The 72,089-nt window shown below is 42.4% G+C and overlaps 1 protein-coding gene and 1 non-coding gene across 2 annotated transcripts; one reads left to right on the top strand and one right to left on the bottom strand.

Annotated features, from left to right (window-relative positions):
• Positions 1-17,439: 17,439 nt before the first annotated feature.
• On the top strand, positions 17,440-17,628 carry LOC129402672 (U2 spliceosomal RNA). The gene has a single exon (XR_008628772.1). It is a non-coding gene; the product is annotated as a U2 spliceosomal RNA (small nuclear RNA).
• An 8,033-nt stretch (positions 17,629-25,661) lies between these two features.
• On the bottom strand, positions 25,662-71,713 carry ARMC1 (armadillo repeat containing 1). Its single transcript, XM_055126981.1, has 7 exons — positions 71,529-71,713; positions 64,055-64,286; positions 55,344-55,435; positions 41,463-41,652; positions 30,677-30,793; positions 30,517-30,591; positions 25,662-28,893 (listed from the first exon to the last, which is right to left on the bottom strand). The coding sequence occupies exons 2-7, from the start codon at positions 64,235-64,237 to the stop codon at positions 28,702-28,704; spliced, it is 849 nt and encodes a 282-aa protein (XP_054982956.1). The 5' UTR covers positions 64,238-64,286; positions 71,529-71,713; the 3' UTR covers positions 25,662-28,701.
• Positions 71,714-72,089: the final 376 nt, after the last annotated feature.

The following is a 72,089-nucleotide window of genomic DNA, read 5'->3' as shown; positions in this document are numbered from 1 at the left end:
TTTTCCAGCTGGCTTCCTCCTCCTCCCTTCTCTTCTGGAAACTTTTAACCAAACAGACACTTTAAGTGCCCTGTACTCCTTTCTAATTTCTTTTTTCTAATTTAATTTGGTCTTTTGCCCACTCCTTTAACTAACCTGAATAAACAACTGGGCTGGAGCGATAGCACAGTGGGTAGGGCGTTTGCCTTGTACACAGCCGACCCAGGTTCGATTCCTCCAACCCTCTCGGAGAGCCAAACTACGGAGAGTATCTCGCCCACACAGCAGAGCCTGGCAAGCTACCCGTGGCATATTCATTATGCCAAAAACAGTAACAACTCTCACAATGGAGACGTTACTGGTGCCCACTCAAGCAAATCGATGAGCAACAGGATGACAGTGACAGTGACAATAAACCACCACTCCCCACCCCCACTGATTTGAACCCAGAATTTTCATCTTTCAAGTTCATGTTCTCTTCCTAGTGCTCTTTCTGCATGCAAGATTGATTCTATTTTTCAAGAGACTTGTTAATGTTCATGAAGGACCCTTCCCTGATTAACAATAAAGGGGAAGGGGAAAAAAAAAGATGCTAAAACTTCATTTCCTCCCATGTTCTAAAAGCTCCCTCTCTTGTCAGATTTAGCTCCCTAATGATCTCTCCCCACTCTGCACCTTAAGCTTCTTCTGTTTCTCTGTTCATATAAATAGTTTTAGAAAGTCTCTCCTGTGGGGATAGAGTAGATACTATACCATTAGGAAATCTTGTGTGATAGAATTTTACTTAGTGCCTTTTTTTCCCCACTGCCTGCTCCTTGAAGTAACCATCCACGTCATGTCCTTCACCCTACTATAAATACCTGCCCTGCCTAGCTTACTTAAAAATGCAATTCATGACCAGACTGATAATCAGGTTAAGGTTCTGGCCTTGCATGCAGTCGATCCCTGCTCCATCCCTAGCGCCACATGTTTCCTGGAGCACCACCAGGGAATGGTCCCTGAGTACTGAGCCAGCAGAGATTTCTGAATACTTCTGGATGTGACCCAAAATCTTCCAACCAAAAATAAACACACAACACTCCTCCCTTCCCCCGTCTGGCTTTGTTTCATTCGCAATGACCACCACTGATACATTGAAATTGCTTTCTTATTATTTGTCCCTAAAATGCAGAGCCCCAAACCAGTATTTGTGTCTGTTTTTTTTCCCCAGTGACAAGATTTGTTCTTGCCACAGGGGAGGTACTTAATGCAAACTTGTTGAATGAATCAAAGCATCACTGCTATTCAAGTTTCCATCTTTCTTTCTTTCCTTCTATCTTTCTTTCCTTCTTTCTCTCTTTTCTTTCCCCTTATGTTTTTAAAACTTGATATAGGAACTAGGGAGACAACTTAAATGCTAGCATACATGTCTAGCGTGTGCAAGACATTAAGTTTGACCGGTGGCACCACAACGCTGCCTCCTTTCACCTCCAACCCCAAACACACACACACACACACACACACACACACAATTCACTATCAGAAGTAATCACAAGCATGGTCAAGTGTGGCAGTCATTTAAAAAATAATTTTTTTTAAATAAAAGACAAAACTTCAGAACCAGAGAGATAGCTCAGAGGACTGAGTGTGTTCTCTGCTCGTGGAGGGCCTGGGTTCGATGCCCTGTATTAGACGGTCCTCTAAGTAACACCAAGAGCGACCTCAAAACCCAGAGCTTGAAATAACCTCCACGCGGTGCTGAGAATGACCCAAAGAGCAAAATAAAGTAATAAAAGGAAAGGAAACATAGATAAAACATTCTGTCTTGCAGGGCATATAAAACACGGCCTTTGTGGTTCAGAAGTGCCTACGTAAGTTCAAGTTTTACCTTCTCTATGTTTACTCAAGCAGCAAAGCCTGGCTATTTTGTCTGTAAAGCCCCAAACAAAAATGAACTCGGCATATTCGGAACCTAAAAACAGTCCCTGAGAAACAGACACACAGAGAGGGAGTCAATGAAATTAGACACTGCTCCAAAACGGAACAAGAGGAGAAGTACAATTATTCTCTATCGTACAAGAATAATGAGAAGGTGACTGGCTGCCTTCTACACTAAGAAAAAGTTATTTCTTAGGGATCACACTCGCAAACCTTAAGGCCTCATTGAAACAGGGTCAAAATCTTTTTCCCAACTCACATATTGCCAAAGCTCTATTTTTCAAAGGCCCTAGATGCTGATCTTATATAACCTGTGACGTAAACCATTCAGCAAAAGATTGAATAAATGATCAAATCATCATGCTGCCTGAGGAAGAGCCCTCCTGAATTTGAAAGGTTACACCCTGTTGTCTCCAATTCTAATTTCTCCTTGTATCAATTGTTTATCACCCGTCTTTCGGAACAAATGAGAAGCTGAATCCCTTGGTTGAGAGGCCCTATTAGAAAACAATGCCTTGCCAGCATCGGCCCCTCCGTGTGAAGTGGCAAAGATGAGAAGGCGCTGCCCAGGCTCCTGGGCGAGGGGAGCCGCCATACGGCGACCACTCAGAAACGGGCTTGAACAAACAGATGGGTCTTCGCTGTGCCCCGAAGGCAAACAGACTGGGCTCTGCTGGACCGCCAGGGAGCGCATTCCAGAGTCCGGTTTCCCTCCTTGAAAAGACCCGGCCCCTGGGTTCCCAGACTTCAAACCTTCAGCTCCTTGATCTCTGGCACCCTGGAAGAATCAGAGGGAAAGGGAGCCCCTGGAGAGAGCACAGTGCAGTCTGCCTGGCGGTGTCGGATGAAAGCCTGCACCTGAACCTCCAGGACACCCCGGCCCTGCGCTTCCAGAAGCCCCGGTGTGAAGATATTTCCAGGAGAGGAAGAGGCTTCTGTGAATTTCGAAGCTAAATCAAAGGAAGTTTTATCAGCCTGTTCTAACTCTTTCTGCTCTGGCCTCAATGTCATTGTAGGATTTAAAAAAAACAAAAACTAATGTCTATGGTAGTGTTACAATATTCAAAACGTTACTTGGTTAAATATGTAGATTCTACATCCACAAAGAGAAATATACAAAATCGCTTGGTGCAGCTTTGTTTGTACAGTGGCATAAAAAAAGGAAAACAGCAGCTATCAAAGGCAACTTTGAGAAATTATGTCACAAGCATACAAAACTTACAAAAGTCAAACATTAAAAGATACCCACTAAGACATCTTAACTGTAAAGCTTAGGTTAATAAACATCATCAGTTTCTGATCTCGCTTAATGAAAAATGGAAATGTTTGTCTTGACCTAAAGAAATGCCTCTGAGGCTATTAACAATTTGCCTGTGAGTATTGCAGATTGCATTTCCCTATTTCAAATATTTAGATTTAAAGCTTTGTAACAAGAACCTACCTGTAAATTAAAGAACCAAAACATTCAGGTGTGTGTGTGTATGGGGTTAAGTTCTCCAAGCTTTGGGCATAAAGAAATCCAATGTAATAAATGGTATTAACAATACCATTTATTATTTAGAGTAATAATTCATTTTCATTAATTATATCTATCAAACAGACTTACATACCTTTATCATTGCATAAGAAATATATGACCCTAAAATTAAAAAATTAAAATTACTCGCAGAAAGCCAACTGTTAACTCCGATTGCCCACTTAAACAAATAGAGGAAAGCAAAACCACCATGAAAAGGTGACATAAATCAGGGGCAGCTGCAGCCAGCGCAGAAATCCCCTTTCCCCCCTGTACTCCTGCTCTTCTCACTCTGGCTACCAGCTACTCACCCAGAGAAACAGACTCAGACCCCCAAATCTGGAAAACTGCTTTCCCTTTCCTGGAAGTCATGTTCAACACAAGGAGCACCGTAAGGATCCAAAGTTTTATTGTTTCCAGATTTTCTAAGCCTACACGTGAGAATGCTGTCTGTACCAGAAACACAGAGCGTAAAGCACACGGTGGCTGCGTGGGATTTAGACTTGACTTTTGCCACCAATATTAAGCAAAGAAAACAAATTTATGAATAGAGTTGGAACTGGAAGAGAGATAAGGACAGTGGTGAGGATCGTGGGGTTTTGGTAGTTGTTTTTTTTTTAATGAATCACCATGAGATATGCAGTTCCAAAGTTGTTCATGATTAAGTTTCAGTCATACAATGTTCCAATATCCATCGCTTCACCAGTAACACGATGCAGTTAACTGTACGTTCATATTATAACTTAAACATGATAGCCATAGTACCCAAACTCTAATTTTAAAAACTTTTAAAATAAATAAAATAAATTCCTCCTAAGACATTCACAAAATACCTGAGAAATCATTTGAAATTTCTCACTAGCTACGCTATGTTTAGAAAAGACCAAATTAAAAAGGTTAGCCTATTTTTTTTTGTTGAAGTGTCTCTCCATGGATAAATTTAAATGAACATTTCTCTGCTGCCATCTCGTGGATTATTTTCTTAATGCAACCAAAGCTAAGACAGACATTACCTAGTATTTTACCCCAAACTGTACCAAAAATAAAAATATATATTGATTACTTGGGTTTTTTGTTGGCAATAGCACAATGTTAATTAATATATTACATGATATCTCTTAATAATGAAGTATGAAAGGTTTACATAAAACTAAACCTAAGAACCAGGCTTATTTTCCAATTAAAGGTCTCCTAATTGAGGGAGGGGCACACCTGGCAATGCTCAGGGATCACTCCTGGGGATGCTCAGGGGACCATATGGGGTGCTGGGGATCAAATCCAGTCAGTCATGTGCAAGGCAAACACCCTACCTGCTGCACTATCACTCCAACCCAAAATTGTTTTTTTTTTACCTTTTATGATACTTTGACAGGGAAAGAAAATGTTTTTTTGACACTATTTAGACTATACTTAGTAAGCAGACATTACAATGTCTCTAGGATATGGCAAGGATTATTTTTAAAAGTTTTGAAATTTAAAAACTGCTTTTAATATATGATACACTAATGTACTGCTAAATATATTAATATATTAAATATAATATCTGTATACATATATTACCTAATACTAACAACCAAAAGAGAAAATTAAAGTACTCTATCTGAAAAACAATAAACCAACTAGGGAGACAGCTCAAAAGGATTGGAGTGCATGTTTTACAACCTTGCATATGAGAAGCCAGAGCACTTGCTAGGTACTTCCCAAGCACCATCATGTGTAAACAACAACAACAAAAACTCATAAAATACAAGTTAGGTGGGGCCGGAGTGATAGTACAGTGGGTAGGATACTTGTTTTGCATGTGGCTGACCCAAGTTTGATACCTGGGATCCCATATGGTCCCTCGGAGTTCTGCCAGGAGTAAGCCCTGAGCATTGCCAGGTGTGGCCCAAATAAAAAATAATTTTTTTTTAAAAAAGTGAGTCTAGCATGTTAGCTCAAATCCATGTCGTTCCAAGCCCTTATGCCCATGATAAGTAACTCCAAGATACTTAGCAAGAGTTAGTGTGTGGTCTTAGATGTGCAGATCAGGTGAAAGGTGGGTCCCACCCTTTACATCTTGTACTTCCAAGCTGCTATATTCCTACCCCCCAACACCTGTGAACACCTCCACAACAAAGGGACCTGTGAACTCACCTGATGGAGTTTCCATCACATTTCCTGTCGCTAGACATGCTCACAGACCTGCTGTGTGACATTTAGACCTGACTCTTGCAGGCAAAAGAGAAAAGGAACAAAGAAAATAAAACCCTCATGGCATCATTCATGAAAGATCCAAGAACACCTACTGGCGACTGTTTAGAAAGCCCAAAGTACTGTCCAGTTACTCATGAATCAAATGGCATTCGATCTAGCAGACAGAAAAGAGCGCTGAAGAGTAATCAAGAGGGATACTTCGATAAACCACTGTGAGCAGGAACAGGAGTTATCCTGAATCTATTAGTAAATTTCTTGCCTTCAGTGGAGCAATGGGAACAGAGAAGGCAAACGTTGACTGCATGACCCAGGCCTTCCTTTTCCCAGGTGCCTGACTTTAGTTAAGTGTAGATTGTTGGTGAGGAGCTTAGCACAACCAACACGTGCTCAAGTCCTAGTGAACAGTCCTGCATTTCAGTAAAATGCTCAATATTCATCTACCTTTTGCCTCTCTGTAGTTCTTGTTTTTCTAAGTTCCCCTATGCCAGTTCTGTCTTTACAAATCTTTCTGAGGTCAGACTCAAAAAGGGAGAAATTGCTTACACTGCCATAGTGTCAAATTTCAAAACTAATTAAATACAATGAGTTTCCTGATGAACAGAAAAGAAGTTCTGAAGGGGCTAGGGGGTGGGGCGGGGGTGAGGGGCATAACTAGAGAGCTAGTACAGGAGGTAGACCTCTGCCAGGACTCATTTCTAAGTGTAGAGTAAGCCCTGAGCACAGCTGGGTGTGGCCCCAGAACAAAACGAAACAAAAAAACAAACAAAACCAGAATGAAAGTAGAATTAACAGAAGTAAGATTACAAAGACAAAAGTAGATGCTGGAGATGTCATTTCAATTCCTATAACGAATTAAACTATTCCCCCCACCCCCACCCTCAATTGAGCCCTACTACTAAACTCTTTAGTTTTGTAACCTAAAAATGGTTCAATATGAGTCAGAAAGAGAGGGAGAGACATAGAATGACTGCACTCCTTTGTGGAATATAAAATAACATAATATGAGACTGACATCCAAGGACAGTAGACACAAAGGCCAGGAATATTGCTCTATAGCTGGAAGCCTGCCTCATGAGCTGGGGGAGAAGGCAACTGGAATAGAGAAGGGGTCACTAAGTCAACAATGGTTAGAGGAATCATTCAGGATGGGAGATTTGTGCTGAAAATAAATAAAGGACCAAACGTAATAGCCTCTCAATATCTTTATTGCACACCATAATGCCCAAAAGTAGAGAGATAGTATGGGGGAAATTGTCTGCCATAGAGGCAGGGGGAGGGTGGGAAAGGAAGGGGTAATACTGAAGACATTGGTGGTGGACAATGTGTACTGGTGGAGGGATGGGTGTTCAAACAATGTATGACTGAAAGTCAAACATGAAAGTTTTGTAACTGTGTTTCACGATGATTCAATTTTTAAAAAAAAGGTTCAATAAGCTCCCCTTGTCTCCCTCCTGTAGTTCAGGTTGTACTTTCTATCACTTTCCATTAAAAGAGTATAATCAACGTACTTCAGACAGTCTGGCATGGGCCCAGGGGAAGAGCACCTGCTTTGAGGCGTGAAACCACAATGCTGGTTGTGATCCCTCAGCACCACCAGGCATGACCCCCACCACCACAGGCCTGCATCTCTGGAACAACTGGGCGTGCCCCAGTAACACAACTAAAGTGTGCAACCCCCAGTGAGCATCACAACCAAGTGTGGGACCTCTGTTCGCTGCAACAACAATGGAAAGAGGGGCAAGATTGTTGAAAATAATGCATGAGACAATAAATGAGATCTTGCACTCATGAGAGAGACCCAGATCAATTTCTTCACTTTTCTTACATTGATTTTTCCTCTTCCCTTCTCTTTGTTGTTGGTGATGCTGTTGCAATGATCAGGGGCTGAACACAGCTTTGGCGAAGGAGCTCACATACTCAGCTATGACAATTGTTTAGATACAACACTTGCATGTGTGTCCATGCTGACATTCACACTCGTTAGTTATGATACTTGCTGTGATACTTGTCAGGAGCCACACGCTTCAGTTGAAGAGCTCTTACATATAGTCACTGGGGATCACACCCTTTAGTTATGATACTTGTGATGAGCAAAGCACATCTCTGCCCTCGTTTCAAGCTAACATCACAGGAACAGGAGCTCCCAAAGAGAGTTAAGTCGGGGCAACCTGATGTAACCATGGAATGCATTTGGGGTATCCTTGAGATGGTCACAGTCTCACTTTGTAACCGCAGAATGTATACACTGCACGTGTGCTCATGTCCTTGAGATAGTCGTCCCCTTGCTGTGCAAATGACATGCTTCAGAATTTTTGCTTCTGTCAACTCCCAGCAGCCACCTGCAGACAGCTCTTCCCCTACTAGATATAAACTGAAACTTCAGTCTTGTTTGGGGCCTGGCCTTTTCAACACAAGCTCAGTTTAGTCTGCCAGTGCCATAAATTTGAATCCTTACAGTAGATACAAGGGCCAGAAGGATTGCCTCATAGCTGGAAGCCTGTTTCATGAGCGGAGGGTAGAAGGCAGATGGAATAGAGAAGGGATCACTAAGAAAATGGTGGCTGGAGGAATCAGTCAGGATGGGAGATGTGTGCTGAAAGTAGATAATGGACCAAACATGATGACCTCTCAGTGTCTGTGTTGTAAGCCATAATGCCCAAAAGTAGAGAGAGAGTATGGGGAATATTGTCTTCCATGGAGGCCGGGGGAGGGTGGGAAAGGGGGGTTTTACAGGGAATATTGATGGTGGGGAATGTGCACTGGTGGAGGGATGGGTGTTTGATTATTGTGTGACTGTAACCCAAACATGAAAGCTTGTAACTATCTCACTGTGATTCAATAAAATTTTTTAAAAAATTAATTGAGTCCTTACAACTCTCAGGGCATGCCTTTGGTTTTTCACTGGCTTCCAGTGTGAATTCCCAGAACATTTGCACGTGTGCCCTGAGGCGCACTGAGACAGCCCGTGATGATGGCATTAGGGGTCTCAGATAGCATCGCCCCAGTGTGACTCTCATGCCCGGTGAGCCTCACTAGGGTTTGAACTTGTCGTCTGAGTCCCACTGAGCCATTCCTGGACCATCCTTAACATATTTTAAAGATAAATAATAGTTTCCTAAATTAAAATTTCAATAGAAGGCTTAAAAGAGAAAGTTGAAAAAACTCCAGAATTTAGGTCCAAAATCTGAGGCAGTGGAAAGTCTGGAGAGAAAAAAATATTGGAGAACTGGAAATCAATGGAGGAAGTATCTGAGATTGATAGGAGTTGGGGTACAGACCTCAGTGGGTGGCCTGGTCAAGGATCCAGTATGCCAGGAACACAGGCCATAGTTGGGCCCAAGCCATCACACCCATACCTGATAGGGTAAGTAATGCTGTGAGTGGATTCCAGAACCCCACACATCACTAGGGAGACCCCCAAAAGTATCTTCTCAAAACAAATGAAAAGTTTTCATCTGGGGCCAAGAGACAGTACAGTGGGTAGGGCACTTGCCTAGCCAGCGACTGACCTGGTTCAATCGCCAATACAACATATGGTACCAAAGCACCACCAGAGTCTAATTCCTGAACACAGACCTAGGAATAAGCCCAAAGCACTGCTGAATGTGACCCCCAAATTTTAAAAAAATTAAAATTTAAGAATAAAGAGATCACATGTCCTTTTCTCCTGGAAAGGAGCATAACATGACACTTGCCATAACCATGCCGCCAGACCCTGCACAAGGCTGTTTCATTCAGGGCGCTCCAGAAGGGGGTGGGTGAGACCCCTCCCCACCCCAAGGGATCCAGCCTCAGCAGCCAAAAACCTCCAGAACTCAACCGTCACCATGCTCACAGCTGCTCTCCACATAAGCTCAGGCCAAGCCTCACCCATGAGTGAAGGGAAAAGGAGGAACTCCTTTCTTCCTGGACCGAGAGACACTTCATGCCACACACTCTACCCAGGAGTACTGCACTACTTTTGGTGGGGTTCAAAGTAGAAGGTAACCAATCTTAGAGGGAAATATTTTTTTACAGATCACTTGTATCACTTGTCATCCCATTGATCTTTGATTTGCTCAAGCGGATTCCAGTAACGTCTTCATTTGTCCTTGTCACATGCTAGTGTAGTCCAATGGTATTTGCTCACTCCAGGAACACAAAGAACCTCAAACCGTTTGTTCAGGTTTTTGACGAAGAAGTCTGACCATCTCGTTGGTGGGCGGCCACGCGGCCTTTTGACGTACCGTGGAATCCAGTCGGTAACAGCTCTAATTCAGTGGTCCTCTCTAAATCGCATTATGTGTCCGGCCCGTCTGATTTTTGATGCCTTAGCAAATGAGACAGTGTCCCTGATTCTTGATCGTCGACAGAGGTCAGAACTCTGGATTCCTTCTCTCACTTGAGTGAAATGTGATACTCCAAGCATAGTTCTTTCAATTCCTCTTTAGGATACCCGAATAGTGTTCTCATCCTGTTTTCATAGGGCCCAGGTCTTTGAGGTGTATATTAGTGCAGGAAGAACGAAGTGGAGTCAAAAAGATGTGCCCAGAGCCAGAGGTTCTTTGTCCTCTTAACCACTTCTTCAACGCTCTTGAAGGCGTTCCACATTGCTCTCTTCCTCCTGCACAGTTCTGGTGCCAAGTCGTTCCTCATGTTAGTTCTCGACCCAGGTACACATAGCTGCTCCATTTGGAGATGTTCGTTCTGCTGAGAGCAAATGGAATGTCAGAGACTAGTTCACTTTTCAGTAACATCATTTTGCTGAGATTCAACTGCAGTCCGACCTTTCTACACTCGCGGTTGAAGTCAGCCAGCATTTGTGCCATTTGGCTAATGTTTGGTATTATTAGAACAATGTCATCAGCAAAGCAGAGGTGGTGTAGTTGCCAACCATCTATCTTCACTCCCATTCCTTCCCACTCTAGTTGTTGCATGATGTTCTCAAGGGTGGCACTGAAGAGTTTTGGTGAAATGGTATCACCCTGTCGAACCTCTTTCTTTACATCAGTGATCACTTCCTTGTAGAATGGTGAGATCCTGGTGGTGAATCCATAATATAGCCCAAGGAGGATCTTGATGTACTGAGTTTGAACACCCTATTTAGCTAGGGCTTCGATGACTGCTTCAGTCTCAAGAGAATCAAAGGCCTTCTATAAATCAATGAATGGCAGAGTGGCATCGCGAAACTTCAATGAGCTTGGTCACTGTGTGGATATGGTTGATCCTGCTGAATCCTTTTTGGAACCTGGCTTGCTCGCATGGTTGTCCTTCATCTAGTGTTCTGCCTATTCTATTCATGATGACTTGAGTGAACAACTTTTAGACAACAGACAGCAGGCAGATTGGGCGATAGTTGCCGATGTCGTGGATGTCTTCCTTCTTGTACAACAGACGGTCCTGCTGGTTTTCCACTGGGACGGAACCTTGCATTCAGACAGGTAGCATGTGAAGAGCCAAGCCAGTGTATTGACGAGTACTGGCGGCAGATTCTTCAGGTGTTCGGGACTGACCTTGTCTGGACCGGGTGCTGTAAGCATCTTTACCAACAAAATGGCATGTCGAATTTCAGAAGGGAGGACGTTGGGAACGACATATCCATGCTGCGGAATTTGGTATGTGTGGGCAGGTGGATGTGGCTTTTGAAGAGATTTGAGTAGAAGGCATGAATAATCCCCTCCATTGCCCTTCTGGAAGATGTGATAGATCCATCAGAACGTCGGAGGGCAGTCATCTTGGTCTTGCATTTGGTGAAGAACAGGTGAGTGTTGCGAATACTTTTTCCCGGCTTCTGCTGCATCAGCCAACACTGCTGTTCTTCTCTCTTTGAGGTCTTCCTTTATGGCTTCTCTGCACAGCTTTGCAAGCTTGGACGTTAGGTTGTGATTGCCTGAGGCTCGTGCATACCACATTGGCGAATGAGCTCCAGAGTTTCTGAAGATAGGTGTCTGTTTGTCGCTTTCCCACACTGCCTTCTTCGCGCAGTCATGGAGGTGCTGAACCAGTCAATCGTATTCCTTGTCGATGCTGTCAAGGACACATCTTCCCACATTGCCGCAAAAGTGGCAAAGAGCTCCCAGTTGGTGGTCATTCTGGGAGTTCTCTTCTTCAACTTAAACTTTGCAGAACTTTCTCCCCGCTCTGTGAAGTTGAATTTTGCACGAAAGAGATGGTGGTCTGATCCCGTTTGGAATTTCGGGACGGGACAAAAGCAACATCAGCCAGGCAAAACCTTCGATTGAATATGTTGTGGTCAATTTCGTTGTGGAACTGTCCACCGAGAGACTCCCATGTCCAACATTTAGATTCGGCCTTCTGGAACTGTGAGTTACCATGGATGGTCTTGGTCGACGTGATGAACTCAGACAGTCTCTCATCCTGTTCATTCCATTCTAGGCCATGGGTCCTAATGTAGAGTTCTTTGGGCTGTTAGGACAGGACAGCCTCGGACTGGACCAAGGACAGTGAAGATAGTAAATTTTCCACTCAGGCCTCTACTGTCTGCTTGTTCCAGGAGGAATGTACGGGCCCCTGAGCTATGACCATATAAGGGTATAATCTAACTTCACAAATGAACTTGTGGTTGACTAAGGAAACAGATGGCCATCCCGGGTCTGGGCTTAGCCCCCAATATCGCTTGAAGCCAGGTGCGGGCACTTACGTAAATTGTAACCTTCAAATGTATAGGCTGGACAAGCAGATGGGTCTAGTGGCATTGGAGGGAGAAGCGTGTCGAATTATGAATTATTGGCTGTGGAATGCACGGGCTTTTTGCTGTAACAGCCGACATGGGCCTATATAAGTAACCCCTATACCCTGGGTCGGGGTCTTGCCTCTCACATGGGACCTACGCATTGCTGTGTGCGTGTGCACAACCCTGGCTAGCCAGCTCAATAAACTGCCTGCTTGCTAATTGCATTCCTGTGTGGTCCTTGTCTGCGGTCAGAGTTCAAGAACCTTGCCCTAACACGGGCGACCTTCTCGGTCCTAAGCATTAAAATCACCAACAGTGATTTTGTAGAAGGTGTGGTCTTCTTTATAGAACTTCTCCAGCTCCATGTAGAACTTCTCAATTTCTTCTTCATTGTTGTTGGATGTTGGTGCGTCAAAGACAAAGATAGAAACTGCCAGCAGTGAGCCACATCTATTCAAGTGTAATTGTCCGATTCGGGTTGTTAGGCATTCGAATGAATCAATGCTCATGGCCAACTTTGTGTTGACAAGGATACCGATGTCACTAACACCTCTGTTGTTGCATGTTCCAAGGAAGAGTTCTTCTCCAGCATCAAAAACGGCGTGATGTGATCGATGCCTTCTCGTTTCAGTCAGACCAATGATGTCATACTTGATCTTCTGTGCTTGCATCATCAGGTCCTCAATGGATGCTTTTTACAGATATATATATATGCATATATATATACATATATATATATATAAGTACACAGGCTCAACCTTTAACAACATGTTAGTGATCTCAAGGACTTAATTGTCCCTGGGTGAAATATAACAATCTTCACACTCTTTCCTCTAAGGATACTTTTTTGTAGCATTTTCAGTGGTTTTTCATAACAAACAATATAAATTTATTATTTTGGTTCTGCTTTGGGACAGGATTGGGTTCTGGGATGAAAACATCCGAAATGTGGTGGGAAGTCACAATGGTGGTGGGATTGGTGTTTGAATATTAAATGTAATCATATATTATGAACTACTTTATAAAATTTTAAAATTTAAAAAAATCTTAGAATAAAGATTAAATTAGGAGGCTGGAGCGATAGCACAGCGGGTAGGGCATTTGCCTTGCATGCAGCTTTCCTGGGTTCGATCCCCTGATCACTGCCAGGAGTAAGTCCTGAGTGCAGAGCCCAAAGTAACCCCTATGCATCGCCAGGAGTGACCGAAAAAGCCAAAAAACAAACAAAAAAAAGATTTAAATTAGGCTTGGATTTTTTTGTTTTCTTCTTACAGGTGCTGGGGGGCTACTCCCAGTTAAATGTAAAATCTGAACTGCCAAAATCCTAGATGCATCACTTTCTTAGGGCAAAAGTTGTCTTAGCAGTGATTTTTATGGCTATATCACAAAGGCAAAACAAAAGAATTTTGGAAAAAAGAAGATAAACATAAGCTTAATGGCTTCTCTACAAGCCCCCCTTTCGAAAAAAATCAGCAAAATAAAAAGACAACTGATGGATTGGGAAAGAAGTTTTACAAACCAAATATCTGATATAAGATCATACGGTCAACATCCAAAATATGCAAAGAATTCAGTAGCAAAAGAAGAAAAAAGAATTTTTTAAGCGGGAAAAAGGAAAAAGTCATTATTAAACACAAACACAACACACATACACACATATAAATTGGGTCAAGGGATGTAGTTCAGTGTAAGGACTTGTCTTATATGTTTGAGTTTTATCTCAAGCCCCATTGGGGAGGTTGGAGTGGAGGAAGAAGACAAATGGCAAACAGGAACATGAAAGACACTCAGCATTCACAATGAGCAATGAACTATAAATCAAAATATCAATGACATATGGCTTTACATTTTTCAGGATGTGTATCATCAAGATAGGAAGAGTATGTGGGGAATAAAAAAAGCCCTGCGTATTGTCAAGTGAAGTGGCAATGTAAATTACAATAGCCACTGTGGGAAGCAGGAGAGTTCACTCAAAAAATTAAAAGTAACTTTGGACCAGAGATCGTGCAGAAATAAAGGTGCTCACCTTGCATGTAGCGTTACAAACCTGGTCCCTCGAGCACCACCAAAACTGATCCCTGAGTATAGAGTCAGGTGTGACCCCTGAGCCCACATACTGTGCTACATACCCCCACCAAAAAAAAAGAAGAGAAAAATAAAACAAAAATAGCTTTCATTCACATTCCACTTCCAGGTAAATAACTAAGGATCTGAAATCACTATCTTGAAGAGATGTGTGCAAAGGGAAAGCAAGAGTGGGCAGGGGTCAAGGGGGCACATTGGTGCTGTGAAGGAGTGATAAGCTAAATATCCAAGCCACAGACTCAACAACACTGAAAATAAAAGTTCCAGACTTCAAGAACCAAACTAAAAAAGGTGGCAGACTGGGGGTGGGAGTGTGTGTGTATGTATATGTGTGTGTGTGTGTGTGTGTTGGGGGAGGTCAGAGAAAGGGTAATAGGCAGGAACCTGCAAACCCATGTGGAGGGAAGAGATGCTAGTGGTGGAATTGGCGCCGGAATATAGTATGTCTAAGATCCAACAATAATAACTTTGTAAACCATGATGCTCTGATAAAATTTTTCCCAAAAAAAGAGATATCTCCATTCCTACGTATGATATTTTTATTCACAACATCTAAGATATGGAAACAACCTATGTGTCCATAGTTGGATGGTTGGATGAATAAACTGTGACATGCACCAGCCCTGTAATAGCCCAAAGGTATGAAGGCACCTACCAGATGCAAAACTGATGACTATCTAAAAGAGGGTGGCTCCACTCAGAAAAGGAGGAACTCAAAGAAAACACAAGAAGCCACATGAAGATTATGGAAAAGATAATCAATAATCCAAGGCGCTTCCCTTTGACCTACCATAGCTACAAAGCTTCAAGTGAGTCCATTTGTGGAAAATCCTCCTGTAAAACCACCTCTGTAAAGGCACACAGGATGAATTTTCTTAGAGATTCACCAGCTCATCCACATCTCAGTCTGAAACGTTCTCTTCTTGCTCTTTCTCTCTTCTTTCTTACTCTGCCCCATTCCACCCTATCTCTTTCCCTCCCTCCTTCTCTTCTCTCAAACTATTTTACTTCACTGAAAAACAAAAGAAAAGAAAATGTAGGGCCGAAACAATATTATAGTGGGTAGGGCATTTGCTTTAATGCAGCTAACTCAGATCCACAACATCCCAAATGGACCCCCCAGCCCTGCCAGGGATTATATCCTGAGTGCAGAGCCAGGAGTAATCTCTGAACACTGCTTGGTGTGACCCCACACCAAAACAGAAAAGAAAAAAATGAAAATGTAATATATCTATAGAGACAGAATGATCACAATATGTATTATATAAACTATTTATATATGTATATCACATAGTGTGTGCAAGTGTACATATATTTGGTCAAAAATATAAGGAAGAGAAAGAAGAAAGCAGAGGAGGAAGAAGGGAAGAAGGTGAAAGAGGAAAAGGAGGAGACAAAGTAGGAGACTGTCCTCTGCAACAATGTGGATGAAGCTTGAAGGCATTTTGCTGAGTCTTAAATAAATCAGATATAAGAACACAGATACTATATGATCTCATCTAAATATGAAGTTTAACCAAACTCATGAAATTGAATAGAGTGGTGGTTTCTAAGGTGAAAAATTAGCAGGGAGATGGGTAAAGGTGGTCAAAAGTTATGAACTTTGGGACTAGAGAAGTAGTTAATAGGCTAGAATTCATATTTGCCTCTGGGAGCTTTGGGTTTGGCCTTTGTCACCTCTAGGAGTGACTCCCGAGAACTAAACCAGTATACCCTGAGTACTACAGGTGTGACACAAAAACCAAAGATAATACAAAACAATTTGATGAATAAAACTTAAAAACTTGTAGAGAAGGCTCTCCGCTGAGATGTGACACCAGCGGCAGCACGTGTGCGGCCTCACCGCAGCTGCATGAGCATGATTCCAGAGGCCAGCTAAACTACTTTTGGTACCGGCAGCTCCTTGCAGAACTGTCTCCAGACTGAGAACTAAGCCGCGGCCCCATGCCTGCCCAGGAGGGGGAAGGTTTTTCTCTCTCGCCTTTTCCTTGCCAGGGGTGAAGGGCGTGGCGACCACCATATAATGAGGACCACTAATGAGAGATACGAGCTTGCAATGATCCAACTTCTGGAAGAAATTTCCCTGGACTTAGTTGCTAAAATACAGAAATCCAAAACCTCATATCTCTTCACAGCAGGTCTGACTCTAGTGGGGAACTCCTAACAACAATAGTAAGTTTTTTGCTGAAATATTGAATGTAACCAAAGTAAAAGAGAAAGTAAAGTGAAATTTATCAGTTACACAGGCGGGGGTGGGTCGGTTGGTGGGGATGGGAGGTATACTGGGGTTTTTTGGTGGTGGAATATGTGCACTGGTGAAGGGATGAGTGTTTCAGCATTATATAACTGAGACTTAAGCCTGAAAGCACTGTAATTTTCCACATGGTAATTCAATAAAATAAAATTTAACAAAAAAAAACTTGTAGAGAAGGTTTTATTCTTAATTTTGTGATGTTAAGGGCTACTGATCAATTTAAAACCCTAAGGGCAGGAGCAGTAGTACAGTGGTAGGGCGTTTGCCTTGCACACAGCTGACCCGGGTTCAATTCCTCTGTCTCTCAGAGAGCCCGACAAGCTACCGAGGGTATCCCGCCTGCGTGGCAGAGCCTAGCAAGCTACCTGCGGCTTATTCGATATGTCAAATATAGTAACAAGTCTCACAATGGAGACGTTACTGGTGCCCACTCGAGCAAATCGATGAACAAAGGAACGACAGTGCTACAGTGCAGTGCTAAGGAAAAGCTTTCTGCTTGTCAGAGAGATCACTCAATTGGCTGAATGCACGTTCTGCATGCTGTCATTTCTTGGGGGGTAGCAGAGTGGGGGCACACCCAGAAGTGCTAAGGGCTTATTCCTGGCTCTGCACTCAGGGATCACTCCTGGCAGGCTTGGGGGACAAATATGGAGGGCCACGGATTGGACCTGGGTCAGCCACGTAGAAGGCAAATGCCCCACCTGCTGTACTATACTCCAGCCCCATACTCTGCATATGTAGGCCCAAGTTTGACCCCTAAGCCACATATGGCTCCCCGAGGCACTGTCACCTGGTGTGGCCCAAAAAACTAAAAAAGGAATCACTTGTTGGACTTTAGGCTGAGATTAAGTGTAGAATCTATTTTTACAAGTTTAATATTGTTACTTCCTCTATTCGAGGATAATACATTAAATAGATTTTTGGAGCAGAGAAATGGATAGAAGCTTGCTCCATTCACCTGACACATAGACTTGGCATTACAGTACCTCCAGGAAAGGTGCAAAAGAAAAAAAAAAAAGCTAAAATTCCAGAACTAGAAAATAGATTACTGCAGAAAACCGATGGAGCTATATCACCCAATAGATATTTCCTCATCAGTGGGTCTTGGAAATTGACCTGGAATAAGCTGGAAGATGCAAAGAGGACAGAATATTAGAGAGAGGCCTGCTTGAGGTGCCTTGTCCCTTGGAGGAGGGAATTAGCCCTGACATTTAGTCCCAACAGGAAAGCAAATGCAGGTGCAAGACAATGTAGGATTTATGGACATTTGATCTCAAAAGTGCTAATTCACACCTGGGTGGAGAGGTTACACTTAGGATTCAAGTAGATCACACACAATTACAAAGTGATTCACACAATATTAATCCACATTACAAAGGCTTAAGCATATAATTCAATGGGCCATAAGTGGGGGGAAAGGATATGAACCACTGAGAAAAGACTCCAGGCTCAGAAGTCTGGTATTCTGGCAAAAACAGAGTCACCTGATGAGTTCTCAGCTGGCATCACTTACAGAAGGAAGACACCTTTATAGAGCAAAAGTCCCCAGCAGTGGATTTTGCTAAAACCTAGAGAGAGCTTTGGGACCATAGTACTGAGTCCAAAAGTCATCTCAGTTGGATTCCATTCAACTCAGCTCCTCTGATTATACTCACTTCAGAGGCATGTTCTCAGGGTCATGTTAATTTTAATTTAGCTTGTCTCTCATCATGTCCAGGTTTTTCTTGGCTCTTCCCCTTTTATATCAGTATCTTATAAAAAAGTCCTGAAGTCATTCTATCCTGATTGCTCCCACACTTTGATCAGTCAGGGTCATTTGCAATGTCAATACATTTAACAGAAGGAAACGTTCTAATGATCAGAGCTGTCTGAAAACCAAAGGCACAGTCTTGGAAGAAGCTGACATGATGGACAGCAAAGCAATTAGGTGACAAAGTGGAACTAATTACTACCACTACCACTCCTTTCAACTTTGAGAATTTTGTAAAATAAGATGTTTCACATTGAGTTACGGTGCCTCTTATGCTGGGAAAGTAGACACTCAGGAACTATTTCTGGTACAATATCTGATTCATTTATGGATAGTGGTAATTACCCAACCTGTCTTAACAAGTGCCAGATACAACATAAGACAACCGAGTCAGTCAGGATAGTCCTTCAGGGTTTTTGAGCATAAGTGTACAGAAACTGATTTAAATGAAGTCAGTTGGCTAGAAAGAGACTGTACAATGCATGCTCAGAGCAGCAAACTACAGGGTCCAAGAAGCCTTGCTTGTCCCATGGGAAGTGATATTGTTCCCATGTTATTAGAACTAAGGGAAGTTCTCCCATGGTTATCCAGGGGCTCATTAACTTGGATTTGGGCAAGTACATGAACGTGTCAATACAAGCACACTCTCCAATCTCTTTTCTATTTGCATCTGACTGAACCCATTTACTTGTTGGAATAACTGACAGCTTTTGTTTGAAGCAAACAGATTCTAGGATCAATCTGGCATGAAGTCTCAAACAGAGTTAACCATCTAGAGAACGGTTGCTTTACTCAGGTTTCTTTATGGATTGTAAGCCTGTCACATTTCACTGGTTTCATGAGCGTCAGCTACAAGCCACACTAAAAATTAATTAACAAAGCAGAATCACCACTGCAAATTACAGGACCTGGGGAGTGTAGAATCATGGGGGTAATGTCTGCCATGGAACTGGCTGGCTGGGAAGGACAGGAGGAGGGCCTGACCATAAGAGGATGATTAATCAAATTTCCCCTAAACAACTCTTCCATGGTAAATGCACAGTAAAAGAAAAAAGGGCTTCGAGGCATAGTCACAGGGAAGCACAACTCCAAACAAGGTGATAAAACTGTCGAAACAGGGTAGAGAGGCTAATCAGATTGATTAGAAATAGAACAGCTAATTTTAAACACATGAAAATTTTATAGTGAAGAGCTTCAGCTGCAGACATTGACGGGGCCTCACAAACCCTTGTTATTCCGCTTTAAAGGACACTGGTGGGAGACACAAACGAGGGCAGATGCCAATGATCACAAGGGTCACGTCTGTGTGCTGGGCTCAGCGCTGCTCTCTGGCAACAGATCTTGCCTATCCTGGCCTCAGAGGTGGCACGGCACTGTGTAAATCACATGGTCCCTCTCTCCCCGGGGCTAAGAGGACCCAAACAATGGCCAAACCTTTGCTAGCAAAGGGATTCCTCACTGGCTCAGATTACAGCTGGAGATGGGAGGACTCTGCACCAGACTAAACTTCAGTCCTGCTATTTGGGAAGAAACCTTCGGTGTAGCCTGTGGAGGCAAAAGGGAAGCTGACGCACGCAGAAGTTCCCATGGCATTCCAATCTCCAGAGCCAGCCAGTTCCCAAGCTGATTTTATGCTTGCCCTTTCTACAGTTAGCTGTATAGAACAAAGCATTCTTTTTGGTTCATTTAAAAGTGGGTTTCTGTCACTTGAAAGAAGACAAACTAATGTCTATCATATGCGTAACCAGGTTATTGACAAGACACAGCACTTTTGGGGAAAACGTGTAAAGTAATATTTTCAAATGATTGCCTCAAGCTGTAGTACATTGAGTTTCCCTCACTTATCTTTTTGAAGATACTCGCAAATTAAATGCCTTTCAATTTTATGGGGATCAGCGAATGTCCTCTGCAAAGTGCCAGCCAGTGAATGGCTTTCAGTTCTGAGGTCTCATGTGATCTCTATTGCTCATTTTTGTTTATTTTGCAATCCTCAGAAAACTGTCAAAACTATGGGCTGACGTTGGCATTGTCCCATGGGCTATTAAAACTGGTCATTTTGCACTTCAGTCTGATGGTTGGGACAAACACATTTCTGCTGCGTGCACTGGACTGCCAGATTTATGAGCAAATTCTGTAGCTAGTCACACAAACAACTAAAGCCAACATGTCACTGGAGTCAGAATTAGGATGAGGCAAGAAAACTCACCACAGGACAATATATAAGGAGGCTCAGACACCATCAATGTATAAAACAAAGAATGTGAGGCTCTCGACAAGTGTACCACAGCCACATCTCCATTGTCTTATCAAGCCCTGATAACCGTTGTCAAGCTCTGATAACCACCATAAAAATGCTGGCCACAGGAGGGGAATTAGCCTGCTTATTGCTTATTCTTTGCTATAATATTGTTGCTTCCTCACCAAGTCCTTAGTCCTGGATTCTCCTGAAAGAAACCATAGATGCTGGTAATCTCAAACAGGCTAAGTGTCTTTTCTGGGGTAGTCAGTTTGATCCCAACTCCTTCAGTTGCTGAGAAGACTCATTCTTTTTGACCTAGGCAATAGTATTACTCCCACATCCCTCTTGAGATACGTTGTCTTCTGACTTGATCTGGGTAATTGTGCAATTCCTTTTAACTTCCAAGTTCCTCCCCAAAGAAACTCAGTTAACTTCATCACCTCTGGGGGACGTGGAAACCTAAAACAGGAAGGAAATTCTCAGGTTTATTCCTGATCTGCACCCAGGAATTACCCCGAGTAGTGCTTGGGGGACCATACCAGATGTCAGGGATTGAACCTGGGTCAGCTGTGTGTAAGGCAAATGCCCCACTCATTAACTCTTCAGCCCCTACATCTTCAATATGTTGACATCTAATATTGTATACTGTATTTTGAAGGTGATTTTCAAAGATTATTTTCACTGATATATATTTTTCTTTTTTTTAATTCTTTTGCTTTTTGGATCACACCCAGCGACGCACAGGGGTTACTCCTGGCTCTGCACTCAGGAATTACTCCTGGCGGTGCTCAGGGGACCATATGGGATGCTGGGGATCGAACCTGGGTCAGCTGTGTGCAAGGCAAAGGCCCTACCCACTGTGCTACCGCTCCAGCCCCCTAACCTATCATTTTTTGTTATAGTTTTGTTCTTGTTTTTGTTTGGGGCTCACACTGGGTGGCACTCAGCTTACTCGTAACTCTGTGCTCAGGGATCACTACTGGCAGGCTTGGAGGACTAGATGGAGTGTCGGGGATGGAACCCATGTCTGCTGTGTGCAAGACAGGTACGCTACCCACTATACTATATCTTGTGCCTCTGATAAAATTTTATTATAACATAACCGCACTCATTTATTTACTTATTGTCTATGCTGCTCCCTTATTACAATTGCAGAGTTGAATAGTTGCTACAGATTTGAAAGCTTACAAAGTTTTCTGTTGTTTTTTTATCCTTTAAAGCACTGTATATGAACCAGGGGCCGTTTGACCCTTTACAGATACCCAGGATGTCCCAAGGGGCCCACAGGTGAAAAATCTTATAAGCCACAGCAGAAGACTAAGGGGTCAATCTTTGGGACAGGGGAGTCACAGGAAGAAAACAAGCTGGGAAAGGGGGAACAGGCCTTAAGGGAGCCAGGTCTGAAGGAAGCCGTTGGGAAAAAAGTTGATACACTGCGTTAATGAAAGGACCTGCTTGGGATGGGAGAGGCGTGCTGAATGTAGACTACAGATTGAACACAATGGCCACCCAATTCCTACATTGCAAACCACAGCACCCAAAAGGAGAGAGAGAACAAAAGGGAATGCCCCTGGGGCTGGAGCGATAGCACAGCGGGTAGGGTGTTTGCCTTGCATGCGGCCGACCGGGGTTCTAATCCCAGCATCCCATACGGTCCCCTGAGCACCGCCAGAAGTAATTCCTGAGTGAAGAACCAGGAGTAACCCCTGTGCATTGCCGGGTGTGACCCAAAAACAAAAAAAAAGGGAATGCCCTGCCGCAGAGGTGGGGTGGGGGGAAGGATGGGATGGGGGAGTGGGAGGGATGCTGGGGTCATCGGTGGAGAATGGGCACTGGTGGAGGGATGTTACTCGAGCACAGTGTGACTGAAACACAAGCACGAAAATATATAAATCTGTAACTGTACCCGCACGGTGAACCTGGGTCAGCTGTGTGCAAGGCAAACACCCTGCCCGCTGTGCTATCGCTCCACACTCAAAGTTTGTATACTTTGGAAAAAAAAAAAAAGAGAGAGAGAATTTTAACTATTTGGACTTTTGCTGAAAAAATTTTCTGAGGAACTGGAGAGGTAATACCAGGGGGAGGCACTCCCTTTGCACGTGGCCAACCACAGTTGGCACTGCATATGGTGCTGAGCACCACCAGGAGTGATCCCTGAGCACAGCCTGGTGTGAACCAAAAAAAAAAAAAACCAAAAAAAAAAAAAAGTCAAAGTTTGCTGGTCCCTGGTCTAGAGCAGGATCTTTAATCCTTATCCACCCGAAGACCAGCACCTGTTCGGCACACCAGTCCTTCGACGGACAGTTCTAATCAAGGTGGCAGGCCTGTGCTTTCCAACCTTTCTACATCTAAACACCAGCACTGTAGATGGGTGGCTGAAGCAACCACTGTTTCTTGGCAACCCTACTGCACAGGCTCTGGGCCAGGAAAGAGAACGAGTACAGAAAGTAACTACGTAAGGCTGTGCCTACAGCTAGGCTTAAAATAATTATTAAATCTAGGGCCAAAGAGAGAGCACAGTGGGTAGGGCACTTACCTGGCAGAGAGCCAATCTGAGTTTGATCCCTCACACAGCACAGATTCCCTAAACCCCTCCGGGCGTGACCTGAGTGCAGAACCAGGAGTATGTCCTGAGCACAGCTGGGTGTGGCCCAAAAATAAAATAAAACTTTTTGAGAAATTAATATAATAGCCTTGATTTAACATAGGTCACTTACAGCAGTATGAAACTTTACAAAGCATTTGCTCAGGTCTGCGGATGTGGCTCCTCGCCTATGTGAAATACTGGGCTTGAAAAAAATTTCCCACAAAAAAAAATATGTTACGTTTGCTCATACCCTGCTTTGTATTCCGATCATTTTTTTCTCTTAAAAGAAAGATTTTTCTTTTTTACAAGGTGGCCACATATCTTGGAAAATGAAGAACTGCTGTGGTTAGCCATGTTTTCTAGCGAAAAGGAAAATTGGAAGGATGCAGCATTATCATGGAGTTGCATCACTTACAGACACATACACACAAGAAAAATATATCCCACAGAGTCAAAATTATGCTTGAAAATCTAAGTCACCTTTAAAATACAGTACACAACATTTACAGACCATGTTGGAGGCAGACTCTCAATATGTCCAAGGCAGCCAATTTTGCCTTCAGTGTTCAAACAGATGGCTCATTCTTTGGGTGAGCAGCAGATGAAGGAATTGGCTTGTATTTGAGGCCATCTTGTATAAAAAATACTTATCTTTAAACACTAGAATCACACTCTGCACAGTGAGAAGCTCACACTGCAAGGCACAAAGAATCAACTCATGACCGACTGAAGGAGCTGTGGATAAATTCCCTTTTGTGTGTATCATGCTGGGGCTCTAACTCAGGGTTTCCCATAGGTAAAGCAGGTGCTCAACACTGAGTCACCTTCTGAGACAAAATCCTGCTCCCTTTTTAAGGGAGGAGCACACCCAGCTATGCTCAAGGTTAGTCTGCTCAGGAATCGCTCTGGTGGAGCACAGGGGACCATATGGTGGCTGGGGGTCGAACCAAGGTTGGTTATGTGTAGGGCAAGTGCCTTACTCACTGTATATCTCTGGCCCCAGAAACTTTTACATAAGGGAGTAACTTCTGTCTCAAGTATATTCTAGACCTCTTATAAATTAGCTAAGAGCTAAATGGTTCAGAGAAAAGATTGCAACAGTTCTTAAATAGTCTGTTTTCGTTCATAAGACATTTGTTTTTCCAAGATGTAAACGGCAGGCTCAGAGGAACAGCACAGAGGGTTACGAATTTAGCCTTGCAAGAATGCAGTCATGAAAACCCCAGATGATTCCCCGTACACCAAGTGCGACACTGACAGCTTTTGCTGGCTGAGTTCCAATGGCACAATCAATTTCTACCTGAACAGTCGTCAGGTCTGTATAGGGTTTGCAAAGATGTATAATGGCTGGAGAGCACAACTATAAAGGTGTGAGAGTGCCTGTGTGTGAGCTCTGCAGCAACTCCTGGCAATCCCCACAAGCAGAATGAGTGTGGCTCAGCCAAGACTCCAAAGCCCAACAAGCCCGTGGACGAGCCCCACAACTCTTGGGGTGCCGAGTGCTGCAGCCAGGGTCAGGGCAGGACAGGCATTTGGAAAGTTCCTTGCCCTCTCTGACCCAGTGAAAAGAGTGCACTCAAAACGGAATCAAAGGAGGTATTATACTTCCAGAAAAATCCCAGGGGAGAGTATTGCACTCAACAACAGTAGCTGTTTTGATCAAGTTCTATAAGGGTGAAAAAATCCAACCATTTAGCTTCAAAGTTGAAGATAAAGTTCTAGGGGGCAGGAGAGATAGTACAATGGGCTGAGGTTGTATGCGGGAGACTTGGGTTCAACCCCAGCACCTCATGATTCCTTGTGCACACTGCCAACAGTGGCCACTGAGTAAATGCAGAGCCAGTTGTCACTCAGTGCCCCTGACAATGAAAGTTCCTTTAACAGAACAGGGAGGCACCAAATGGTACTGGGATTATTTCTTATTTAGGGCTGTTGATGTCCTTGGAAAGCATGTAGACGGAAAGCATCACAGCAAGGCCAATGCACATCTCACCCCTCCCCCACCATCAAGGAGAAAAAGAGAGCAAAATCAAGAAAGGAATACAGAACTGGTAAGAAAAATCAAATATGGGGCCAGAGCGATAGTACAGCGGGTAAGGTGCTTTGCCTTGCATGCGGTCAACCCAGGTTCAGTCCACAGCATCACATATGGTCCCCCAAGCCCCGCTAGGAGCAATTTCTGAGTGAAGAACTAGAAGTAAGCCCTGAGCATCGCCAGGTGTGACCCAAAAATCACCCCCTACCAAAAAAGAAGAAAAAGAAACATCATGCATTGAGTCAGCAAGAGCTCAAGAGCTGAGTGAGTGCCTGAGCATAATCCCTGGCACCAGTCTCCTGAGCACTGTGTAAGGAGGAGTCTTGTCTGTCAGGTGTTGCCCCCAGCCCAAGACAAAACAAAAAGATAGAGAATGTCCCATCTGAAAATCAAGGACAGGAAGTTACTACCAAATGTTTAGCAATAATAGTTCACTTTACATTGATAAATTTTATTTTCAAATTACAGTCATCTCACTAGGGAGAAATTACATCCATTTTTACTACTGAGAAAAATTTAAACTTAAATTTTTACTACAATTACAAAGCTCGTCAGTTATAAGATAGGGAATCAAATCCAGTATTTCTTATATACAGTAATGGAGAACTCTCCTACAACAGTAACTTCTATAACTACCAGTATATTAAAAACTAATTTTAACCTCACCAATGAAACCTTTTCTACCCACATTTTAACTTTTTTTGGGGGGAGGTCATACTCAGCAATGCTTAGGGGTCACTCCTGGCTCTGCTCTCGGCATTTCTTCCAATGGTGCTCAGGGAACCATATGGAACCCTGGGATCTGAGCCTGGGTTGAGCATATGCAAGACAAACTCATTATCTGCTCTATTATCTCTTCACCCATAGTTCCCATCCCACATTTTTAAATAAAACTCTAATGAAAAAAAGGAATTAACTAACCAATAATTCAGAAACATGTCAGGGGACTGGAGGTGGGATATAATCCAATATTCTTCCTATTTTTCCAGTTCTTCTGCATATTGAAATTATTTGCTGATTCCCCTATAGTATTATTTCAGCACTTCTACACCCAAAATACAACCTCAGACTTCTTTATTTCTCATTGAGGAAAAAGATGTCTTTAACTACAATTTTAGTTTAATATCTTAAACACAACTGTGGGTACATATGTATAGAGACAACAGGTCTAAACTTAGGGAGTGACAGACATGGTTTTGGTTATGAAGTGAATGAAAGGTATGTGGGAATCACAAGGGTAATTCACTTGGAAGGAACTAAATAGCACCCAGACAATATGACAGAAATGGCATAAGAATACTGAACAATGGGCTGAGCACCGGTACAGTGGGTAAGGTGTTTGCTTTGCATGCAGATGACCCAGGTTCAATCCCTGGCACCATGTGAAGTCCCTGTGAGTCCTGCCAGGAGTAATCCCTGAGCACAGAGCCAGGAGTAGGCCCTGAGCACTACCAGGTATAGCTCCAAAACAAAAACAAACAAAAATTATAATCAATACTGCTTCTATAAAAAGTGCAATACTCATTCCCTTTTAATTATGTTATCTTTTATTACATTACAATATATTTCCCCAAAAAATGCCATTACAGTTGCCTTAATTGCTCTATAAGACCTGGAATAAAAGAACACTTAGAATTAGAACACATAAACATCAAGCTATAATACCAACTTGTATTGAACCATCACTACAAAAGGGGTGTAGCTTTTGAAAGAAGTCAATGTGTGGGAATGAGAAATAAAATACAAACTTGTTAGAACAGTGAACTTTGTTTTAATGGCTGCAGAAAGGAGGTGGTTTTGCCTTCTCTTCCAACAGATCTGATCCCACAGCAAGTTGTATTGTCCATGCAAAGCAACACATGCCCTGAAAGCTTACATTTTCAGTTGTGTGTGTCTTGAAATCAGACACACAAAAGATTACTGTTCTCAGCACCCACCATACCCTTCTACTGAAGGTCTCATGTGTGGAGACTCAAGATTCTTACTGGTGATAATGGTATCACATGTAATTTTTCTCCATGACACTGGGTTCATTTTCTCAAGAAGTAAAACAATAAAAATGCAAGAAAACCCTCCAGTGTCCAATTCTCCCTCCACATTCTACAAGTAGTAAAATAGCAGCTCTAACAGGTTGATGAAAAGTATTTCCTTTCTCTTGTTTTTAATTATATTAGCAATAGTTTATTGGGATTTAGCTGAATTTCCAAAAAGAAATTTTTAGTTGCCAAATATTCCAGAAATTTGAAGCACTATATATATGTAATTAGCTCTTATCTATGAAAAAATATATATGTGTGTTTATATTCAGTTATCTTACCTTCACTGAAGTTCAATGTTTTTCTGGCTGGCCATAAGAAACAAGATTAAGTAGACCAATGCTGGCTTTATTTCTTTATAAGCAATAATTTTGAGTGTTTTTCCATTCAATACGACCACATATTCATAATAAATTCACAAAAGGCAATATAAGAAAACACCTACTGAATAGGTATCTGCCAAGCAATTTAAGTTTTAAAATCAGACTTAACCAAGTAGCACTACAGCATTACAAGGCATTCAAGTTTTGTTGGTCTTGTTTTTTTTTTTTGTGGGTTGTCAGTTCTTTACTACCTTTTTCCCAGGGGACAGTGTGCAAGCATGAAGGTCTAGAGACCATTTAGAGTTTCTCCCAATATTACAGTGGATGTTACTCTCAGAGCTGATTCTAACAGTAATAAGTCAACTCGAACCACATCTGATCACATTCAAATAGTCTCCAATCGCACTTTGATGATATATACACTTTATTCTTCATGACTGATTTTGTGTTAATCTTATTAAAGTTATACCAAAAAGACAATGCAAAGTTGGGCTGTATTTTTAGGGAACTGCTACATTCAATGAATATAGATTCACAAAATGTCATTAGTAATGTCTTTTTTATAAACATGGTTGGCAAAATAAAAAAGGCACAAATGGGGAGGAGTAATGAGAAATGTTTTTAACTTTCAGTGAAGAGTACCACAGTATTTTTTCATGAAGAAAAGCAGAGAAATGTATTCAGTAATTCATGCACAACTTGAGCTTGGGGAAAAAAAAAAAAACAGGAAACAAAAACCTTCTCCAGATAGGTCCTGAGGTTTGATGAGAAAACAAATTTCCTAATCACGTGCTTCACGTAAAAGAAAATGTAAAGCTGCACATGTTTGGCTTGACGTGGACCCAGGTTTTTATAAAAGTGAGGCAATTAAACAAAGAAAACCAGAAGCAAATACCTTCATAAACAAAGCAACTCCACCTGCATGTAGCCTCTGTCCTTTTCACCACTTAGTGGGCTATAATGTCCAAAAAAATGTAAAATGCAGCATACGCAATCATGTAATCTAAAAACTTTCATGATAACTTATTGCAAATTGCACTTGACAGTTCACCACAACAATGGAAAACTGGCCCCTTGTTGGTTCACACAGTCCTTGAGCCCCAAACTGAAGTCACCAGTAAAATGACCTGGACAAAAAGTTTGCAGCTGTGCTCAGCCAGCTGGCTCCACCCTCTGGGTGTGAGCCAACCCGGGACACTGCTTTGTCCTGCTCCTTTGAGGGACTCTCGTCCTCGGGCAGGTAGTCAGGCAGTTCTGTGTTCTGCTCCACTTCCACGGGGGTATCTTGGAATGGGACCAGCATCTGAAACAATCCAATTGCTGAGAGTTAGGAAACAATCAACCTCATTGCTACAGAGACATAAGTGAAAGTTCAACTTTACTCATTCTAATTTCGAGAGTCCGAGAAAATTTTTCTTCGTACATGAAAACAGGCACAACTGCTGAACACCTCTACAAGCACAGAGAGGCAGGCTGCACATGAAAAATCAGATTCTCTGAAGAATGTAATCTAGGTTTATTGAAAAACAACAAAAGTAATGGGACAGAAAGGACAGGGGTAAGGTACTTGCCCTGGGTGTAGCCAATCCCTTGGACCAATCGCTGGTACGACATGTGGTCCCTTGAGCACCAAGCTTAGATAAACCCCGAGCACTGATGGGTGTGGCCCAAATCACTACCTCCCTGCCCCCCACACCAAAAAGTGACAAAAGTATCTGGAAACTGTGGCCCCTTGCACCATCCTGCCCCTTCCTTTCTACAGGAGTGCAAATGAATGAAAGGCAGAGAGGTTTATTCTCCTTTACCCAAAGCTAGTGTGAAAGCAGCAAGAGGTGAAGATTTTCACATGACATAGTTGCCCAACGAGGCTAGCATTTAATTTTTTGAACTGGCAAAACTAATTAGGAATATAAAATATTAAAAAATAACAACAAGCGGGGGCTGGAGCGATAGCATAGCGGGTAGGGTGTTTGCCTTGCACGCGGCCGACCCCGGTTCTAATCCCAGCATCCCATATGGTCCCCTGAGCACCGCCAGGGGTAATTCCTGAGTGAACAGCCAGGAGTAACCCCTGTGCATCGCCGGGTGTGACCCAAAAACAAAACAAAAAAAAAAAACAAACAAACAAAAAAAAATAACAACAAGGGGCCGGAGCGATAGCACAGCAGATAGGGCGTTTGCCTTGCACGCGGCCGACCCGGGTTCGATCCCTGGCATCCCATATGGTCCCCCAAGCACTGCCAGGAGTAATTCCTGAGTGCAAAGCCAGGAGTAACCCCTGAGCATTGCTGGGTGTGACCCAAAAAGAAAAAAAAAAAATAACAACAAGAACCATGCAAGACTGGGGATGCAGCTTAGTAGTAGTGCACATGTATGTGAGGCCCTGAGTTCAGTTCCCAGCACCTTGAAAGACAAAAAAAAAGGGAAGACTTGAAATCAATAAAATGTAAGAGCAGGCTCTGGGCACATTTTCTGTTACCAGCATCACAGCCTGCAATGTGTGCCTTTCTCACTCTCTGCTTACTTAAGTATAAACATCTGACTAAAAAAAAAAAAAAAACAAAAAACAGACTCAGACGCTTATATTCACAAAATTGGGGCTGGAGAGATAGTACAGTGGGTAGGGCACTTGCTTTGCACTCAGTGAACCAGGGTTTTATCCCCAGCATCCTATATGGTCCCCTGAGCTCTGCCAGAAGTAATTTCTGAGTACAGAACCAGGAAGGTGTGACACCCCCCCACACACAAAATAACAAAACAGAAAATTTTATTTCTTAAAGTTGTAACTGTTAACCAGGAAATATTAAGATAATTTGTACAAATACATTCCTGTATGTCTCAAATAGAAATACTAGCAATCTACTGGCCAGAAAAAATAGCCACAAGTCAGAGTTAAGTACAAAGAAAAAGAAATAAGGTTTTTTACCTCTTCACCACTTTCACTTTTTACTACCTGCTGCGCCTTCATAACCTTGGTCGATGCTATAGCTGATGCCAAAGCCTAAGTCAGGAAAAAAAGGAACAATTCTGAACACTGATTTGTCTATCTGAAAGTGCAAGTATATTCAGTCATTTAAAATACTAACCTCTGCTTTCAAATCTGAACGGATTCGTACCACACATCTCTGAACAGCCATTTGAAAAGTAAAGCTAATTACGCCTTTAATTTTTAACAAAGCCTCTTCACACAGATTTCTCCGAGACTGAAAAAGTAAAAGAAAATTGTTATTAAGACTGACAAAAGAAGAGTAGTGAATAAATCAATCGAACTACTATTGAGGGGGAGAATAGGAACTGGTCAGTGGGAGGCAATAGGGTGGTGATGGAAACAAACATTCTGCCATGTCACATTTGAAGGCATAGAAGTTGTGCTTAATCAGCTTATTTTGAATTATAGAAGATAGAAAACAGTAATTACTGTCATTTTTTTCAAGTTTTTTTCTGCTTTAATAGTTCTACTCAGAGAAGTTTAGTTATTATTAATCTTTTATCAAAACAGGACAATAACACACACACCAAAGAAAAGGAAATTAAGGGGGGCTGGAGCGATAGCACAGCGGGTAGGGCATTTGCCTTGCACGCGGCCGACCCGGGTTCGAATTCCAGCATCCCATATGGTCCCCTGAGCACCGCCAGGAGTAATTCCTGAGTGTAGAACCAGGAATAACCCCTGTGCATCGCCGGGTGTGACGCAAAAAAAAAAAAAAAGAAAAGGAAATTAAGAGGTTCTTCTAGTTCAAGTGTCAGTCAACTAAAACCTACCTGCTATTTGCGGAAATAAAGCTTTATCAGAGAATAGCCCTGCTGCACACCTGGCTTCATACTGCTGGGAACTTGTTTCATGCTATAGCAATTAGTCGTTATAACAGAAACTATACAACCTACAAAATCTAAACTACCTCCTGCCTGCCCTTTCCAAGGAGAGGCCTACAAAAACTGCTATCATTTGCTTACTTAAAAATATCTGGGGATAAATTCTAATAAAGTTAGAATCAGTGAGGATTTGTTGTTCGAATCACTATTTTTTTTTTCTTGCTTATTTTATTTAGTTTTGGGGTCACAGCTGAGAGTTTTCAGGGACTATTCCTGGCTTTAGGTGCTAGAATGACCCCTAGCAGTGCTTGGAGGACCATAAACATGCCAGAAATGGAACCATGTCTGACCGTATGTCAGGCAAGTGCCTTAACCCTTGTACAATCTCTCTGGCCCCAGAATCACTATTTAAAATACTTTGTAGTTGGATTTGAATCCCAGCACCAAAAGCAAATGCTTGGCACTTAAAACATCATTCATTTATGGCATTAGCAATGGCTCACATTCCTTCTTGGCTCTCATTTTCCCTATGACAATACCCCACAATGCTTGACTCCTTATATTAACCTACTCTTTATAATAAACATAGTAAATTATGTTTTCTGTATCTCATCTAGCCTTCAAGGTCCAGTTTCTAAAACTAAATGACTTTCTACCTGTGCCCCAGTAGATAATTCTTACCACTTCAACCACCACTATCATTCAGAGGCACACGCACGTATCTCGATTATGACAATTTTTATTTTTCAACCAGAATACCCACTTGGATATTAATCAAACAGAAGATACAGAGAGACCTTTGGATCATCTCAAAACTAAAGATCCAAAGAGAAAGTGGGTGAAAGTATAATTTCTGCTCATCCCTCCCTTCACCTCCATCCCACACATCAAATTTCCATTCTTCGTATTTTCCAATTTCTGTATAGAGATCATGTTCTGATTTAGTACTTCTGAGTACACAGGAATGTGCTACTGACTCATGTCCCTGGATTAAAACCTGAAAACACTACCTTCAACTGGGCCCAGACACACAGCAGGTAGGGTGCTTGCCTTGCTTGTGGCTGACCAGTTTTGATCCCCGGCACCCCATACTGCACCCCAGCACTGCCGGAAGTGATCCCTGAGTGGAGACAGGAGTAAGCCCTGAGTAGAACTGGGTGTGGCCCCCAAACAATCAAACAACAAAATACCCAAATTCTCTTCTTCAAAGGAATAAATTTTTTTTTGGGGGGGGGTTTGTTTTGGTTTTCATTGCTTTCCAGAATTTGTGGCCCCCATGTTCTACCTGGCAATGCTGGAAAGCTCCTGTGGGTAGAGGGGTCAAATTCAGGGCTCTGCTGCATGCCAGGCACATACAACACACCCCTTTAAGCTATCTCTCCAGCCCTAAAATCATTCTTGAAACTCATACCCATATTCTTTAAAACAATATACAGGGGTAAGGGAGGTAATACAGCAGGTAGGATGCTTGCCTTGCACGTCGTTAAGCCCAGCATGATCCCCTGTATCATATACGGTCCCCTGAGCACCACCAGAAGCGATCCCTGAGTACAGAGCCAGGAGGAAGCCTGAAGCACCAGGTGCAGCCCCAAACCAACCAAACAAAAAACTTACACTAGGGGCTGGAGCAATAGCACAGCAGGTAGGGTGTTTGCCTTGCACACAACTGACCCAGGTTCGATTCCCAGCATCCCATATGGTCCCCTAAGCACCACCAGAAGTAATTCCTGAGTGAATGAGGCAGGAATAACCCCTGTGCATTGCCAGGTGTGAACCAAAAAGGAAAAAAAAAAATCCTTACAACACTGCTTATCTTACTAATTAAACCTATTTTGTTCACTTCTCCATTTCAACTCTGCTTAGCCAGGTCTGGGGTAGAACGGTATACGGCAGCATAGAGGCTCACGGCCGTGCATTTATTTCTTAAGGGTTCTAATACAGGCTCTGGATTTCATAAGGCTGGAATCAAATCCCAACAATTCCACAGATCCAACACCGGATAAATTTTAAAGTGAAAAAACATTTGAACAGCATAGACAACATGAAGTTCGAGCACTACCACATTTTGATTCCTTATTTTAAATGAGAAAAGGGGTGAAGAACTAACAAAGTTGCCTCATTTATCACAGGCAAAGAGTTTGACACTACATTCCAACTATATGTGACAGTGAGAAACCAGATTCACGAAGCCAATTCATCTTAATTTTGACACAAATTAACACATTTTCAACAAGTAAAGCTTGGGATGGGGTAAGGCGAGTAGTGTAGAAAAATTCAACTCCAAGATTTGATCTCAGGGATAGCTATTTCTGAATAAACATAAAATCTTCAACAAGCAAACAGGATCAAGAATTAACTCTGAGGGGCTGTAGTGACAGTACAGGCAGGGCATTTGCCCTGCATGTGGCAGACTAGGGTTCAATCCCTGGCATGCCATGGTGGAGGGCCCCTGAGATCACCAGGAGTAATCCCCAAACAAAGAGCCAGGGGCCATCCCTGAGCACCTCCGATGTGGCCCAAAACAACAACAACAACAATTTAACAACAACAAAGTTAGCTATGAATGATGAATAAACTTGACCAGGGTAAGTGGGAATGGAAGGAGGACAAAGGGAAAGAAATAAGAGAGACCGTGAGTGTATTACTTTGAGATAAGAGACAACCAATTGAGCACAACTAGTAGTTCTCTTTAAACTTTAAAGACTATGGCACTATAATTTGCAGGCGAGGAAATAAAGCAAAGGGGAAAGATGCAAAATCAGGAATTACTTTCTAAAATCCCTGATGCATACAAATAATGTACAATGCTTTTCTTGCTGTGAGAGTGAATATGTTTCCATGCAGCTATCCAACAAATTAAAAGACGAAGTATATACTGTTTTATGTATCCTGAATATCTTCAGCTTTTTAATAATCTACCAGAACTTGCTTTCAAGAAACTTCAGGACAAAGTGATAGAACAGCAAGTAGGGTGCTTGCTTTGCATGTGGCCAACCTAGGTTCAATCCCAGTATCCCATATGGCCTCTGGAGCAATAATCACCAGAATTTATTCCTAAGTATAGAGCCAGTAGTAACCTCTGAGCATTGCCGGGTGTGGCCACCAAACAAAACAAAGTTAATTTGAAACTTCAGGATCTCATGTAAGATTCAGTAAGATTACTGTTAATTTTTTGGCAGTATCATGGAGACTATGCCTATGGAACCCAACCAACAAAATTACTAACTCCTAAATTCTGAGACTTAACTGACCTCACACAACTAGAAAAAGTTATGAGTAATCTACCTGGCATCGCTAAAGAGAGAAGTGGTAAGCCATCAGTCATCACCTCTAAATATGTAAGTTAAGAAAATTTATTCCGGGGCCAGAGCGATAGCACAGCGGGTAGGGCGTTTGCCTTGCACGCGGCCGACCCAGGTTCAATCCCTGGCATCCCATATGGTCCCCCAAGCACCGCCAGGAGTAATTCCTGAGTGCAAAGCCAGGAGTAACCCCTGAGCATCGCTGGGTGTGACCCAAAAAGCAAAAAAAAAAAAAAAAGAAAGAAAGAAAATTTATTCCAACTTAAGATAGTCTCAGGGAGCTTTCCAACTCCAATGACGATGGTGAAAGAGCCAAGTTTACCCCTGAGAATTAAACAACTAAAAATATAGACAAAAAAGGATGAATGAAAGAATCATTTCGAGACTACTGGGAAATAAGCCCCCACTAGAGAAGGAAACCAGTGAAGCAAGTTCCACCAGGACACCAACTCACAGAAGATGGAGCTTGTGGGCAGCAACCCAGCAAGGGCTTCGAAGTAGCAGATGGCTAAACGAGGAGGACACCGTTGAGAAGGCAACTACAACTCACAGGACAGATCACACGTGAAGGCAGAGCTGTATGAAGAGTTGACACTGGACACTGTGCTAGATCAGTCGTGAGTTTCCTTCTGCTGATCTGTGCATGTGTGTGAGGAAACCACCTGAGGATGGGTAAGTCTGGATTGGAAAAGAATGAAAGAACAACTCTCTTCCCTCCTCTTCTCTTCCTATTCATCCATTCCTACCAGGCATGGGGGGCATACCTGGCTACCCCCAGAAAGTTATGAGGCATCAGAGATCTAGCCCCAAGGCCCCGTACATGCAAAGGCTCTGCCACTTGAGAACATTCCCAGCAACTGAAAGAGTAATTCCTCAGGGCCAGGACAGAGCTTAAAAAGCGGGAGTGAATACTCTGCAAGTGGGTAAGGGATTAGACAGATCTCAGGCACCACACAATCCCCCAGCACCCACAAAATGATTCCCAAGCACACCAAGCATGGCTCCAAGACCAAAGCAAAAAAGAGGACAATTTTGTTTGCTCTCAAATCAGTCACAGTTTTAAATATGTTAATCTACATGAAACCTGGACAGAGTATCCACAAGAATATTGCCTTGGTTGTGTAAAAGAAAGAAAAGTAATGCAAGGAAAAAAAAAATATTTATTGATGAAAGAAAACAACAAGATGCCAGCACACTCAATCCAGCATTATTAGGCGCTGGAGTGATAGCACAGCGGGTAGGGTGTTTGCCTTGCACGCGGCCGGCCCGGATTTGAATCCCAGCAAACCATATGGTCCCCTGAGCACCGCCGGGGGTGGTTCCTGAGTGCACAGCCAGGAGTAACCCTTGAGCATTGCCAAGAAGCAAAACAATTAAAAAAAATTATTAAAAATATTACCTACCAGGATCAAACAGGAGTTTCCTAAAAAGGGTCGGTTCAATTTAAGAAAATCAATCAATAGAATACTCAATACTAATAGGAATCAACAATAAAAAGATTTAAAAAAAAAGCCACACAACTTTAACACAGAAAATAAATAAAACAGGTATTTCTCCAAAGAAGGGACAATGTATGACAAATTAAAGATTTATACTTAACAGGGAGAGAGCTCAAAAGTCTGAAGCACATATCCAGCATGAACTGAGACTTGGGCTCAAACCCCCAACTGCATGGCCTTCTGAGTACCAATGGGCATAGCTCTGGTGGCTCCCAAGACTACTGGGAAGCCACCACCAAAAAAAAAAAAAATGAATGGACTGGAGAGGCAGTGCAGGCATATTGCTGACACTGGTCTGATCCTGGGCACCACATACAGTCCCAAGAACAGAACCAGATGGAAGCCCTGAGCACCTGTGTGTGGCCCCAACACCCCATTGTTCCCCCACTCCTGCCAATAATCACTACCAGTTCACACCCTCTTGGATGGCATATATATATACACACAAATATATATATATATATGAAAAACCTGATGAAAGCAAATGCTGATGAGGATGTAGAGAGACTGGAACTCTCATCCACTGCTGATGCAAATGTAAAATGGTACTGCCACTGTGGAAAAACACTGGCAGAGACTTCCAAAAGCTAAACACAAAGTTAACATATGCCAACTCAGTAATTCCACTCTAAAAAATACACTCAAGAAAATTAACATGTCTACTCAAAAACTCATACACCAATTCATAGAAAATTATCATCATCGCTAAAAAGCAGTAATAACCAGCATCTATCATTAAGTAGACAAAATACTTTCCTACAATGGAATATTATTTAAAAAAAGAAATGATGTACTAATACGCACTAAAACAAAGATAAAAACATTATACTAAGTAAAAACTAGACATGAAAGGTCACATATTATATGAATTAATTTACATAAAATGTCTGCAGTACGCAAATCCTTAAGACACAGTAAGAAGATTAATGGTTGCCAAGAGTTATTAGGGAGAGTGATTGCTAATGGTTATGATTAATGGATCATGGCAGATTCTTTCTGGTAGGATAAAGGGGAATTAGACAATGATGATAGCTGCACAAATATACTCAAATCACTGAAATGCACTCTGAAATGAATTTTATAATATGTGAACTCTATTTTAATTAAAACAAAACCAAGAAGACCTAAAAGAATTCTTCCCCAGGTCAGGACAAAGGTCCAAAGGGTTAAAACACACAAGTTTGCATTTAGGACTCCAGAAGTAAAACAGAGGACCAGAGAGAGAGTGCAGGGGTTAGTGCACTGGCCTTACATTTGACTGGCCCTGGTTAGATGCCAGCACTGCACAGAGTGCCCAAGCACCACCAGGAATGATCCCTGAGCAACACAGTCAGCAATGAGCACTGGCACCAAAAACATGAAAAGACATAATATATAACATATTATAATAATAGCACAGAGTCAGGTAAGAGAAATGGGTGAGAGAAATGGAAATATATTTTTCTAAATGTCCTATACTGCACATGAATATAAACATTAAATGAAACAAGATTGTGGTATGTTAATGATAACACAAAAATAGTAAAGGACAGGAAAAAAGGCAGAAATAAGGAGAAAGGAAAGGAAAGCAAGAGAGCAGAAGGAAAGAAGAATTTTCTCTAATATAAATAAGAGACAGAAAAAAAATTATAAAAAAACATCAATTAGTCAAAAAAAAAATAAACCAAGAAGACCATGAAAGGAAAATAAGACTGCAATGGAACAAACAGAAAGTTATCAGAGGGATGACTGGCTTAAACCCAATCATATCAATAACTATTATTTATATACAAAAGGTAAATGTCAGATTAGGTAAAAATGACCCAATAAAATTCAACTGAAATTTAGATACAAGTAAAAGATACACATAAATAAAAAGAGAGTCAGATAGCTAATATTAAAGGTAGAAAAATTAGATGAGGTGCCGGAGTGATAGTACAGCAGATAAGGTGTTGCCTTGTACAGGACTGACCTGGGTTCAATCCCCAGTATCCCATAGGGTCCCCTGCACACCACTAGGAGTGATTCCTGAGCACAGAGTCAGGAGTAACCCCTGAGCATCTCAGGGTGTGACCCAGAAAAACCAAAAAGTAAATATAAATTTTAAAAGTGACACAAGGGAAGGGAAGAAGGGACGGAGGAAGGGAGGGAGGGAGGGAGGGAGGTATTCAGAAGAACCAACACGGGTGAAACATTAGAGCTCTACAATAATCGACAACAGTGGATTTTCCACAGCAGCCCACAGAGTGGTGCTGGTCTGCAGTTATTACTGAAAGGTCTTGTGGTCACTAATGACCCAGCATACCATAGTTAGGTGGCAATAACTCTGTCACGAACTAGCAGGAAATTTCTGCAGATTGTTATCGATCTGCGGACAAGTGACAGAAAATCAGTTTCAAAGTTCTGTACAATCTGTAATATTTCTTAACTTTCCATTAGAATTCTCCAGTGAGGTCATCTAGGCCAGTGTTTCTCAACTGGGAACCCGAAAGTCCCCAACAGGAGCCCCAGGATATTCCAAAGGGATTAAAGGTGAAAACCAAGTATCTAAGTGTTTAAGGGGATGGCACAAGATTAGAGGGTTTACCAGTATGACAAGGGACCATGAAAAGGAAGCCAGTTTGAAAGGCGTCCACAGTTGCAGGAGCACTGAGAAAGTGACCTAGGCCAGTCTTCTCTATGGGAAGATTTTAACTAAAACGTTCACTTTTTTAATATAATAGAACCATTCAGGTTTTCTATTTCACTCAAAAGTGTTCATATAATCTGCATCTTTCAAGAAATTTTCCTGTGTGTCTAAAGTGTCAAACTTACTGGCATAAAACTAAGATATTCGCCCATTTTACTGATGGGGGGAGTGGGATAGCTGGGACCCCTCTTACAGTGCTCAGCGATGACTGCTGACTCCGTGCTCTGGAGGAACTCCTGGCGGTTCTCAGGAGACCACACGCAGTGCAGGGACTGAACCCAGCTCCGCCTCCCTACCGTAGCAAGCAAACAACTCACCCCCAAACCCGCCACCTCCAGGACTGTCCCTCTGGCCCGTCACATGCATTTCAATGTCTACAGGATCGATAGTGTGCCCTCATTCCCGGCATTAACAATTTTTTTACTTCTTGTATTTCTGGAAGTTTGGCACAAGGCTTCTTACTGTTTTTCACTCATGACTCTTTTTGCCAAAGAAATTTTTTATATGACCCCAGGTATACAGGTACATAAGGTAGGTACACAAATCAAAAATTTGCTTTAAAACATAAGCTAAGGGCCAGACATTTATCAATTTAATAATTATTTTAAAGATAACTTGCTTATTTCACTGATTTCCCTCTATATTTTGGTTTACTTTCGCATCATTTTCCTCTACGTTCTAGTTTTTTTTTTTTTTTGGGGGGGGGTGGCGGAGACTAAGGCTTCATAATGCAAAGTACATGCTACATCAGCAAGCTACACCCCGAGCCTTTTCTAAATTCTTAATAAGATGTAGAAGCTTAGGGCTAGAGAGATACAGCACAAGGGTTAAAGCATTTAACTTGTATCAGCCAACCATGGTTTGATCCCTGGCACCCCATAGAAGCCCGAGTGTGCCAAAAGCAATTTCTGAGAGCAGGAGCAATAGTACAGCAAGCTGGATACTTGCCTTGCTTGCGTGCTGCTCACCCAGGGTCAGACCCCAGCGTATATAGTCTCCAAGCACCACCAGGAGTAATTCCTGAGTGCAGAGAAAGGAGTAACCTCCCTTTTGTAGCCATTATTTAGATAAATTCCCCACTAAACACTACTTTATCTACTTCCCATGAGTTTTGATGCTACATTTTCATCTTCATTCACTTAAAAATGGTTTCTGGAGGGGCTGGAGTGATAGCACAGCAGGTAGGGCGTTTGCCTTGCACGCGGCTGACCCGGGTTCGATTCCCAGCATCCCATATGGTCCCCTGAGCCGCCAGGAGTAATTCCTGAGTGCATGAACCAGGAATAACCCCTGAGCATTGCCAGGTGTGACCCAAAAAGAAAAAAAAAATGGTTTCTGGAGGCCAGAAAGGTAATCCAGTGGGTAAAGCACTTGCCTTGCACAGAGCTGACCTGGGGTCAATCCCCGTCACCACATACAGGCCCGAGTCTCTCCAGGAGTGATCCTGAGCAGAGAGCCAGGAGTAAACAACATGTGTGACCCAATACAATACCTGATCCAAACAGTTTTCTGGGCAGAGATGGCTCAAAAAGTTGATCCCTGCTCTGCACACAGAGCCCAGGGTTCAATCCCAAGCACTACAGGGCTGTCCAGACCGCCAGCACCTCCGGGTGTGGCACTGTAACTCAGAAACAAATCTAATTTCTTTTGATTCTTTCACAAATCCACGATTTTAGAAATATTTAGGGGATTGATATTTCTGCTACTGATTTCCAATCTGCTTTTCACTATGCTCAGACAGTATGCTTTGAACATAGTTTTAAATATTTTAAATTTATTAAAACTTATTATATGGCTCAAATACAATCTTGGTAAATGTTTCACACACACATGAAAAGAATATTATCTTCTTTTTGGATGGAGTATTCCATAAATATCAATTATGTTAAGTAGGTAATTGTTACTGAGTCACATTATCACTCCGCTTTTCTGTATATTTAATGTTTTTGTTTTGCCCAGCAATGCTCAGAGATTACTCCCAGCTCTCTGTTCAGTGGTCGCTCCTCGTAGCACTTAATACCATGGCGGGTATTAAAACAGGGTCTTCTGCAAGCAAAGCTCGTGCTCAGCCCATTGAGTAATCCTGTGTAATTATTTCATTGAGGGCGGTATTGAAATTTCCAACCCTAATTGTGGAATTGCTATTTCTCCCTGCATTTCTGTTAGTTTGGGGTTCATACAGTTTTAGATTTCATTATTAGAGTATAAATTTGGTAGGTTTTTGTTTTATTTCTTGTTTTTAACATTTTTAGGACCATATCTAGCAGGCTATTCCTGGCTCAGTGTCCAGAGAATAGGTTGTGGAGACTGGAGACTGTGCTGGAGACTGCTGGAAATCAAAGCCAAGGATCCATATGCAAACCATGTGCTCCCTGGAGCCACCTCCCTGGCCCCTAGAGTATAAAGATTTAAAACTAGTATGTCCTCTGATTAACTCATCCCTTCAGCACAAAATAACTCTCTACATTATTATACAAAACTTATGAAAACTCATTCTTAAAAACTGTTAGCAGGGGACACTGAAAACATTACTTGGTTAATGTGACTTCTCTCTTCTATCTTAAGATGCACATATTTACAAAAGTCTTACCGTATCATCAAGACCATCTATATGCAAAACCACTGTCTTAGCACGTTTGTTTGTAGTTCCCAGAAAAAACTGAGCTTTCCTTCGCCGTGAATTCATTTCATTGTAACTATCACCATCTGCCATATTTGAGGATTGAAGAATGTCATAGATTTCAGAAGCTAGCAGTTTTGTTTCTCCTGGAGTTGTAGTCCTTGGAAAAAAAAAAAACACAACACATGTAAATTAATCAATTAACCTTGTTACTTCAATGATATTATCGTTTCCTCAGCTTTGAAGAGGTCCATTTTCTTCATTAAGATGCTTGGTTCAATTTCTAAGAAATATACCAATGAGGAGCTGGAACAATAGTCCAAGGGTTAAGGCACCTGCCTTGCATGCAAATGACCCCAGTACTACGTATGGTCCCCGGTGCACTGCTGGGTGCAGCTCAAACTCTCTTCCTCAAAGCAGAAGTACTAATGAATTCTCAATATAATCATCGATGTAGAAAGCACATCTTTCAATTATGTTTTAAATCTGTTAACTGAAATTAAAGACTCATCCCACAATCACATATTGAAATAATTAAATAGAAAATCAAGTAAAGAGATAGTGCATTTGTCCCTAGATTAACACCAACCCTCAATTTACAATTTAAAAGTAACCTGATTTGCAGGAAACACAACAAATATGGGCCTGAGGATAGCTAAAAGGTAGAGTTGCTGCCTGCAGTCCTTAGGTAGGAAGTCTGCTGCCCGGCCTCACCCCACACACCACGTTAAGTGGCCCTGCTGTATAGGATACCCAACACCAGACTGTGCAATCTCTAGCACAGCCGAGCCACTCGGGCAACCCCCTGACCCAAAGCACACAGTAAGTACAATCACGTGTGTGACCATCAGTGCGTACTATAACAAATTGTGTGAGCACCACAACCAAGAATGCAACTCACAAACATCACACAACAAAAGGGGAGAGGAGGTTTAAAAATCAGGAAAAAATGAGGGTGGTGGGAGGGATACTGGGATCACTGATAGTGGAGAATGGGCACTGGTGAAGGGATGGGTACTCGATCATTGTATGACTGAAATGTAATCACGAACATTTGGTAAGTTACAGAACAGAACTGTACAGTTACAGAACTGTAAGCCACGATGATGGATTAAAAAAAAAAATCAGAAAAAAAGGGCCTAGAGAGAGCCTGAAGGTGAGGTACCTGACTTGCATCAAGTTTTTATGTCTGGATTTATTTTGGGGGGTGAGGGGGTGGGGGGGGGGGAGAAGTACCACACCCAGCTGATACTCAGGGCTCACTCCTGACTCTGTACTCGGGGATCATTCTTGGCAGACTTGGGGGACTATACAGGATGCTGGGGATGAAACTTGGTTTCATCCAACCTGCTGTGCTTTCTCTCTGGCCCCCCCCAAGCTTGGTTCAATCCTTGGTATGCATAAGCCCAAGAACTTCCAAATGCACTTCCCAAGTCATTCCAGAGCCCACAGCAGCCCAACCCCCATCCAAATAAAATTTTAAAAAAAATTATATATAAAAAAAACCAAACATATATGGGGACTGGAGCGATAGCACAGCAGGTAGGGCGTTTGCCTTGCACACGGCTGACCGGCTGACCCGGGATCAATTCCCAGCATCCCATATGGTCCCCTGAGCACTGCCAGGGGTAATTCCTGAGTGCAGAGCCAGGTGTGACCCCCCCCCAAAAAAAAAAAAAATATATATATATATATAAAATCTGAAAATAGAAAACAACTTAGGAGAGCTAATTCATTATTACAGGTTTTTCAAATTTAGAAAATTCAAAATGGCTCTATGTAAGTTACATTTTTTACATGTTTTACAAAACATGCATAAATCATAAAATCCTATCTTCAACAAAAACTTTCATTATTAAATTTTTTAATCCAGTACCAGGATAACATTTTTCTGCTTTGATAGAAATGTTCTATAGTGACCCAATCTATTCACTAGTGGCTACTGAGCACCTGAAACGTGGGAAGTACAACAAAAACATGCTATTTACCTTTAATTAAATTTAAGCAGCCACATGTGGCAAGTGGCTGCCTATTAGACAGTAGAGATATAACGATTCTTATTAATTAGTAGTTGAACTTAATATCGCTAAGTACATACAACTGTTAAGAAAATAATCCTCACTTCACCTATAAATGAGCCCAAGTCCAAACCCTTTCACGTATTTAAAATCTGTTCCCATTAAGCTCAATCACCACCAACTCACTTTGTTCTTTTATAAATTACTTTCCATGAGTTAGAGAAAAAGCTCCAAGGGCTAAGCACATACTTTGCATGCAGGAGGCCCTGGTTCAATGTTCCTCACCTTGTGAGGTCCTGAGCACTACCAGGAATGCTCCCTGATCAGAGCTGTCAGTAGGCTCTAAGGAGGGAGGGACATCCCCGCAGTCCAAAGAGCCTCTCGTAGAGCACATGCTTTCAAACTTCTTCTTTTGAAGAATCCTATCAGCCACCTTCTTTTTTATTTTATTTTTTTTTTTTTGCTTTTTGGGTCACACCTGGCGATGCACAGGGGTTACTCCTAATTAATCCTGATGATGCTCAGGGAACCATATGGGATACTGGGAATCGAACCCAGATAAGCCATGTGTAAGGCAACCGCCCTCTACCCGCTGTGCCATTGCTCTAGCCCCTCAGCCACCTTCTTTATGAAGCCTTTTTCATAGCAAGTCCAGTAAGGCTTCTGTCAACATCCAAACCTACTAGGCTTGTTCATACAGCACTAACCCCATTTTGCACATGGCCAACCTGGTTCAATCTCTGGCATCCCATATGGTCCCCTGAGCACTGCCAGCAGTGTGAGTGTACAGCCAGGAGTAACTCCTGAGCATGGCTTGGTGTGGCCCCCAAAAACACACACACAAAAAAACAAGGATAGAGTCTCTCTGTAGTTTCCATAAAACCTCCTCAGAGGCCATGGTGAAAGGACAGAAGTACAGCGTGCAGGGCATTTGCCTTGAATGTGGCCAACCCTGATTCGAGGTCCACTGAGCAAGAGTGATTCCTGAGCGCAGAGCCAGGAGCAACCCTACTGCATCGCTAATTGTGACCCAAAAAAGTAAAAAAAAAAAAAAAGCCTAATGAAATATGTTAACTGAATGAACAGAAATACTTTATTTATTTTTTGTTAGATTATATACATTCTAACTACACAGCAATTCCAAGGGTGCTAATGTGACACTTTTCTGTTCATTCATTAAACTGGTGCTAATGTGACACTTTTCTGTTCATTCATTAAACTAACTACTTTCCTAGGCTACCGGTGACCACAAGGAGAAATTCCTTTGAGTAATATTGGCTTTATATCACAGGAAGCTTTCAAAAAGGCTCTTTTGTTTGTTTTTGCAAGCATCCCAGCACTTCTCTGAGTTTCAAAGTTTACTGGAAAGGTCACTGTAATTTTGAGATATTTTCAGTATTAATCAGCCACAAAATGTAAAGAGGATGAGAATATACAGATTAGAGTCACATAAATTTAAGAGGAAAAATAGTGTCTTTGTGGTCCTTCCTATGATCAATATCAATTTTATGTGTTTGTTTTAACTAAAAGAAAGGAACCATAATGGAGCCACAGAAACAGTACAGGGTAGTTAAGGTGCTTGCCTTGCACAGTGCTGACCCTGGTTTCCATCGCCAGTACTGCATCTGGTGCTCAGAGCATGCCAAGAGTGATCCCTGAACACAGAACACGGGCCAGAGCATTTCAGGGTGGACCCTCCTAAAAACCATAGCAGCACTAAAAATTCCACTAACAGGGCCAAACAGTACAAAATTAAGGCGATGCCTGGCATGTGGCCACCCCTGACACCACGTGTAGTCCCCACAAACATGGTCACAAATGATTCCTGAACACAGAGCCAGGAGTAAGTCCTGAACACAGCATCAGCACCCCGGCTCCCCCCTCAAAAAAAAAAAAATCAAGTAACGACACTGTCCTTTTTGTTTGTTTTTGCACCACACTGGGCAGTGTTCAAGATTCTCCTGGCTCTGTATTTAGAAACCATTATTAGTGTGCAGGGGATCAAACCCTGCCGTACTATCGCTTTAGCCCTATAACTGTTTTTCATATACTATGTATTTCAGAGGAGAGTCCACGCCTAACAGGTGTGTGGTTCTCCGTTCAAGTCCGAGCACTTTATCATCACCTAAAAAATCACTGGGTGTGGAACCAGTGGCCCCTGACCACTGCTCAGCATGACCTTTCGAAAAAGAAAAATTAAAAATGAAATAAACATATTCTCTTTCAAAGTGCTTCAAGATTAGACCAGGAAGTACAAAGGTTAAGGCACCTACCTTGCATGCAGCTCAACTGATCCCGTTAAATCCCCAGCACATGTGCCCCAAACACCAACATACATAAGCCCTCCCACAGCACCGAATTAGAAGCAGCCCTAGAGCACTGGCAGATGTGGCTCCAAAGCCTAACAAAAGCAAAAATGAAGTGCTTCCAGTAGCAAACAAAAACAAACAAAAAAAACCCCTACGTGACTAAGCCTCCTCCCATCCAAATAAAGACTATAATATCAAATTATCGCTTTCTTTTTCTGCAGGCAAGAAGTACACACAGGAACAAAGGATGTGGTCCCACAGGAGAGCACAGGACTGAACAAGTGAGGTTCTGTGCACGCAAATGCAAAACAAAACAAAAAACTGTAATTCTTGACCAAGGGCTGGGACCAGGTCTCAGTGGTGGGGCCTCACATGTTCCTGGGTTAATCTCCACTCTCTTCTCCCTTGCCCTCCCCTCTCTCTTCTCTCTCTTCACTTCTTTTCTCTTCTCTCTCTCTTCCTGCGTCTGTTCGTTCTCTCTCTGTGTCTCTGTTCTCTCTCGATACTAGTCCTCTGAGAATCTGATATAGTTAGAGAACATCTAATATAAAGTTAGAGCATATAATTAGAGATAATCTAATATAAAGTTAGAGAGCATACCATAGAAATAATAGAAATTTTAAAAAATTGTAAATCAACTTCAGGGGCTAGAAATGTATGTCAGGAGTAAAGATCATGTTTCGCACACATGTGGTCCTGCATATAATCCCTAGCACTCCAAAAAGGAAACAAAAATCAACTTCAAGTAATTCATGCAGATCCAACAACTACAAAGAATTCCAACTGATTTCTCCTTATAGTGGATGGCAAAAATAATAGAAATACACAGGGGCTGGAGACACGGCAGACTTTATATTAGAATCTCTAACTATATGCTCTCTAACTTTGTATTAGGTACTCTCTAACTATATCAATTCTCAAAAGGACTAGTATGGAGAGAGAGAAAGACCTGGGAGAAAGAGAACAGAGAGAGAGACTTGCCTTGCATGCGGCCAACCCAGGTTCAATCCCCAGCATTCCATATGGTTCCCCACGCACCACCAGGAGCTCCTGAGTGCCAGCCAGGAGTAAGCTCTGAGCACTGCCAAGTGTGGCCCAAAAACCAAAAAGAAAAAAGAAAAGAACAGCAAGCAATAACTTCTCTCCTTAGAGATAAGGTTAAAAAGAAACAGGAAGGACATCTGATTGCTACCAAAGTTCCTGTATTTCTTTAGCTTTCTGACTGAAGATTCTAGTTAACCACCCAAAAGTTTCAAATAATAATTAGACTATTTCCAAGTTTGATCCTTTAAAAACATATTGAGGGGCCAGAGAGTACATCAGGTAGGGCACTTGCCTTGCACACGACTGACCTGGATTTGATCCCTGGTACCTCCCTCATATGTTCCCCCCCAAGTACTACCAGGAGTGATCCCTGAGTGCAGAGTCAGGAGTGGCCCAACAAGAAAGCAAAACAACAACAATAAATTTCTATGTCCAAACCTAATAGAAGACACCTTGGAAATAGTTATTGATTGTGAACTCAAATAATTCCTGTTTGTGAATTAATGACTTAAATTATCTCAGTCTCATTATTTCTTAATCACTGGGGAAAAACTCCAGTATAGTGTAAATTTCAGGTTAAGTGTATAATTGAAAACATTTGGGAAAACTTAACAGTAATGCCCACTTATAATAAAAACACTGAACAATATATGGATGGAAGGAACTTGCCTCACTGAGTAACAGTGAAAGCCATGTACAACAAAATGACATCTTAGAGCCTATTCAGTTGGGAGAGGAAGGTAATGAAATGAAAATCTTTCCTCTAATATCAGGTAGAAGGCATAGATATGCACTTACAACTATTAACACAGCATTAGAAGTGCTTGCCACAGCAACTAGGCAAGAAAAAAAAGATTAGAAGGATTTAAACTGATCCAATAAAAAAAAATTTTTATGAATTAAAAAAGGATTTAAAATGGGAAAGAGCTAACTCACATTTACAGGTGGCACGAGAAATATAGATAAAACACTAAAGATATGCCCCCCCCCTTTAGAAATAAACCAATACAGCCAAGTAGGCTAAAGATTCAATATACAAAAACCTACTGTACTTTCAATTAGCAATATAGAAGGGGGGAACCATTATAATCCCATTAAAATTAACTGTGCCAGAAAAAACAAGTTCCTAGGAATTAAAGGTATATACAACACCACTCAACTGATAGCTCAATGGGCTGGGCCAGATTTTGCATGCCTGAGCCCCCAGTTCAATAAGCAGAATTGCCTAGTTCGTTGAAAAACACCAGGAGTAATTCTGGAGTGAGAGATGGGGAAAATGAGGCAGGGCCAGACTAAACCAATAAGTAAAGATGGAACATCACAGATGGGACGATAACCTGAGTGACCAGAAAAAAAGTTTTCTCAACATCCTGCTTCCTGTAGTAATGAAAGCCCTGCCAGCTTAAACTTAATGAAAAGCATTCCTCTACTTCCCTAGTACAAAAGATGCAAAAGGCAAAGGGTACCTGCACTTCCCTGGAACTCTGTTTAGGAGGCCCCTCCTAGACTACAGGAATCGTTCTGCTCTTTCTCCTACCTATCTTTTAAAGTAAAATTTCTTCTGAATGCAGCCAACAAGTGTTGTCTTCTGCTTCTAACGTTGGCTTCTTGAAGATAACGGCCTAAACATGCTGTAACAAGAGCACTGAGTCAGGAGTAGCCCAGAGCACCGCTGGGTGGTCCCAAAAACAAACAGTAGAGCAACAACAACAAAAAGGCACTCATCAAAAACTACTAAAAAAAAAAAAACAATAAAATAGAAAAATATTTATGTTCATAGATTAGAAGAATCAATATTGTTAAAATACTACACAAAGGGGCTGGAGCAATAGCACAGCGGGTAGGGCATTTGCCTTTCACGCGACCAACATGGGTTCGATTCCCAGCATCCCATATGGTCCCCTGAGCACCGCCAGGAGTAATTCCTGAGTGCAGAGCCAGGAGTGACCCCTGTGCATTGCCGGGTGCAACCCCCCCAAAAAAAAATCCTACACAAAGTTTTACATATTCAGTGTAAAATTCTAATGGCATTCCTTAAGGACACAAATGCTACCAAAATTCACACAGAACCATAAAATTCTCTGAATTGTCAGAACATTCCTGGGGAAAAAAGAAGATGAAAAGTGTCACTTTCCCGGACCTTCAGTAATACTATAAAGCTTGGGTCTAGAGTGATAGGGCTGGGTAGGGCATTTGCCTTGCGTGTGGCAAACTGGATTCGATCTTTGGTGCTCCATGGTCCCCAGAGCCCTCTACGAGTGATAGAGCCAGGAATAGGGCCAGAGCACAGCTGGATGTGGCACAAAGACAAAAAAACAAATTATATTAAAAGGCTGTCACTATCACTGTCACTGTCATCCCGTTGCTCATCAATTTGCTTGAGCAGGAACCAGTAACGTCTCCATCATGAGACTTGTTACTGTTTTTGGCATATCGAATATGCCATGGGTAGTTCGCCAGACTCTCCTGTGTGAGTGAGATACTCTCGGTAGCTTGCCGGGCTCTCCGAGAGGGGCGGAGGAATCGAACCCATGTTGGCTGTGTGCAAGGTAAACACTGTACTGCTATGCTATCGCTCCAGCCCTATAGTAATCAAAATGATGTGGGGGCCAGAGAGAAAGTACAGTCAGTAGGGCACCTGCCTTGCATTCAGCTGACCCAGGTTCATTCCCCTAGACTGAAACCACATAAGGTCCTCTAAGCCATGCCAGGAGCAACCCTGAGCACAGAGCCAGCAGTAAGCCCTGAGCACCACCAGGTGTGGTCCAGAAACCAAAGCCAAAAAAAAAAGGTAAATAAATAAAATAAAATAACTATATGGTTGACTCTCAGACTACTAGAAAAGAACTGAGAGTCCAAAAGTGAATCCTTAAATATGTGACAGTTAATTTACAATAAAGTTGAAAATATAAAGCAGAAGAAAAGTATCTCCAACAAATGATTAGCCACATGCAAAAAAAAAAAAAATTGACTAGTATCTCATACCATATAGAAAAGTTACTTCAAAATGGATTAAGGGACCAGTATAGCGGGTAAGACGCTTGCCTTGCATATGCAGATCCGGATTTGATCTCTGGTGCTGTATATCCCCAGCACTCCCAGCAGTCCTTTATATATACTGCTAATGCATACTTTTGTAAGACAGATTAGTATCCGCTTCTCAAAAACAACATAAATTCAAGACCTCAAAAGTGAGCATTTTTAAGAATCCCAATGGAGTGGTTCCTGAGGGCAGAGTCAGGAGCAACTCCTGTGCATCGCCAGGTATGACCCAAAATGCAAAAAAAAAAAAAAAAAGAATTCCAAGAAAACAGAGAATGAACCACAGATACATGTCCTTATAGAAAAAAAAATTAATATGAAAGAACTTTTGGAATATTTAAGCTTTACTTGAGCAATTTCCTAAAGAATGAATTTCAATTAACTAAGCCATAACTCTGGGGAAACTTCAGAAAAAGAACCTGTCAATTAAAACAAAGGTGGGGAAGAGAAAGAAGAACATAAGTGTTCTAATAAAATATTAAAATATATAAACTAATTTAAAAAAGATGTGAGAAGATAAAGGAAACCAGAAAAAGTTCAGTGACTCAAATTCATTGTAGGTGGGAGTCAAAGAAACTGTTAAAAAGAAACAAGCAAGAAAATTTATATATGAAAACAAGCAACTCAGACTATTTCAGTACAAAAGCGACCACTCTAAAAGACAAATCTTCCTTAGTAAGAGAAAAACATTAAGAATAAAAGAGAACGGGGCTGGAGTGATAGCACAGTGGATAGGGCGTTTACCTTGCACACAGCTGACCCGGGTTCGAGTCCCAGCGTCCCATATGGTCCCCTGAGCACCGCCAGGGGTAATTCCTGAGTGCAGAGCCAGGAGTAACCCCTGTGCATTGCCGGGTGTGACCCAAAAAGAAAAAAAAAAAGGGGGGGCTGGAGCAATAGCACAGCGGGTAGGGCGTTTGCCTTGCACTCAGCCGACCCGGGTTCAATTCCCAGCATCCCACATGGTCCCCTGAGCACTGCCAGGAGTGACTCCTGAGTGCAGAGCCAGGAGCAACCCCTGTGCATCGCCGGGTGTGACCCAAAAACCAAAAAAAAGAAAACAAAAAGAATAAAAGAGAACATGTAGAGAAACACATGATAACTATAACAAAGAGTTGAGATAAAACAAGCAGCCACTGGGGACAGAGCGATAGAAAAGCCAGTAAAATGCTTTGCGTTGTCCTCGGCCAACCTGGGTTTGATTACCAGCATCCCATATGGAGTGAGTCCTGAGTGCAGAGTTAGGAGTAACCCCTGAGCATGGCCTGGGTGTGACCCAAAAAGCCAAAAAACAAAAAAAAACAACCGAAGCAGTCACAGTAATTAACATTAAGTAAGCTTAACACACAAATTCGAAAACACATTTTTAAAAACCATATTTTCAATTTGAGTCACAAAGACATTGCACAACATAGTAAGACACTGCTACAACATAGCAATTCAGAAGCGAAGGACAGGTAAATCCAATTCTAAACCAAAGCATCAACATGATAAAGGGCACTTTTTAATCCAAAGACATTCCAAAATGGATACATAACTTAGGAATATATATTTACACATAACATATAGAGTGAAAAGTGATAAGGCAAATGTGGTAAAATGTAAGATTTGGGGGCTCTAAGAATATTTCTGTCTTTACCACTTTTCCTTAAATTTGACATTTCAATCTTAAGTTTTAAATGTGTTTATATAAGTAAACACACTTATTTTAACCAAAAGATTTTAAATGGCATTATGGATTTGGGGGAGGACATGGGTTGGTGTTTAGGGGGTATTCTTGGCTCTGTGCTCAAGGGCCATATGTGGTGCCTGGGATTCAAACCCAGGTGAGTGGAATGCAAGGCAAGTGCCTCAATCCCTTTTCGATCTCTCCAGCCCTGTCTCTTTTTTGTTCCCTTCGCATTTTCTAATTTTTATAAATCATACATTGCATACACACTTCCAACCAAAAATTTTAATGACATTAAAAAAACAGAACTACATTTAAAAATTTTTTAAAAAGCATAAAGAAATGAAGCACATTTCTTTGGGGAGAGGGGTTTAGGCTACAGTGGTGCTCAAGAAACCATATGCAGTGCTGGGAATCAAACCAGAGTTGGCTACATACAAAGCGAGTGCCTTACCTCCTGAACTATCTCTCCAATCTGAAACTGAAACACAATTTTCATCTAAGATTTTAGCAAGAATAGACCACCATTTATTATGGAATTGTTTCAAAATCTTGAACTTAGGAAGTTCTCCAAATCAAATGAGATATTTTAAAGTTGTGATGCCACATTTTAATAAAGTAACTTTTATTTATAGTTAGATAAAACTACATTTGTGTTAGATATTCACAAGAGCTTTTATCAAGTATATGTTATTCAGAAGTATTACTCCTGAAACATCAATTAACAAATGTCTTAAACTGGATCTAGATGTTCTTCTAAGTTGACATTTTGAAAAAATCTCTCAAAGGAATCCAGAACTAAAAATAAATTGGAAAAAAAAAATTCTTTCAACTTTTAATGACAAGTTTTTATTTATGGAAGAAATTAAAATTAGAACATAATGCCAGATTTACTCTGACAGAGAACTCAAAATTCTCTTCAGAACTGAAAAGTAACATTGACTCTGAAGTCAATCCAATTGTCCCTCTGAAAGCAAAAATTTGACCTCAACACAAAAAAGTTCCTCATAAGTAATATATTAAAAACTCAGCAGAGGGACCACCAGAGCTACAGTACAATGGGCAGGGCATTTGCCTTGCATGCAGTTGGTCCAGGTCCGACCTCTGGCATCACATAAGATTCCGGGGGCCCACCCGGGAAAACCCTGAGCATTGCCCCAAAACCAAAACAAACACAACAACAACAAAATCCTTAGCAAAATATAATGAGGTAAAAGTGAAGATCTGAGAACGTAAAACTGTTTATTTCCCATTTGAAGAATAACCTCCACTCTTCCTACTGACTTCTAAACTTCGTACCCTGGTCTCCCCTTTGATCACTGCCAGGTGAGAGATTTCTCATTGGTGACTAAGGTAGCATCGCTCCACAAGAGATTTTCTTTATTCTGTGAATCTTTCTGCAGTATGCAAATATACCTCTTATCCTTCCTTAGTTGGAGAGCTCTATTAGAACAGAATTTTATATTTAAAAACTCTCACTTTGGGCTGAAGCGATAATAACACAGTGCCGTAGGGCATTTGCTTTGCATATGGCTGACATGGATTTGATCCCTGGCATCCAATATGGCCCCCAGAGCCCGGCCAGGAATAACTCCTAAGTGCAGAGCCAGGAGTAACCCAAGCACTGCTGAATGTGACCTCAAAAACATAAATCATCATCATCATCATCACCATCACCATCCTCCCACTTTTGAGAGGGTTAAATTATACATAGTACATGCAAAAATGGATACATATCTATTTTACTTTGAGTCAGCAATAGTCACCTTGTTGTTCTAAATATATATACTTTGAGGGTCAGGGAGACAATTTAAAAAAAACTGGAGCATATGCTTTACATGAGGGAGCATGCAGAATCTGAGCCCAGGTATTACATGTCCAAGCACAGTGGGGTTCTGGCTGAAAAAAAAAAAAATCACTATCACTATATCACTGTATAATCCCATTGTTTGTCAATTTACTGGAGCGGGAAGCAGTAACGTCTTAATTACACTCAGCCCTGAGATTTTAGCAGCCTCTCCTTACTCGTCTTTCCCACTGATTGGAGGCTCTTTCAGGGTCAGGGGAATGAGACCTATCATTACTGTTTTTGGCATATCAAATACGCCACGGGTTGCTTGCCAGCTTCTGCCATGCAGGCAGGATACTCTCGGTAGCTTGCCGGGCTCTCCGAGTGGTGTGTATGTGTGTGTGTGTGTGTGTGTGTGTGTGTGTGTGTATGTGTGTTACTGTATTTGGGATATGAATATGCCACGGGAGCTTGCCAGGCTCTCCCAAGTGGGCAACAGACTCTCAGTAGCTTGTCAGGTTCTCCAAGAGGGAGGACTAAGCTATTAGATACTAAAAATTTTATATATGGGGCCAGGGGCCGGAATGATAGTATAGTGGGTATGGCGTTTGCCTTGCATGCAGCCAAACTGGGTTTGATCCCCAGCACCCCATGTGGTTCCCTAAGTCCACCAGGAAAGATTCCTGAGTGCAGAGCCACGAGTAACCCAAGCATTGCCATCTGTGGCCCCAAAACATAAAACAAAAAACATATATATTGAGCCAGGAGAGACAGGACAGGTAAGGCAGTTGCTGGTCCTACAGAAGAACGGAGTCTAATCCCAGGAGCATATGTAGTCCCCTAAGCTCCATCAAGAATGACCCCTGAGCACAAAACCAGGAGTTAAGCCCTGAGCACAGCCAGGTGCGGCCCCAAATAGTAACAAAAATTTGCCACTTACGATAACTATATAGAGATATGCTGCTTAGACCTTCTTTTTTTTTTTTTTTTTTTTTTTGCTTTTTGGGTCACACCTGGCGATGCACAGGGGTCACTCCTGGCTCATGCACTCAGGAATCACCCCTGGCGGTGCTCAGGGGACCATATGGGATGCTGGGATTCGAACCCGGGTCGGCCGCGTGCAAGGCAAACGCCCTACCCGCTGTGCTATCGCTCCAGCCCCTGCTTAGACCTTCTTTAAAGAAACACCCTTCAGTTTCAGAAGCAGAGATGTGACCACCTGTCCTGGGTATGAGACCCTTCACACAGTCCAACAGGCCAGTACAGCTCAGTCTAAGAAGTCCCTCCTCCTGAGCACCTCCCAGCCAATGAACAAACAGCAGTGAACAGTCAGGGCCATTTCAAATTGTCACATGCCAGCTCCCTAAGAAGTATACCAGAATCTGAAACTCTCTTCAGATTCCTTCTTTTTTCTTTTTCTGGATGTTCGATCTGCAGTGCAGATCTAGAAACTGTCCCTATCACATATCAATTTACCCTTTTTTGTCTATTAGACTTTACCCCATTATAACCATTCCCCATTCTCAACTATCTAAGGTTCTTATTCTTTAAACTATACCAGTATAAACTGACTCTCAAACGACTTTCTATAAAGATACAAGGAGTTCCTTATTTTACAGCCATAGCCCTCATACATACACATTCTGACTTAAAAGTATGTTTTTAAGAGTAAGAGTAAATACATTCTGACATAAGAGTATGCGTATGGGGGCGGTGGAGTGATAGCACAGCCGGTAGGGTGTCTGCCTTGCTCTCAGCCGACCCGGGTTCAATTTCCAGCATCCCATATGGTCCCCTGAGCACAGCTAGGAGTAATTCTTGAGTGCAACCCCTGGGTGTGACCCAAAAAGCAAAAAAAAAGAAAAGAAAAAAGTAAGAGTATGTCTGTACATATATATTCACACACATACAAAACCATAACCCTAGTCAACCAATTATTTTACAGGTTAAGTTCCACTGCATTAGGACTACTGTACTTACTTCTGTATAACATTTTGCAAACTCAGCATCATACCCAGTTCTCCTTTCATCTTTTCTCTGTTAGCACGGCATTCTGCCAAGTATCGAAGAGCCTAAAGCAGAGAGAGTAATACATTACTTCACCAGTCTAGACTATTTAAAATTAAGTCCACTATTCATTGTAAGCAGAAAAAGAAAAAAAATAGCTTTTTAGAAGCAGATTTTAAAGTTTTAGAACCATCTTTGAATGTGATCATCAGAACAAACCCTGAGGGCAGAAATGATCTTTTGAGCACAGTAACTGAATCTGCCCTTTGATAGGTAAGTCCTAGCTTATCTGCAAGGTCAAAATGAGGTTGTTCTGGCTTTATTTTCATTTCACCTTCACAAGGATACAAGAAACTACATTCCACTTACTAATTTTAAAGAGTAGTAGTCCCAAATCATCATTTCCCTTGATTTTTTTTTTAATATACTAATTGAAATAAGCCACCGAGGGTTACAAAACATACAACTACTTTTGAGAATGAAAATTCCTGTTTTAGGGGCCAGACAATACAGCAGGTACTTATTTTGTATGCAGTGAACCTGGGTTTGAGCCCTGGTACCTACATGGTCCCACAAGCCCCACAAGGGTGACACCTAAGGACAGAATCAGGAGTAAGTCCTGAGCACAGCCAGGTCTGGTTCAAAACAAAAAAAAGACAGGTGGAGAGACAGTATGGCAGGTAAGGCGTTTGCCTTGCACGCAGCCAACCCAGGTGCATCCCAAGGAAAGGGAAGAAAAGGAAAGGGAAAGGGAAACACAGAGGGAAAGGGGAAGGGGAAGGGAAAGAAAATAAAGGAAGTGAGGGAAGAAAGGAACGGAACTCGGAAGAGGGAAGGGAGAAGAGGGAAAGGAAGGCTAGGGAAGATTAGGTTCTGGTTTTACACTCACCTTTAAAATGTCTTTTGGTCTGGAGAGATGTTCAATGGTCTGAGTGCATACTTGTGGGGGACCAGGTTTGATCCCAAGCCACAGGGGTCCCCTGAGCACTGCTGGGTGCAAGCCCCTCCCCCCACATACCACTGGCTGTGGCCCCAAAACAAAATATGGGCTCCCCCTCATAAAAATCTGTTTTAAGAGTAAAACCTGCTTCAGGTTCTCCTGTCTTAACACTTAGCATACAGTTTTTCAATTATTTCCTCCACTGCCACTTCCTAGGGGATGTGATAGAGCTCTTTCCCCGTAGACCTGAACAGTAGTCTCACCTACAGACCTCAGCCCGCCAGTAATTCTCAGCTTATCCAAGGTGTCCCATCTTCTCTGTGCTAAACCAGAAGCTCTGCATTCCAGCAAAACCCTTGCACATTTTCTACAGATCCCCATCATGTGAGTGGAGGCAGAAGAGGGAGAAAGAGGGCAACAGGTAATCTAGTTCATGCAATTAGTCATTTCCAGTCTTTCCTACGTGAGGAGTAGCCAGTCACACTGAATATGGACAGAGACGACAACGCTTTAAAAGCGAACACAGGTCAGATCAACTTCCTTCCTGACCCCAGGCAGGGCCTGGGCAGATGGCAGGAAGCAGCACTTCTCACCCACATGCGCATGGCCCAGAAATCAAGAAATGCCAAAGCAACAAAGAGCAGCAAGCAGCAGCCAGGAGAGGCAGACCACAGAGCACCAGCGACAGACCTGCAGGACGCCAAGGGGACATCAGGACTGAGGACAGAAGCAGCGAGAGAGCAGCGTGGACACAAGACTGAGAGAGAAACCACTTAGGCCTAGAGATAAGATACGGGGGGGGAGGGGGGGACATGAAACTTCCTCCTTAGCACTGTAACTCTAACAGCCTAATAGAGTTAAAGTTAGGAACCCTAACTTGGCAAACATCAGGAGTTTTTTATGCTAGGAACTCAAGGACCCACTCGGGAGCTAGACCAGTACCAGGCTAACATACACGCCACTTCCAAAGCTCCTGGTCATTATCAAAGATAAAGAATCTATAAAATCACAACCCCTGACTACAATTCGCTCTTCTTTGAGGAGTTACTCCAAGACTTTCGCTTCAAAGTATAAAAAGATCGACTGCCATGGGAACTGTACTCTTGCCACAAAAAGGGAAAAAAAAAAAAAAACCAACTATGGGACATTTATCAAATGCATGTTCTCAGGCACTGAAAACACACAGCACATGACCTTGAGAGAAAATAATGAGGTGAGTCCAGCAACTCCCGAGCTTTCTTCTGTGGAGATAGATCTCAGAGTGCGATGCAGGGAGGGGAACTCAAACTGCACTCAGGGGTCTTGCTGACTTGGGGAGTTAGAGAGTCAGAGATCAGGCTAGGTGAAACACGGAGCACAGTAGAGTGAAAAAAGTATCTGGTCTTTTTCCTGGCAATGTTCTTAAAAACCTTAGGATTTTCTAAGTGATAGGAGTGTCTTCTATTATTCATAAGAAGCCCCTTTGATCACATCAGAGTTTTCAGTAGAATGACTTAGGCTGCCCCCCCACCTTCACCCCTACCACCCCAAAATACGCTCAGGATGCTATCTGTCATGAGAAACACTAGGTGATTTGTCTGTGATGTTCAGCTCCATTGACCGATGGGGTGAGCAAGATGGGCTGGAGACAGCTAGCTGTGACCATGAAGAAGATTCCATTTCTGACCTGGTGATAACTACCCTTTGCAGTGACACAAGTTCCTGTGTGCAGGGCCCTTCCAGCCATTGTCCTATGTACCTGTTCACATGTATCTGTATAACAAATGAGTAAATAGAAGGAAAGAGGCTTCCCAAGTTCCCATGAGCCAGTCTGGCAAATTATTGAACAAGATTAGGGTTTTTCAGTTTTTCCCCCTGGCTATGGCTTTTATTTTCCTGCTTCTTTTCATGCCTGTAATTCTAAGTCATATGCCAGACATTAAAAATTTCATGGCCTAAAAAGTACAATCGAAACAACATCTGCACATGTATGTTCATCGCAGCACTGTTTACAATAGCCAGAATCTGGAAAAAACCCGAATGCCCCAGAACGGATGACTGGTTGAGGAAACTTTGGTACATCTATACAATGGAATACTATGCAGCTGTTAGAAAAAAGGAGGTCAAGAATTTTGTAGTTAAGTGGATGGGCATGAAAAGTTTCATGCTGAGTGAAATGAGTCAGAAAGAGAGAGACAGACATAGAAAGATTGCACTCATCTATGGTATATAGAATAACAGAGTGGGAGACTAACACCCAAGAACTGTAGAAATAAGTACCAGGAGGTTGACTCCATGGCTTCGAGGCTGGCCTCACGTTCCGGGGAAAGGTCAACTCAGAGAAGCGATCACCAACTACATTGTAGTCGAAGGCCATGTGGGGGAAGGGAGTTGCGGGCTGAATGAGGGCTAGAGACTGAGCACAGCGGCCACTCAACACCTTTATTGCAAACCACAACAGCTAATTAGAGAGAGAAAACAGAAGGGAATGCCTTGCCACAGTGGCAGGGTGGGGTGGGGGGGAGATGGGATTGGGGAGGGTGGGAGGGACACTGGGTTTACGGGTGGTGGAGAATGGGCACTGGTGAAGGGATGGGTTCCCAAACTTTGTATGAGGGAAGTATAAGCACAAAAGTGTATAAATCTGTAACTGTACCCTCACGGTGATTCTCTAATTAAAAATAAATAAATTTAAAAAAAAAAAAAAGAACCATAAAAAAGAAAAAAATTTCATGGCCTAAGTATAGGGTGTTTAGCATCCCAATAAATATCCTTGCTTTGTTTGGGGGAATCACACTTGGCAGTGCTCAGGGCATACTCCTGGCTCTGTATTCAGGGATCACTCCTGGTGGTACTCAGAGGATGTGTGGAGGGTGGAAGAACAAATTTGGGTCAGCTGTGGACAAGACAAGTGCTCTATCTGCTATACTATTTGTTGCTTCAGCCCCTGTAAATATTCTTAAAGATTATTCACTGGGACATCCAATTATCAGCTTGGCAGACAGAAATACAGATGGTGCAATACATGCAACTGGTCTTTGAACTGAAAGTAGTCTTGGGGAACTGAACCTTAAACATGGTAACTTCTGGTGCTAACTCCTAGTGACAGCAGGGAATTAATAAACACTCACTAGTGTCCAGGAGGATCAGAGAACTGACAAGTATCAGAAAATACCCCAGGGGGCCAGAGTGACAGCATAGGAGTAGCACTTTTGCTTTGCATGTAGCTGGCCCACCTGGGGTTCCATCCATGGCATCCCATATGGTCCCCAGAGCATCATCAGGGGCAATTTCTTTTCTTTTTTTTTTCCTTTGCTCTCATTCTTTTTTTTTTTTAAATTTATTTATTTTTGAATTAGTGAGTCACAGTGAGGGTACAATTACAGATTCACACATTTTCGTGCTTGTTTTTCCCTCATGCAATGTTCAAGAGCCCATCCCTCCACCAGTGTCCATTCTCCACCACCAATGAACCCAGTATCCCTCCCACCCCTCAAACCCATCCCCCCTACCCCACCCCGCCTCTGTGGCAGGGCATTCCAGTTTGTTCTCTCTCTCCTTTTGGGTGTTGTATTTTGCAATAGGGGTATTGAGTGGCCATCATGTTCAGTCTCTAGTCTACTTTCAGCACACATCTCCCTTCCCGCGAGGGATCTCCAATCACATTTTATTTGGTGTTCCCTTCTCTATCTGGGATGACGTTCCCACATCGTGTGAGGCCAGCTTCCAAGCTATGGAGTCAACCCCCTGGGATTATATATTACTATTCTTGGGTATTAGTTTCCTACTGTTATTTATATTCCACCGATGAGTGCAATATTTCTATGTCTGTCCCTCTCTTTCTGGCTCATTTCACTTAGCATGATACTTTCCATGTTGATCCACTTATATGCAAAGTTCATGACTTCATCCTTTCTAACAGCTGCATAGTATTCCATTGTATAGATGTACCAGAGTTTCTTTAACCAGTCATCTGTTCTCGGGCACTCGGGTTTTTTCCAGATTCTGGCTATTGTAAACAGTGCTGCGATGAACATATAAGTGCAGATGTCATTCTGACTATACTCTTTTGTTTCTCCAAGATATATTCCCAGAAGTGGTATTGCTGGATCAAATGGAAGCTCAATTTCTAATTTTTTGAGAAGAGTCCATATTGTTTTCCAAAGGGGCTGGACCAGTCAGCATTCCCACCAGCAGTGTAGAAGGGTCCCTTTCTCCCCACATCCTCTCCAACAGCGGTTGCTTTTGTTCTTTTGGATTATGTAACATTCTCTGTGGTGTGAGGTGGTATCTCATGGTTGTTTTGATCTGCATCTCCCCATCAGGGGCAATTTCTGAGTGCTGTCAGAAATATCCCCAGAGCACTGCCCAGGTGTAGCCCCCAAACAAAACAAAGAAGAAAAGAAGAAAAGGGAGAAGAAAAAAAAAAAAAGGAAGTCAGGTGGCTACAATTTGCAGAGCAAAGCAACAGAGGAATCTCAATAAGAGAATTCCAGTCACCTACACAGGACTTTATGAACCTCTGCTAGAACACTGGCTTGCACAAGAGTAAAAGCTCACAGGGTTAGGGCACTGTTTGTGATACCACCAGCCCAAGAGCCCAAGATGAAAAACTTCACCCACACCACAGGTATGAGAGAAAATCAGAGGAGCTTCTCTGTGGACAGTGCTGATGCCCCCCTCAAAAATCAGACAAATTGCTTTGGATCTACAATACAAAGCCTAAAAGCAATCTGTAAAGGATCACACAGTTCCCAAACTAGAATTTACAGTAAGGTTTAAGAATGAATACAATGTAGCAATAGAAACCATTCAAGGTGAAATTTCACAGGGAGGACCAGAGAAGTTTCTGTGTCTGTTTTGAGCCTTACCCAGCTGGTGGCTACTGCTGCATGAGCCTGAGGGACCATGCAGTTCAGGGTATCAAACCCAGATCTCCTGCATAGTGCTTGGCCTATAGAGCCATCTCTCAGGCCCCATCTCAGGCCCCACAGTGAACATTGAAAAGGTGATGTAAGAGCAATACAACAGCCTTTGTGCCGCTACGCGAGATCGACCCCGGAGGCAACTGAACCACTTTGGACACGAGCGGCGCCCCCAAAATGCCTCCAAACTGTGTGCTCGGAGCTACTGGCCCAAGCGCCGCCAGCGAGTGATGCAATTACCAAAAGAATTTTCCCTGGACCTCATATAGAAATCCAAAACCACTCGGCTGCTATCGCAGCAGCGCGACCTAATATCTCTTGATTGTCAGTCAACGTGTAAATGTTCCTTTTTAACAGGGCTTACCGTGGGGGGAAACTCCAAACAATAGTACTGAGTTTTTTGTTGAAGGGTAAAAGATTGTAGCGATAGAATTTTAGGCAGAATTTTCCCTGGACTTTATATAGAAACATAAAACCACGCGGCCGCGGCAGCCTAATGTCATCTAATCATCAGCAATATGAAATGGTTCCTTTGTAACGGGTTGGACTTTGGGGGGACCATAATAGGGTTAAAGTTTGTAGTGACGTGTAATTTCTGGCTGTACTTTCTCTGGACTTTATACAGAAATTCAAAGCTGCGAGGCCGCTGCCATGGCCGCGCGACCTAATGTCATTTAATCATAACTAATATGAAATGGTTCCTTTTTAACTGGTCGGACTTTGGTGGGAAATCCTAACAAGAATAGTAAGTCTTTTGCTGAAATATTGAAGGCAATCAAAGTGGTAGCCATCTCTATAGACTGAACTAAGCCATATCCCCACGCCAGCTGAGAAGAAATATCCTTCTTTCTCGGGAAGAAACGCGGCGTGGCGTTAACCATAGTATGATGTCCATTAAGCTGACACGGACCTGGTGGCGTGGGAATGGAATACAAGGGAATAAATTATTATGTACTTGGAACAGCGGGACGCTGGTGGAACCTCGAGCTGGGGCCGATACCAGCGTATTACTTTTGGTTCCAGAAACTGCTGGCAGACATTCTACCAGACTATCAACTAAGCCAGAGCCCCACACCGGCTGATGACAGGAAATAACCATCTTTTTCATTTTTTTTTTTCCTTTGTCAGGCAGCGTGGTGATTACTAAACAGGCATGAACTCGGTGGCTCGGGACAAGGGGGGGGGGAATAGAAAAGTTATGTAACAAACAGTGGGACTTAATATCTCTACATTCTCAGCAATGGAGAGCTATCAAATGCTTCCTTGACAGTAGGACTGTCTTTTCTTTTTTGGGGGGAAACCCTAGCAACAATAGTGAGTTATGTGTTGAAACATGGAATGTAACCAAGATAAAGCGTAAACGAAGTGAAATTTATCACTTTCAAGGGCGGGGACTGGGGAGGCGGGAGGGGGCGGGAGGTATAATGGGGTGGCTGGTGATGGAATATGGGCACTGGTGAAGGGAAGGGTGTTTGAGTATTGTATATGGTGATTCAATAAAATTTATAAAAAAAAAAAAAAAGAGCAATACAACAGTAACCAGAGGGGCAACAGGAGGTATGTAACTTACATGTAATTGAAGTTTTAGAAGAAAAGGGAGAAGGAGGAGATAGAAAAATACTTTAAAAAAATTATGTATAACAATTTCCCACATTTTATGGTTTGATAAAAATCATAAACCCAGTTCTAAGAAACCCAATAAAGTCCAAGTGGAACAACAAATTAAAAAAACAAAAACACCTCTCCATGTATCAAGCATATAATAGACACTGGCTAAAAATCAGTAATAAAATCTCAAAAGGAGCAGTGGAGATGGCTGGCTCGCCCATGCTTTACCTAGGGTTCCATCAGCAGCAAAAGCACCATCAGAGGGCTGGAGGATAGTAGAGTAGGTAGGGCACATCCCTTGAATGCAGCTGACCTGGATTCAATCTCCAGTACTCCGCTCAGTTTCTGACCCCGTCAGGAGTAATCCCTAGCACAGAGCCATGAGTATGTCCTAAGTACCCCTGGGTATGGCTTCAGAACAACAACAAAAAGCAAATGCACCATCAGGCTGACACCACCACAGCATGAAGGTACCCAAGCATCAAAAACCAAACCCCAGAAAAAAAGAGAATCAGTATTAGATCTCTGATACTTCATGGACCCTGAAGCACTGCTGGGAGCAAACCTTGGCTTAGAGCCACAGGAAATGCTAAGTACTGCATACTGCTAGGTGTGGCCTTTCCCTCCACTCGCCAAACCTCAAAAGATAAAAATAAATTTATTTTCAAAGCGAAAAAGAAAGTGCTTCCCAAAGTGCTGGAATGATCCAGATGGGGCTGGAAAGAGCCCCGGATTCGTGTGAAGAGTGCTTTCTGTTTGAGTGCTTAGAGAAGGGAGATTCCGAGGGGTGCAGAGAGTCATTTCTTTTAGGCAAAATGAGTTTTGGAAGCTCTACTGTAAAATGTTTTATCTGATCTGGGGGAAAGAGCACACATCTGGCAGTCCTCTGGGGTCAGAGTGACTTGATGATGGTTCCTGAAGGTAATGGAGACCCATGTCATGCCAGGGATCAAACGAGGCCACTGCACATACGAAATATGCACTCCAGCAAGCTGAATTAGTTCCCTAGCCCCAAAATGATTTGTAGATTTTGTCCTCTTGGCGCTAGGGATAGAAGCCAGAACCCCACACATGCAAGGCAAGTACTCTACAGCTGAGCTATACCCTACGGACATGTTCACACACAGAAACACAGAGTTACTATTACTTGCCAATCACCTTTAGTTTACCAAGTCATCTAACATTTCTTCAAACTCTATAACATTGAGGCGAAATTACCAAAGGCAACTTACGAGCAAAGCTGAGTGGACAACAGAGGGGTTGGGGTGATCCATAAACAGAATAAGGCCCGGCAGGCACCCCTGATCCTGGACAATGGCTCTCCTGTTCAGGGGATCCGCGGCCAGGTCCCGAAGCTGGTTTACTACCGAGAGCGCGTCAGGCTCTTCACTCATAGTGGACGTGGAAGAATTCATCTTCTATGCCATACACGTGAACAAAAATCTTCTGAAATCCTGTAAAAAACTGTAGGAATTTGCAAAAATTAGTTCTAGACTGCTGAGGTAATTATGCCATTTGTTCAAGTCATCAGTTCAACACCTTTAGAAAGAAACAGATGAATCTAGATCACACAAAAACTTAAGAAGTGGCAGCTCCACTGTTTAAGAAAAGTAAAAATGAACATAAGAAGCTGCTTGAAAAGAATTGAGTTATTTATGTGTGCAGGATGTTTAAAGAACATATGTCATCTTCAATAAGCCAATAAACTTCTCCTTGCAATACATATTTTAACACTGCCATCACAATAAACAAGATCTTTACAGTTCAAGCTTGTAACCTTTGCTACACTTCTGCAACTGTAACACTGCCAGTGCTTTTTCCCACTAGAACATTTCTGGAACCTTCCACAAGTGCCTCAGGGAAAATGCTAGCTGACAGCATTTTCTCTTACTCCTCTATTAACAGAACCTAGTATTCTGGCTTAAAAACAACAAAAAAAATTAAAACTAAATCCCAGAAAAAGAAGAAAGAAATAAAAGAAGGACGTGAACAAAGGCGGCCAGCAGTGTCTCCCACACTGACCAATGGCATTTAGGCCATCTCAGAATTTGAACTGCACACAGCACACCTGCCTGTGGGACATTCTGAAGAACGAAACAGACATGAGGTAATGGCATAGAAGTTATATAACTGCATCACTGACAAGTTAGTACAGAAGGAAATTAAAATCGCCTTTCCTTTGAGGGGCTGGGCATATCTAGGAATGCTCAGGAGCTACTTTTGGCTCGGTGCCAAAAGTCACTCTTGGCACTGCTGGGGTTCAAACCAGCATCAGCAGCGTGAAGGGAAAAACCTTAACCTTTTGGCCACATGCAAGGCAAAAGCCTTAAACCCTGTACTATGTCGCCAGCCCAGAATCCAGATAACATCGTAGATACAATCTCCCAAACTGGACAGCAGCCTACTTATCACACAATTCTTTTAAAATCTAGCACATCTTTATTACAAGACTTTATTTTAGAAAAATGTAACATATTAGATGCCAAAGAAACAAAGTATTACAAAATAATCTCCAGAGTGTGAGAGATAGTAGAGGAAGAAATCTCCAAAGGAAGGGAAGGAGGGAAAGAGGTAGAGAAGGGGAGTGGGGGGGGAGGGTAAAAGAGCTGAGGTGCTGCCTTACATTCAGCAAACTAATTCAATTTCTTGCACTGCTTATAGATCCCTGAACACTTCTAGGCTCATTCCTAAGCACAGAGGAATAGGCCCTGGACAACAACCCCAGGGAGCTCAACAACTTAACATGGCCCAAGAACACTTCCACGTCCCCCACACCAAAGATGAGCTTCATACAAAGTTAAAAACAAATTTCAGGGTAGCATATATGTTCAGTGGGCGAAGCACATGTCTTGCAATCATGAAACTCGAGCTAAAGGAAAAGTTTCCAGCAACTTCAATCAACCAAGTCATCTATTCCTTATTAAAAAAATAAAATATTCCTTATTAAGAACACAAAATGGGGCTGGAGTGATAGTACAGCAGGTAAGGAGTTTGCCTTGCACGCAGCCGACCCGAGTTTCATTCCCAGCATCCCATATGGTCCCCTGAGCACCACCGGGAGTAATTCCTGAGTGCAGAGCCAGGAATAAACCCTCTGTGCACCAACCGGGTGTTACCCAAAAAAAAGAAAAAAAAAAAAAAGAAAGAACACAAGGACATAAAGTTGTAAATACCTTTCATGAATTGTGAGTTAATGCTAATCGCAATCATAAAGCCAAGTAGGGAGGGGGACAGGGACAAAAGTCTCACTTCATAAAGTCCTCATTAAAATCATTCTTAGGGGAAAGCATAATATGAAAGAACTGGCCTTACCAAGCATGTACTACATTACACAAAGCTATAAAGAATAAAGCAACAGAGGGCTGGTGAGACAGTACAACAGAAGAAGCATTTGCCTTGAATGTGGCCAACCACGATTTGATCCCTGGCACCGCCCGGAGTTAATTGTGAGCATTATATATAACTGCCCCGGGCTCCACCTAGAGTTAACCCAGAGTACAGAGATAGGAATAAACTCTGAGCATAGTCCCATTATCTCTTCCCCCTGACTGAAAAAAAAAAAAAAAAAAACAGTATTAAGGGTGGTGGGTAGGGGAGAGAAAGAGTAAGATCCTTCTCCCAGAAAAGTAACTTGTACATCCAGTAAAAGCAAATCGGGGCTGGAGAGAGCCCATGGGCTGGAGGTAGGTGGGTAGGGTGCTTGCCTTGGATGAGGCCTACTCAGGTGGGTTCAATTCCTAGCATCCAACATGATCACCTGAGCACCACCAGGAGTGATCCCCCTGAGCACAGAGCAAGGAGTAAATCCTGAGCACTGCTGCGGGTGCCCCCCCCAAAAACAGAAACAAACCAGGTAGGCTGTAAGTCAGGATCGGGCTCTGCTGCCTGGTTACTGTGATTTTACACGACTCATTTCAACTCTGGCTTTGTTCATCCTTAGAATAGGGTTAATTCTAGCAGCTACCAATAAGGTGAGGTCCAAATAATATGATAAGACATGTAAAGAATTTAGATTAATGCCCAGAACACAGTAAATGCTATGCTTACTAAACGGTAGCTAGTAAGCATCAAAATCAATGAAAAATAGTAAGATAAATAAAAAATGCAATTAGTATGCCTTCTAAGCAATTTTAAAACTACAGCCAAGAATCTAGAGCCAGGGAGAGAATGCAAAGGGTTGGAGTGCATGCTTTATTATCAGGCAGCCTAGACTTAATCCTCGGCACCACAGGGTCCTTTAAGCATCTACAGAGTGATAACTGACCCTTCACCAGTGTGGTCCAAACACCAAAATAAAATTAAAAGAGATAAAGATTGGTGCTAGAGCACTTGCCTTACGCGTATGAGGCCCTGGTTCAATTCCTGGCACAGCACAGTACCGGGGGCACCGATGTGGGAGTAAACCCCGAGCACCACCAGGTGTGATGTCCCCTCAAAAAAAAAAGGAAAAAAGGAAAGAAAAACTACTGCTAAGAGTATTACACCACAAGGGGATTGAGGGGTGGGGGCAAGGGCAGGTACTTTTCTCAAAATGAAATAGTAGTTATGGTGGCAAAAGAAAAAAAAAAGAATTAAAGAAGCAATGGACTGAATACATTGAAACTAGATTAAGGTACTGTCTCTTAAATACCTCTAAAGTCACATCATCCTGATTATTTCTATTTACAAGAACAGTCTATCCATGAACATTATGGACTGTAACTAGCAGAAATCCTATCCAAAATGGAAGGAATCTTCAGAACCAATTACAAACTCGAAAGTCCAAGAGTCACAAGTCACAATTTTGAATCAAATATACTGGTTGATAGCTTTTTGCGTACTCGTGAAAATTTATTCTCACCTAATGAATCACCCACAAAAATTATGTGGGAATGGGACAGAGTAGTAGTATTGTGGGTAGGGTGCTAGTCTTGCACCTGGGTTCAATCCCCAGCATTTCTTATGTTTCCTCAAGCCTCACTAGAAGTGGTCCCTGAGTGCAGAGCTAGGAATAAGCCCTGAGCACTGCAGGATGTATCCCCAAAATCCCCCTCAAGAAAAAACTCTGTAAGAATGACCCTGAAAAAGTTACAGCTTTCCCTGTACAGCCAAGATGAACAAAAAATCCTAACAATTATAAAACTTCCGATCTTCAAAGTTCACTGATCAAGAGAAAATTCATTCTATCATTCTATTCCCATATTAGTCAGACCTTAAAATAAATTTAAGTAACCTTTTAAATACAGATCTGGGGGCTGGAGACAGTACAGCAGGAAGAGCATTTTCCTTGAATGTTGCCAATTTGGGTTTTATCCTAAACACCCCAAATGGTCCCCTGACCACCACCAGGAGTGATCCCTGAGCACAGAGTCAAGAATAAGCCCTGAGCACCACTGGGAGTGCCCCTCCCCCCAAAAAAAACATAGATCTGAGCAATGTTATATTAACCAATGAACTATAATATAAAAAAGATTAGGAAAAAGTACAGTTCTTGCTCCTTCTACAGTAACTATTACCATGGGTTCAGAATAAAGTAATCTTGCTTCCCAATGGAATTTTCTATCTAAAACAACAAGTGAAGACACCCAGGAGAGTGAGATACAGAATCTCTGCCATATGTGGTATGTTAAGAAGCACAGTAAAGGAATAATGACCAAAAGTTATGGAATCTAAGAACTAGTCCGAGACAGAGTTTACCACGATAGGGAGACTGCAGTGGGGAGTTTAAAGAGGGTATCCTGGGACACTGATGGAAGGAAACACTCACTGGTGGTAGTGGTGGGGTGGGGGGGAACGGGGGCCATGGGTGGCAATGCCAGAATGTTATATGCATGACACCCTATCACTGACAGTGTTGCAAAATTGAAAATCATGGTGACTAAACTTTTTTTTTAAATGTGGCTGGAAAACCTACATCAGAATAAACTGGATTATTAAAATATAAAACACAGATTCCCACCACCAATTGGTAGTGGGAAATGTACACTGGTGAAGGGACGAGTGGTGGAACATTACATGACTGAAACCTATGGAACATTATATGAAACCCAATCATGAACAACTTTCTGTGTATCTCACTGATTCAATTTAAAAAATGAAAAGAAAAAAAAGGGGGGCTGGAGCGATAGCACAGCAGGTAGGGTGTTTGCCTTGCACACGGACAACCCGGGTTCGATTTCCAGCATCCCATATGGTTACCCGAGCACCGCCAGGGGTAGTTCCTGAGTGCAAAACCAGGAGCAACTCCTGAGCATCACTGGGTGTGACCCAAAAAGAAAAAAAAATGAAAAATAAAAGTGACATACACTTAGAAGAAAAAATTAAAAAAAAAAAAAAAAAAAAAAAAAACGAAGATACCATGGCCCAACTCCAGACCTAACTAGGAAGCTTTGGAGGTAAAGTACAAGACATGTACTTCTGCTTTATGTTTGCTTGTGTGTGCCTCTTTTCTTTTTCTATCCTTTCTTTTTACTTATGCAAACATTATTTTAAGAAACATACCAGGTGATTCCAGGTAAAAGTAAAACCAATCAAAACTTCACTATGGGAAAAAAAAATTCATGATGGTTTATAAATATCATGTCCTTTCAATAAGCCTGGGACTTCTGAATAAAACCCTGAACATTTAAAACTCTGCAGAAGATATTTTTTAGGTAAGTTAATTTTAGGGGTAGGTTTCTATTAACTAAATAAACTGAGAAAACCACTAGCTTTACCAACTCTAGTCCCTTCTTCCAAAGAGAAGATTGGAAGCTCTTGAGCAATGGAAATATTGTGGAATAAAATTTATGCTTAGACTGTATATGAATAAACAAAAGGTTCTTGAATTTTTATCCAGCAAGTTTAGAGCTAACAGTATTTACCATTTGTCTGTGCCTTGTAATTTTAAGATCATTATTTTATATGTTACACATTTATTCTGAATTATTTTAAGACAATGAATGTTCTCCAAACTTCAATAAACACTCTAATTCCCTAAAGGATCTTTCTGAAAAACAGGGACCAGAACGACAGTACAATAGGTAGAGCAGTAATTTGCTTTGAACATGGCCAACCCAGGTTCCATCCCCAGAATCCACTTAGTCCCTTAAGCCCCACTAGGAGTGATCCCTGAGCACAGGGCCAGCAGTAACCTCTGAGCATTACCAGGTTTTGCATAAAACCAAAAGTAAATAAAAGTACAAAGCAGCTTCTGTGCTGCTCAATCTCTATGTATTTCAATCTCTGTGTAAAATTAGTATAGAGTTTCTTGAAAAATAAAGGGAGTTTCCATATGATCCAGTGATTCTACTTGTTGACATCTCAATAACACAAAAACATTAATTTGAAACAACGTGTGCACACCTATGTTCACTGCTGTGATTAATAGCTAGGATATGGGAACAACCCAAATGTCCAGCAACAGGTAAATGGGCAGAGCTATTTATATAAATGCATAATGCAAAATTATGCAGCAGAAAGGCAGAACGAAATCTTGCAGTCTACTGCCACCTGGATGGAACTGGAAGACATCATGTTAAGCAAAACAGGGAGTGGGAAGAGGTCAAGTACAGAAGATCTCATCACCTGTGGTATATAAAGACACAAAATAGAGAACAGACAGCATGGGATAATAACAAACCATGGCCTTGGGATCACAAAACTGAGATTACCATGGTGAGTGAGGTAGTATGAAAAGGTAAACTAGAAGTAACACAAGGACACTGGTGGACAGCACTGGGAACTTGGGTGGTAGTGAGGTGCGGAAACAGTCTATGAAAACCATAAGCATTAGCACTGTTGTAAACAGGCTACAACAATAATAAAGCAGATTCTAACGCTGCCTGGTTGAGTGTTGAGTTTGCATTTTCAACCAGCTCCCAGGTGGGACCTACGCTGCCAGCTGATCCTGGGAACCCAACAATGAGAAGTTAGCAGTTAGGTGATGGGTGTGATACATCTGTGATTATGTAAATAACAGAGAGGTCATTTTTCCTTATAGCCAAGAATTACCATTAGTCTCAAATAATTATTAAGTTCTCACGTACAAAGTGCTGCCAAGGACACACACCCAGCCCTAAACCGTATTTGATTAAAAGCACTGCCTCACGTTCCCCTTACTAGAAACTGTTTTTCCTTTGAGCCTCAGCTTTCTTTCAAAATAGCCTTTAGTCGTTGCCAAGATCAAAAAGACCACTAAGTCCAGCTGGTACAATAACAAAACAGTGACCAAAGAAGAACAATACTTGATCCTATGGAGACTTTTATTCTGACAGATGCTGACGTCCATTCTGCACCTAACATACCACCGCACCACCACGAAGAGAACTACTACCAGGACAAAAGCCCCGCCAACAGTTGGTTTTTTTTTTTTTTAAATACCGAAATACACTGGTCTCTCTTGACTGTCAGACACAAGCAAGTCCTTCTGCTCTTAGTAGATGTGCTGGTGCACAGAACGAAGAGGAAGTGACCAAGGAGCAACCTGGAGAAATAGAGAGAGGCAAGAGGACATCCATGAATAAGGCCAGTGTTGGTCAAACTCGGAAATGCGGGAGGAGGAGGGGAAGTGAGCAAAGCCAACATTTCCACGGGACAGAGGAACAGGACACTTGAACGCGCCCCGCGGGTTCTGCCAAGACGCAGGTAGAGCGTCTCCGCCCAGGATTCTCCGACTTGGTGCAGGGGCCGCTTTCCGCGGCCTTCCTGACTCCACCGCTTTGTCTGTCGCCCCTGGACACTACCTACCGCACCGGAGCTCTACAAGTCCAGAGCTTGCCGCACCATCAGGGCCACACCAACGGATGTTAGACGGTCCCACGAGGCGCTGAGCACGGCGCTCCGTTCGCAGCTGCGGCCTCGGGAACAGAAAACGGCAAGAATAACTCTGCGAGGCAAAGTGCGAGGGCGCTGGCGCGGAGAGCCTTTACAGATTCTCCCCCATGACCCTGTCACCTCAGTCGTTTGGGCACTCCCATTGGCTGAGGCTATTCCAACGCGAGGACAAGACAGCCAATCCTTGAAGGTCTTCTTAAACCAAGGCGCTCATTGGTGAACGAGGGAAATGCACGAAGTATTAAACGGAAGCGCCCAATGAGAACCCAGGAAAACTAAATTGGCCCAAACGACCTTCCGTCTCCCAAACTCTGGAGCAAAGAAACTTGAGCGTGGCTGAGAAAGCGCCGCAGGTTTTGGACTACAAGTCCCAGCGTCCCCGGGCAGGGGAAAACCGCGTCCTCCTGCTTGGGCGTTCAAATGGAACGTTGCTCCTCGTGCGGCTTTTTCAGGGCTATCCAGGCACTTACGTAA

This window comes from Sorex araneus, chromosome 2, assembly GCF_027595985.1.
Source record: "Sorex araneus isolate mSorAra2 chromosome 2, mSorAra2.pri, whole genome shotgun sequence".
Lineage (NCBI taxonomy): Eukaryota > Metazoa > Chordata > Mammalia > Eulipotyphla > Soricidae > Sorex > Sorex araneus.
Note: the sequence above shows the minus strand (reverse complement) of the source record. Positions and strands in the feature narration are given on the sequence as shown.

What these genes read in the sequence shown, in the direction of transcription:
- ARMC1 (XM_055126981.1), bottom strand. Translation starts at nt 64,237, where the DNA reads ATGAATTCTTCCACGTCCACTATGAGTGAAGAGCCTGACGCGCTCTCG. An exon ending in TTGTCCACTCAGCTTTGCTC is followed by an intron (nt 55,436 to 64,054) that starts GTAAGTTGCCTT and finishes TCTCTGCTTTAG; the next exon opens with GCTCTTCGATACTTGGCAGA. An exon ending in GTTCAGATTTGAAAGCAGAG is followed by an intron (nt 30,592 to 30,676) that starts GTTAGTATTTTA and finishes TTCCTGACTTAG; the next exon opens with GCTTTGGCATCAGCTATAGC.